Raw genomic sequence first — 72,089 nt, 5'->3', positions numbered from 1 at the left:
AAATAATGGAAATTCTCCAGAAATTGTTCCCAGCTTTTAGCCTTAAAAATAAGCACGATACTTTTCAGACGGATTTCTTTAAACTTCCATTTTTATCGCATAGAGTTTTATTGTTCTGAAATTGTGGACTGACGGAAATTTTACTTTTAAGGAAATGTAACTTATCATAAAAATATCGTACAATAAAATGCATGACTTTTCGTAAAAAGATATGTTATCTCTTAATTCGCTGACTTACTCTGAAAATACATTTATATTTTCTTCATGCAATCATTTGACATAATGTATTTATTTTATTTAAAAAAACGTATTTATTTTGGAAACGTGTATTTGCTGAAATTTAAATAACTTGCTGAATAAATCTGGTAAAATTTTTAAGAATATAGTAGCTTTATAGTTTGGACAAACCTAACCTGCCGTCATTGTAAAGGCTACGCATATCTTAATCACAGCATTTTGACGCTGCTCCGTTTGATTTCCCCCAACTATAAGTACCACAACTTATATGCTTAGGTACTTAAAAGGACACAGTCAACAAGCATGGTGTGTCCATTTTTATTTCTTCTACTAAATATTTTGAAGCATTGGATGTCCGTTGTGATAAATTTGTATTAACGATTGAGTATAAAAATATTTCTTCTTGAAATTACTGACAACATCGGTTTTAGTTTTATATTTGTGTTGTAATTGGAACCTTTCTTTATAAATATACGATTATAATAAATCTCATTTGTCCGCTCTTTTACACAAAGTGGACAAAATATTTAAACATCCTTTATAAATTATTTATGTACAAATCAATGATACTTAATTTTATACAAATTAACGTAAAATCAATTTAAAAAATAACATAATTGGTTGATTTTTTAAAATTAATAAACAAAATTAAGCAGTATTGCTTTCAAGCAGTTTGCATTTGTTTTTGTTGGTGAAAATTACTCTTATTTATGATTTACGAAAAACACATGACATCTGATCAATATTTGATTTGAACTAAGCTCATTTTATCAAAGATAAGATATAACGCTCCGTTATATCCCGAAAAGAATCTGTAGAAAAAAACAAATCCTATAAAACGGTTATTTGCGATTCTAGGGACTATTCTTTTACTATTAGTATATAAACCATTTATAAAACGAAATTAGTTATGAGAAATTCTAAAGCTCGAAAAGAAGAATGACTAAAGTTTAAATTCCGTTAGGAAGATAAAAGGAATACAAGAAAAGAAAATCATAAAAAATACCCCGATGCAATTTTATCACACTTTTAGTTAAGCTCTCTAGTAAATGTATGAATGTATGATCAAGCCCATGCATGTTCTAGCAAGGTTCATGTGTTTGTAACAGTAAAAATTAAGCTATGTTTCAGTGACAATATTGAACAGTAAAAATATACGTACATAATTCAAAATTAAAGTCCACCCAAATTTATTTTATAATGAAAGAATATTTATTTAACAACGCACACAGCTTTTTAAAACGTCTTTAAAAATGCAATGTTCAAAACTGGCTGTCTATTATTTGAAAATGTAAACCAAACTACTTTTTTCATAGTTTGCACAAGGAATTGGTTATATTTTTAAATTCAAGTATGTTGCTGAAAGTAACGTTATCAACGTTTAAAGAGAAATCGCTGTTTGATATTCTTAAAGAAAACATTCTCTGTATAAAATATGTACGTTTGCATATTTTTCCTCGTGAAAACTAACGAATGTAATAGACTCAGAGCGTTCTAAGGAATTTTCTTTGATATTGACTTAATAGGAAATCATATACTTATGCAGCATAACAATACATCCATTTTATAAAAAATGAATATTTTCTGTTTAAGTCAAAATGCCGCGTCTTAAACTAAGCGACGGTTTATAATTTATGGGGAAAGCCATCAATTTGAAAAATTTCTGTAGTGAGTAAAATATCTCGAAATTCCGTCGGAATTGTTCCGAACTCTTCAGCGTTTCAATAACAGTATTATTACTCAGTCTACTATCTTCATATTTTCTGTATTGGAGCAGGTAAATATTATATGTCTAAAATTGCAGCCCGATGAAAATTTCAGTTTTAAGGAAATATAACTTATTATGAATTTATGCAATAACATTCATAGATTGTTCTAAAATTATATACTCGTATACCTGCGTTTACTCGTATACCTGCTTTTAGTATAAGGAAAAATTATTCACATTTATGACCTTTATGATTTAAATGAAGTTGGAATAATTTAAAGCAAAGAATTTGGAGGTAAACATTACTCTCGACTGGAGTGCAACTTAGGAAACTGTGAATTTGGGAAAAAATATAATGTCAAACTTCTGCTAAAGAAATTTCTTCGAGAGAAGACATAAATACTTCTAATTAAATTACATTTATCAATGGTGGTTTAATGACATTTAAATGAAGTCTTTACATTTAAAAAAACTTATGAGCAAACATTACTATGTTGAGTTGTCCTTGAAGTAGTGTAGTTAAAGATTGATATCTCCTTGTGGTATTCACCCCTCGATACATTATCAAATAAACGAGCTGATGTGTGCATCACATGACTTCCTTTTACTCCAATTTAATGTCATTTCCATTTATTGGCAATTTTAATGTGATTCAATTGTTTACTTTCTAAATATCACCAACAGTGGCCAAATTGAAACCAAATTTTAAAATTAAAAAAAAATCGCCAAATTTGTCGCCAAGTTGGGAACGAAATTTGGCGACCAAAAGAATGGCGATATATCGCCAAGTGTCCGACTGATTATAGCACCACTTGAGTTTACATCGAAATTAACAATGATTTCCCCCCGAATAGGGTCGAAAGACCCCCTTAGGAACATCCGAATGCAGCCAAAAGGGAAGGTGCACAACTAGGCCCCACTAAGAGTCTACGTTCCGAATTTTAACTTTCAAAAAATGGAAATTAAGGACGATTTTTGTGTGATTTTTTTTTTTTTTTTTTTTTGCGAATACTTCCTCTTTTACTTCCTTTTACAAAAAAAGGAAGTATTGTATTCGCGAAAATATTTTTACTCAAACATCGGCCTTAATTTCCATTTTTCTCACCCCCGAATAAATGTTGAGTTTTTTTTCGACCCGACCACACGTGGATATATGCCTAATAACCTACAGACACCGAAATATAAATTTTGACGACCCCCGAGTTAATTACAACGACTTTTCTCGTGACGTTCGTATGTATGTACGTATGTATGTGCGTATGTGTGTATGCATCTCGCATAACTCAAAAACGGTATGTGTGTATGTGCGTATGTGTGTATGTGTGTATGTATCTCGCATAACTCAAAAACGGTATGTCCTAGAAAGTTGAAATTTGGTACGTAGATTCCTAGTGGGGCCTAGTTGTGCACCTTCCCTTTTGGTTGCATTCGATGTTCCTAAGGAGATCTTTTGCCCCATTTTGGGGGAAATCATTGTTAATTTCGATGTATACTCAAGTGGTGTTATAATTCGTCGGACACTTGGCGATGTATCGCCAGTCTTTTGGTCGCCAAGTTTTGTCGCCAACTTGGCGACAAATTTGGCGATGTTGTTTTTTTTTTAATTTTAAATTTGGTTTCAATTTAGCCACTGTTGGTGATATTTAGAGAGTAAACAATTGAATCACATTAAAATTGCCAATAATGGGGGAAATGACATTAAATTGGAGTGAAAGGAAGTCATGTGATGCACACATCAGCTCGTTTAAAAGGAAGTATAAAATGAGAATAAGTGAAATTCTTCGAACACTAGAAAGTGTTCTGAAAATACAATTAATAATCACTTTTTGAAAAAGTGTGTTGAATTGAATAATACTTTTACTTTATGCTACTTATTACTAAAAAGCTCCTATAAAATTGTGTTACATATCAACACTTAAAATGGAAAAATCCAGAATAAACATTTTTTTCTATAAAAGTTTAAAATATCATGTGCACCTCTTTTTTTCAAAAAAAATCTTAAAAGATTTTTAGATTACTTTATTTTAAAAGAGAAAAATAATCCTAGCAAAATGTATCATGCTATACCTCCAGAGTTCAATCAATTAAAAGACTCTACTGAGCTTAAAACAAATAATAATTACATTTATTGAAACGAATTAAAAGTATTATTCCTAACATAATACTCTTAATTTTCCTTTCGTAAATTAAATTTGTTATGTTCTCTTCTAACTTCACTTAAAATCAATAAATAAATGTGGAAAAAATGTTAAAGATAAAGTGAATACTTTATAAAGTATATATTTTACTTATATAAAGTAAAGTGTATATGCAACGAAGAGTTAGAAATTATTCAAGAAGTTATTTTTGTTTATACATGTACTGTATAAAAAATATCAAACATTTAAACGTTGCAGTGCTTGCATGTGCACATGTTTTTCTTTCATTTTTAAAAAGCAGTTTTACATATAACCTTTGCATAACAACTTAACTTTAATATATTTGGAACTTTTATCTGTAAACTATCTAAAATTGTGTTTCAAATGTTTGACCTCGATTTTGATGTAAATTCATACTCATACCCTACATGGCTACTTTATCTACTAAAATTTCAGCATACAGAAAAACGTAACCCATAAATTCCAAATATACCTATGATTTACGGGAAAAACGATGACACAAAACGCTCATTATTTGTTCTAAACTAAACCCATTTTATCGAAGCTAAGACAGTAACGCTTCTTCATTTCCTGTAGAAAGTCTATAAACAAAAACATGGGCTCATAAAACGGTTATTGGCGACGCTAAAGCCTTTCTTATTTCATTGATTTTTATTGATGAAGTAATAGTCTGTTGAAGTTTAGATGAAAAGTAACTGAACTTCTTGAATATAGAATAAACCACAAGAGAGCAATTACACATTAACGCATAAAAAAACTTTTTTACAATTAATAAAAGCATTCCATTATAATATACGGAATACGTTGATACACTTGATACAGAACTCTGAGAAAGTTAAATCTCCAGTGTGGTAACTGGCAGGGCTTGATTACTGAATAGATCAACTTGGTCAAATGGCAAAACTTGGTTCAGCTAATGGCTAAATTTACATAGTTTGACTACAAGGGAGCCCCACAACAGTGTTTAGCCTAGATCCTTCTGATTTTTTAATCGAGTAATGTTGACCACGTGTAAAAGAATAATCCAAACGTAGACCTTACAGGTCCTAGGAGGGACTAAAAGGGGTGCCTAAGAATAAGTCAGTCTTCTCCCTCCGGTGTCCCAGATCTTCAAAAAAATTGAAGCTGCTCTTTTCTGTTTGCCTGCTGCTCCTGGACTTTCTTCAGATGTTATGCCTCATGGAGGGTGTCTAGCTTTGCTAGACAACCTAAGATTATACTACAAACAACAACAAGAGAAAGGGAAATAATATTGGTGAGTTGTTGAGACAGTTGAGAGCAAACGCGGTGTAAGTCAATAAAACAAAATTTTAGATACTAGAACTATTTAGATGCCACTTTTATACAAAACTCTACTTCTGTCCCATTTTAGAGCATTTTCTATCGCAAATGGTCGAACCTCAACTTCCACATCTTTCGTATAAAGTACGAGTAGAAAGAGGTTAAAACTGATTTCTGATGGTGTACGAGGGCTGTTCAATAAAGAATGATCATCTCTACCTCTCGTATCTCTAAATAGTGCTTATTTCAGGAAGCCTTATCTTGGAAGTCTACCAAGTACCGCAACTTTAACCAACCATTTTACCCAAACTTGAAAATGTCCACTTAATCCCCTTGCTGCACACTGCCTATGTGTTTATTAGCATATTTTACGATCATTACATTAAAAAAAAGTCGCACATTTAATCTATCGTTTTATGTAAAACTTTAGAATAATATTTAGGAAGGTATATTTACTTAAATGCTAAGTTTTTAGCACTAATTGTACGTTAAGTGCAATATCTGATACAAATTTGTATCATAGTTTCATAATAAAGTTGTTAAAAATAAGTACGAAATAATTTCATAGTAATCATAGTGTCTCTCTGATATGTATAAAATTCAATATTTCCAAAGTTTCATTACTATATGAATAAACTTGAATTAACTGTTATATCGACGAAAAAATCACTTAAAACATCTTAGAAGCTTAAAATTTGCTTCTAAAATATCTGTCAGCTTCTTAGCCGTTAGAATTGCGGCAAAACATTCTTTGCGTAAATTGGCATTACTCATAGTTTTTATTAATTCCTTAGTCATTTTTTTCCAGGTATAATGATGATCGTTTGCGAGTTCATACTACTTGCCTTTATTTTATTTAGTAGATACAACCCAAAAATGAGATGCGTAATGAGCTTTCATGGATAATATTAAACTATCATCATTTTCATCCTCGTTATTCCATTAGCGTGGAATATTCAGCAACAATTAAGGGCTTAATCCTCTTAATGGGCATAAGAACGAATAACAACCAGCTTTTGGCAGAAAAAACTCAAATAAATCCTTATAGAAAAGATAAACCGTTACAACAATTCGGAAAGTAGAGATAACTAATGTACGAAAATTTTTTACGGTTGTTTTAATTTAAAATGTAGACAACAAGAGGTTGGTTTTATTTTTTGAATAAATTCTAAAAAAGATGGAAGCTCTCGTTTTGCATGACTGTTCATTTAACGTTTTTAATAAATACCAACTTGATTTTTTTTGTTAAAAAAGTGAGATAGTATTTCTGAGAAAATTGAAAACTGTTCATAATTTTTTATCTAGCTAAAATTCTTATTTTTTTAATCCAAACTTACGACTGTCTGTAACACGACCATAGTCAAACTGGTTAATTAAACTGGACCTTAGTTAACATGTTACTGGTGCCGTTACCCTACTTGAAAATACATTCTTTCAAGTCAATGATTCTTTTGAATTGTTCGGTGATATTCAAAGCATATTAAAACAAAATGAAAATGCCAATCTTTAGTAAGTCAATACTTACCTGAATGTTTAACAATATGATGAAGGGGATCTAGGTTACTGAAGATCTGCTTTAAACTGTTCTCAATCAAAGGAAGGCCCGAAAACTCATTTCAATCCTCCGCATACTCTGGTGGGGGAACTATCTTTGCGGTCCAATCATGGCACTGGATCATTATGGCAACCTCACCCCACATAGGAGCAACAAGGAAAAAAATCCGTCCACTGTAAGTTCTTCATCGATTGTTTTATGCATAAACTAGTGGTACCCGCACGGCTTTGCCCGTAATAGAAAAATCATAAGGTCTTTTGGTTCGCCTGTATATTTACAAATAATGTATGGTGAATTTTCTCGCCAGTTGGCTTGTACCCATGTTACGGTTCCACGTTATGATAATTTTGTAATTTACTCGTCCATCTTATGATATTTTTTTTCCTAAAATTGGAATAGAAAAAGAACCACATCGAATTTTCGAAAAATCGCTTCGAGGTGCACACCCCCATGCTACATACTAACTTTGTGCCAAATTTCATGAAAATCGGCCGAACGGTTTAGGCGCTATGCGCGTCACAGACATCCTACAAACATTCAGACATCCTCCGGACAGAGAGATTTTCAGCTTTATTATTAGTAAAGAAGAAAAGAAAAGAAGAAAGATAAAGAAGTAAAGAAAAGAAAGATAATTTTCAGAACAAATTCTTTCCCATTTTATTAAATTTCTGTGAAAAATGGGCTTAAAATTGGAATAGAAAAAGAACAAAATCGAATTTTCGAAAAATCGCTTCGAGGTGCACACTCCCATGCTACATACTAACTTTGTGCCGAATTTCATGAAAATCGGCCGAACGGTCTAGGCGCTATGCGCGTCACAGACATCCTACAGACATCCAGACATCCTCCGGACAAAGATACTTTCAGCTTTATTATTAGTAAAGAAGAAAAGATAAAGACTAAACAACCCAGCAAGTTTTGAACCGAAAAAGTTCTTATTACACGTGCATCCTTTCGTATTAAGCACGAATAACAATTCATTCTTTTAGTTTTACAATACGTGCGTTCGTTTTCCCGGATAATTTAAATAAACGTAATTGAGCTTAATGAAAAAGTGTAAAAAAGTACAAATGCTACTTATCTGTGAGGCAAACATAAGGGACAGCTCGGGAGAAATACTTTTGAAGAAAAATATAATAAATAATTTTGGAGCACAAGAGATGGGACTCATTGCCTACCGAATTTCATTAAAATCTATGCAGCAAAGAAGTTTCTAAATATTTATTCAGTTTGTATCGAATTATCCTTATTTTAATGCTTTGGTGTTATTTTATTTCATAAGCATTTTATTTTGTGTTTACTTGTATTACTTTTATACGACATTAGACTACTCTACTGTTCGATGTTTTTAGGGATCGAGTGAAAGGGCGAGATAAAAACGAGATGATGGTTTCATTGCATGATTCATCCAAATTTAATACGTTGGATTTAAGAGTGAATCTTTAATTCAAAACTAATTTTTAATGCATTTAATTTGTGTTAGATGATAATGATATTTGATTCAATTTCGACGACAGAAACTTGTAAAAAAGGTGATTTCCGTACTCCTCATTAAAGTTACTCGAGCCAACTTCAAAGAATAAAACCTCTAAGTGTCAGTGAAGTTATTACGAGAGCCTAATTTAGTTTAAATAAAGTTTCAATCAACACATAAAATAAGAAAACAATTTCAGTGTAGGTAACAAATTGATTGTACTCGTACATCAATTTAACAGCTGCTCTATTTGTTGCTCAAAAAGCTTTGAAGATTTGAAGTATTTTTTCGAATATTGGTGTGCAAAATCACTTCTTAAAACATGTTATTATCATGCTGGTTCATTAAAATGACAATGCTAATTTGAAAAAAAAAATGGTAACATCCTACAATAATAAAGTTTAACCCCAGTTTCGTCTCTTTTTAAACATTTCCTCTCTCCTTAAATATATTAAAAGTTATGATTGAAACAGAAAAACAGGAAGAAAAGAAATTTCGTGTCGCCGAAACTGGGGGAACACCAGTAATAAAATTGAGAGAGAGAAGCAAAGAGGGAAAATTTAACAGTGCAATCTATATAAATAAAGCAAAGTATATTTTTATATGTGTGTATATTTGTATGTTCCCTACACAAATCCAGAGTTTTCGTCGGATCTTGACGAAATTTCGCAGGGAAGTATTTTGACACCCAAGAAGGAATGTAGGGGAGTTTCAAACACCTGACAAAAGAACCGAACCGTTCGAATTTTTACTTTAGGATCCCAAAATGGCATTAAATGGTTCTTTCTACCCGAAATAATTATCCGATTTCTTTCATTCAAGTCCCATTCTGAAACCCGCGAAAAACACCCATAGAATACATTCACTTCCTTCGAATTAAATAAAAAGGCTGTAAAATCACCGGGAAAAAAATTCAAAGCGTTATTAAGCCTAATGGAACCGAAATTTCATTTTGGAAAAATTATCGTTTGAGCGATTTCATTTTAAATTAGCGTAAATAAAAGTTTTAGAAGGTTGCCACTTTTTTTTCTCGACTGCGACGAAATAAAGTTTTGTTTTTGCTCTGAGGTAAAAATTTCTCTTTCTGAATATTATTTGCCCATTTATTTATTTTTTTGTTTTTTTGTACTGCCAGCAGAAGATAATCAGGAAAGTTACTTTTATTTTTTTCGGGAATTTTTCATTTGACGTTTAATTTTTTAAGAGAAATTGTTTTTACGGGAAATTTTAGGGTTTTTTTTGCTCTAATTGATGCCTGATTGTTGAACATGCGTCACTTGACATAACTTTTATTTTCGAGGTAGACCGTGCAAGGCCGGGTAACGCAGCTAGTAAGAGAATAAAATAGACATTTGTTTCGCAATGAACAACAGAAGAATATGACTGTCAACATAAAATATGAATATTTGAGAAAAAAAAGTATTACTCAATTAAAACTAGTTAACTGCCATTTCTTTTTCAGTCAATTTTTATTTAAATTGTGACTTTACTTTTTCAATTTTAAAATTGCATGTTTATTAATCCATTTGAGTTCAACAAATCTGCAATTATATTCAAAAATTTTGGAAATTGATAACATCCTTTTATTACATAACGCTATTTTTCTATTCTAGACTTTTATACCTGGTACAAAATATTTCGTTAGAGACGAGATTACGACCCATTATAGGAGCTTTTTCTTCTAATTAGGAAATTCCATGCTCTTGTGTTGAAGTTAATTAGCTTTTTAGATTAAGAGATAGTATTTCGTCTCGATAGTTTTGATGATTAAAAGTAACTCATGTAAAGAGCAATGCTTAAGCTAAAAATAATTCCTGAGAGATTTAAGTCTGTGACAAATAAAAACAATCAACATTGGTGTAAATTTGTACATAAAAAAAGTTTTTTTTATGATAGTTTTTACTGCTGTGTTCTGTCATTGGTGGAGGAATAAGCTCTGTAATCGCTGCTACAAACCAAAATTAATAACAATAATTGCAACCGTTAATATTAATAAAGTTAGCAAATTCATTTTAAGGCTGAACTTAAATAAACATTGAAAAGAGTTAGGCTATTAGGCTCACTTTTCAGTTAGTGATTTTGATTAGTATTTTTAGGTAAATTATTTAACAATATTTAGATGTAACTGAAAGGCACATATAATTGACTATACCAAATACCATCGTGCTCTGAGTTTGCAGCTTTAGTAGTTTTTGTTTAAAGGAAACCTGAAGTAAAAATTTTAGAGGGAAACATTTTGTGCCAACTTACCCCGTCGTAGGGTTAGTTGCCAACCTTCGGGGTAAGTTGGGGCAAGCTTTAGAAAACGTTAAATCATACGCATATTTGAGACGAATCAATTTTGCTTGCAATTTTACAATAGGCGAATTAAGTTCTATTACGTTTATGTAAGGCGTTCTGTATACATTTTCTGTTTTTATTTATTTATTTTTTTTTTTACTGAAGTTCGATATGCAGATCTTCTTTGAAAGATTTGCAACAAAAAATTATAATAAATAATTTATTAAAACAAAAAGAACTATTAATTTCCTATATTTCTTATTTATCGTCTGTGTTTAGCTTGTGTTTGATTTCTAAATATGTATTATTTTAATATTTATTTTAAGATAACGAAAAGACCAAAGCAACACCAAGCTTAACACTAAATGCCTACGGCATTTACCTCAAAAAGTGAACTGCCCATGCATGGTACTAAATTTGGAAGACAGCGCTTTCCAGCGGTCATCCAACGAAACATTGCTACGGATTGAAACAATTCAAACTAACTTTTCAATAGGCTAATTTATGTATTTTAATTTAGAAATTAAGCAATTGCTAATTTATCTGCTATTACTTTTTAATATTTTCGATAAATGGCAGTGATCTATAAAAAATGTTGAATACGTTTCCTCTCTAGGTTACAAACGATAAAGCAGTAGGCATTTAGTATTACTGGGACGTTGGTCCAAAATAACCTTTAATCCTTAACATCACAAATATTTTCAGCATTTCGTCACAATGGGCGATGCTGTGGAAGGAATTACAAAGCACAGTTAAAAGTTCTTCTACTGCAATTGTAGGTAGTAGTAAATAATACCATCTTCATAAATGTATTTTCAACCAGATAACAAAAGAGAACCGCAAAAATGTACTAGGAATCCATCCTAAAAGGGTAGTTTAAATGCATATAAAGGGTCATGATAAAAAAAACGCCCGCAGATGGTAATTTCTGGCTGTTCTATTGGCAGAATTTCTTGAATTTAACAATGTTTTTTCGCAAAACATATGTGATAACATAGCACAAAATTCAGCTGTGTGACGTTATAGATGGTGTAATGGTTCTTAAGACTTCAAAGTAGCTGTGAATAACTAACATTCAACCATAGACGTAATGTGGAAAATAAAATGTGATTCTACCGAGTTTCGGACAACTTTATATGCCGTTAAAGCTTTTGTGTTTTGTAGTGTAGCGAATTTATCACATAGGGAATTTCCTTCAGGAAAAATTCATGCACCATTAAAAAGACATTCTCTGCTCGTTACGTAGATCCTGCTGTCTTTAAGTTGCTCCTAATTAAATTCAATGGCTCGAAAGAGTTAAGACTGAGAGGCAAAGCAAAGACAGTACAAAGGAGTTACTCAGAGTATAAGGAGAATAATAAACATAGTGCTGACGGAACTAATAACATCAACGTAGAAGCAATAAAAAAGGTAGAAATATGCACTTCACCTTAATGCTCAACATTTGATCAGATTAATTGCTTAGAAAAGTTAATGGACATTAATCTACAACTGAAAAGCTATGTTTCTGTCCTTTGTGATCTAATAGAGGAAGCACTAGGAATATGAATGTTTTAGACATAGGAGGTAAAAATATTTTAAGTTGCTAAACAAATTAGTCATATAAAGGTGTGAGTCTTGAGACAATCTAAATAGTACAGCTGGAAATACGGCCGCAGTTTAATGCACAACATTTGATCAGATTAATTGTTTGGAGAAATTAACGTGCATTATTTTCCAACAAAAATGCTATATCTCTGTTCTTTGTGTTTTAGTAGAGTAAGAACTAGAAGTATAAATATTTCAGGCAAGGGAGACGAAAATATTTTTAGCATGTAAAGAAACTAATCAGGTTAAGTTGTGGATAAGATAATAGAACAGCTAAGGCAAAATTCGAAAATTAACTCGAATTCGTTTCTGACAAATTTAGAACTTGACGCATTTGCCCGTGTGTGACACGGGAGGACGTTACCGGCAAATTTGCATATAAACAACACACACCGGGAGTAAACTAAATGTAAAGGGAAGGTTTTTTTATGTTGCTTCCTTTGTCTGAATTCAAGTATGATGGTTAATTAGGGTCAAAGGAAATATAGGTAAAATGGAAAAAAACTCCAACTGGTCAATTTTGAAAATAACCTGTTAAGAAAAGACGAAAAGATACCACCATTCTGAGAGTTCCAATTGTTTCCAAACAACTGTGCATTCGTCATCATTGTTTGAAGATAACATTAAAAAAGTTGTTTTTAAAGTTTCGATATCTAGCATTTTCCTTTTCGGCAGTTCTACAAATGCAAAACAAATGGTTTTAACGAGTTTTACTAAGAGTTACTTAAACATTCAGCTGTGAATTTCAGCTTTTCAGCTATTTTGAATGCGTAATTGATCTACAAAATATACAACCCAATGATCTACCCAATATACAATAAATTTTGTCATTTTTTTTTTCATTTATGTTTTTTTTATTCCTTCATGTACATCAAAGTTTGGACGATCAAACTTTGATGTACATTACATCTTTTTCTGCATTATGAATTAAGAACATAATTCAATTATTTTTTGTTTGATTTAAAAAAAAAATGATGTCAGATTTCATTCAGACGATTCAGCGGGTCGCATTTGACCTAAAAACCACAGTTTAATTATTGTTAGTGTAGAAATTTTTAATCTTGTAAATAAATTGTTGAGAAGTTATGTCTACAGAAACCTCTTGGGGAAATATAGGGTGTTTCTAATTGACCCTTTGCTTCTGACCTGAGACAAATGAAATATGATTTTGTTCTTTGACGAACCGTCCTGAAATATAATTTTTCAACTCTGTCACTTTAAAAGAGTTTTGCACACCATACATTATTTGTCCTTTCCTTTTATTTTTTTTATGATTATACCCATGAAATCAATTGGATGGAGCATTTGTTCATAAATATGTTTTAAAAATGCGTAATATGTTTAAAAAAAAATGAATTAGTGTCCATTTATGATTAATTGTGGCCACATATCTTTAAAATATTACATTAACAGTAGAAATACATTTTTCAAAGTTTAAGATGAAATGACGAACGAACAAAAAGAACTTGAGTTGTGTACCGATGATTTTGAATTCTGTTAATTCTTCAAAGTCGTCAGAAAATATCTTCTTAAAAATTAGAAGATAATTTATGTTCGTTTACTGTTTTTTTGTTTTGATATCTTTGCTCATTTCCAGGAAAGCAGGTCTAATGTTTGAGTGAGAATGGAAATTCCCACTTCTCTGTTCATATTAGTCATAATTCCAAATAGATAACTTCATGCTCACCATATTCAAAAACTTATTTAATATTCGTGACAAAGATAAGATGGACAGCCAATTTGCCCTTTCTAACGAATAGCGGTAAAGAAAGTTACGGAAAATTGTTGTCCCGCTATTCGGTAAGGATTGTCTCATTATATCAAGGTAACTAACAATATTCTTACGATATCTTGCACGTATGTGGAGCATATAATTTCTTACATTGAGGAATGTGTGGGTAAGGGTTATTGAAAGGTAATTGTTATTGATATCACTTTGAAGACCCATGCCCCAGCTCGTTTACTGGGAAGAAATTAAGGCAGAAGGGAAGGACTTCTGTTACGTCCTCCCCAAATTGTTTTTAATTGCGGCTTGGTCTCGATATGTGGAGGCACCGCCCTTACCTTTACGCATAGTTCAAAAGCGAGAGACATCTTTAGAAACTCTGCACCTATGGTAGTGACCGGCTACAGAACTTTCAGAAACACTGATTTAGCTAGAACGTATGCGTATCGTTTCGGTCGGTATATGGTGACGTCGAGCTAAGAAACCTGTATCTTTCGATTCCAATGCCATATCCAATACATCACACTTCAGGTTCTCTTGTACCAACCATTATTCTTTGTTTAACTTTTTAGAAAGGACCTGAAGACCAATCTGAGCTTGGGAAACTTTTTAGCCAAGATATATTTTACGTGTACTTTTCACGTAATGTTCCCACCATTAGCGTGCAAGAACCGGGAAGCTTTAAGGTCACTAGTCTAGTTACGAGTCAGATGTCTTACCAATCAGGCCGCCACTGCCGTTTGAAAGATTTGTCATTGCACAGTCATTAGATTACTAGGGATTACCAACCCCCTGCTTGAAATGGCTCATCATCCCCACGAAACTGAAACAGTTCCTTTCGTATCGCTCAGTAATACAAACTCACTGTTTTCGTTCACCACATGATAACTTAAATGTTTTTGCCCATGACAGAATAAAACGGTAATCTCCCAAAATGTGGTGTTTACGACAAAATCACAAATACCAATGTATTCCTTATCATCGGACACCTACTGTCTGATCACAGATTGTATGGAAAGACAAACATTCGTTTTACGGCCGGAAATGGCCGAATCTATTATTTTTTCCGATGCCAGCTTTTGCAGAAGCAGAGTCTTTATTCAAATGAGCGGAATACGTGCATCAAATTTTTACTTTTCTCCTTTATTCACATAGATTCGTCTTACCTGGACGTTTGAAAATTCTATGTAATCCGTGGTTGGACAGTACACTAATTTCAAATGATTTAGTTGAATAAATACAAAATTATTAAGCAACAAATTTGTAACAGTGCTACTCCAGTATTATTGTAACCTATTACCAGCTACATCAAATGATCTATTTTCAGCCCATTCTTGAAGTTTTAAACATCGAATTATGAAATTCAGCCCGACTAGGTACGTCATAACATTTTAACGATTTCATTGGCGGCTGCGGAGCCATCATTAGATTTTTAAAACACGGTAAGAAATTGTTATTTTGTTATATTTAGGTAATTGAGAGCAAACTATTAGAACTATAAAGCCATTCACAAAAAATATATCGATATAATAAATAAATAAAATTATGGAAAACAAAATTCATCTATAAAAATTTTAGGTCCTTATTTTAGAATCTTACTCTCACTCTTTATCTTGTTGTGTAACTTTTAACTCCACTAAAGAGTAATGATGCGTATCGAGTTTCTTTGCCTTGTGAAATAGGAGTTATTAACAAAACTTGCTGTAACACATGCATTAAATGTATTAACCGTTAAATTAGCGAGGTAATTATCGTAGATCATCTTCGCTGCACCAGAAAAATAAACCTGTAACTTTATACTTCAAAGCCCCACTTTCAGCGCGTCTATGCATTTCTCAAGTCGTAAAGAAAGCGAGCGATTTGAAAGAGTAAATTAAAATTTTGTTACATCGCTAATTGAACATTGTCATTTTTTAAAAGTAGAATGTAAATTTTGTTAAGAGGATGACCTACAGGTGGTTTCATACTGAATGGCGTAAGCACAAATCCTGCAATTTGTCCGTGTAAATTATAAACTAATTTATGTAAATAAATTAGTATTTAAATTAAATAGTTCATTCAAAGAAATGGAAACACTTGATTTTCATTTATATAATATCCAAAAATGTACACAAACAGGGTAAAATTAAGTACACATGCAAACAAATAGTAAACAATAAAATAAGAAAAAACAACGTTAAAAAAAACACAAATTTGCCAATAATAGCAGACACGTGTTTCGGCGTTACATGGGAACGCCTTTTTCAATGCATTGAAAAAGGCGTTCCCATGCAACGCCGAAACACGTGTCTGCTGTTATTGGCAAATTTGTGCTTTTTTTAACGTTTTTTTTTTTCCTACTTTACTGTTCAGCACAAAGGTATTTATTAATCAAATAGTTAACAATATCAAAGTTTTTTTTTTTTAATGAAACTTACGTATCTGCATTTCATAAACACATATTGAATAATTAAAAAAATTAACATGGATCTTTTAAATTTTAAATCCAAATTGTATGTTGTTGCAAAAGTTTTCTTCTCTGTTCCTTGACCAGAAACTTTCAAGGATACATCACTGAATTGTACTTTCCACACTAGATACACAAGTGTGCTTCTTAGCGATGTTATATCACCATGTGTTTTTTCCAATCATGCACTTCTATTTATATGTATTTCTGAAAATTGTTCATACCGGTTCCATTTATAGTCTTGGGTACATAATGTGGAGGGCGATTTTTGGATTCTCCAAAAAGAGTTTCACAATTTTAAACCCAACTTATGTGTCATTATTAAGTCTGTGTGACTTCTTCACCAGAAACGGTCATTTTGCGTCACTGAATTGGTACTTACAGCAATAGAAACACCATTATCTTTCATTCCCTACCGCGTCATCTTCTATATGGCTTCATTTCCATGTCTGAAGAGTTTTGAGAGATGTTCTTGCTAATCTTGTTCATGGTCTTGGAGGCATACCTTCGAAGCGGATTTCAGAATTCATTTTAAATGATTGTTAAAATTTTAAATCCAAATTAAATGTTGCTATTAAAATATCTTTATGTCGAGTTTTGGCCAGAAACCTTCATGTGTACGTCACTGAATTGGTACTTTCTGCGATAGAAACACAGGTATCTTTCATGCTGGGAGACGAATTCCCATCGTATGTTCTTCTAAATGGCCTCATTTCCATGTCTGTCGATTTCTGAGAGGTGTTCTTGCCGGTTCCATTTATGGTCTTGGATGCATAACGGGAAGGACTGGACGTAATTCCTGTTGTAAACGTCATTCTTGAACGTGCTAAAAGAAAATAAAAATGTATCAAAACATTTAACTAATATCATTATCAAACAAAATCAGGGTGTTGCAAACAGATTCGTATAATTTTAAACTTTCGTTTCAAGAAAAGAAGAAAAAAAGCACTAGTAACCCCAGAAAAATCTGGTACTCGAAGAACACAAATTTTGAACAACACGAAAACCTTCCTCACAAATACCCGGTTTTAAAATACACGACTTTTGAGTAATTCTCTAAATAAAGGAATAAAATATGTACTTCTTTATCTAAAACGTGACACTACACCTAAACTAACAGAGTTTCGTTATTACGTAGTAAAAATAGTAAAACGTACTGTCTTTTTTATTTTTTCGCACTTAATGTGAAATTTTGTTTTTGGTAATCTCGAACAGTACAGTTTCAAAGAACTCGAAACTAATTAAACTTGTCTTTTGGCATTACTTGCGCAACAAAATCTATATTACAATTGTAAATAGAACTGCTCAGAAAATTAATATTGTTATGACAATATTGTTATTGTGGGTATATCGCAGATTGGCAACAAACAATGCACGGTTAAAATGTTTCCTGAAATTTTGCAATAAAAGTTACCGGCCTCCATGTTGCCAGTAATTTTTATTGTAAAATCATATTATACTGTAAAATTTCACGGTAGAAAAAACGAGAACGCGGAGGCAAGTTGTAAGGATAAAGAAGAACAAATTGCATGCAGTTGTGTCCGAACCTGCGCCGCTGTGATTCGAGACCGTTTCCTTATCAAATATACCAAGTTAGCACGGGAATTGAACGGAGATGGAAAAATATATGTCTTGCACCATAAGTCACGTGGTGTACATAATAGCGCTGCAATCGCTTACTTTTCTTCGTACATTTTACGGCAATTTTTTTTTTTCTGTACTGCAAACACTCCGTTTTACAGCGAACTTTTTGAAATTCTTGCGACGATTTGTGTTTTCTTCTCAGGAAAAGCTATTTTCAATAAAGACATCTTTATACGTTGCAGCGAATAGAAAATTATCGCTAAAACCAGATAGTAAAAAAGCAATGATTTAATCTGCTCGTACCAACGATTTCTTGCAGACCAGTTTAAAAAAAAATTGAAACTGTATGGAACTTTTGGGGGCACCTTGTAAATGAGATTAAATTAGATTTGAATAAGAATTATTCTCAGAATACTATTTATCTTTCTCAAAAAACGTATATTAAATTAATTTTCAATATAGAAAAAATGTACTGCTTTAAAAGTGAAAAATAAACTCCTATTGATTTATTTAAACCTAATCATGAGAACAATATGTGTTATATTAGAATGGCTTTAGGTACCTTGTTATAATATATATTTATTTGTAACATTAGCTACATTCAGAAAGGAAGAATAAGTATATTATTTGACGGCATCCACAAATGGGTTATTATATTAAGATGATGCTCGTATAATTTATTGATACAGATAAGCAATTGGGAATATCTAATGTAAATAACAGAACTTCCACTAATTCAATACTGTCTGATGGCATAAATTTGTCACCTTTCGACGCGAAACATTATATTGTCGCCTCAGAGCAACAGTAAGATATCTTAGTGTTATTTCTGGGATTAGATATCTTACCGTTGCTCTGATGCGACGATATATCCTCAAGTTACTTGATATATTCTTGTTTTTATTGAACGAATCTCTTTTTCTTTATTAATGTATTTGACTCAGTCGAAATTGCTTGTAGCTCTGTAGAAATGTCAATCAAAAATATTTAAGCGTATTTTTATGTCTACCTGAAAAATGAGAACCATAAGTTGATTCCTGAATTAAACCAACAAAGCTTAACCACTAATCACATTTTGATCTTCATGAGTTTCTGTATCAAACAACTTTTAGAATTGACTATAATATTATTTGTTTTACAAATTTTGGAAATAGTCAGTTACAGCAAACTCCCTTTTTGATTTTGAGAAAGTAACAAGAACAGCACGTATTAAACAACTAAGTTCAACGTTTTAGAAATTGAAGGCTATTTCTGTTTTCTTAACTTGGATTGAAGTAGTGTCTACTGAGCCACTATAGACAGATGAATATTTTGACACTGACGTCAGTGTCTGACGTCAGCTTCAAAATAATCTCGATAGTGCCAATTTGTGAATTTTTTTAACACTTTTAATATCCAAAATTAATATTTAATTGGAGAAAAATTATTTTCTTTAGAGATAGAAGGGTACATTTCAGTGGGGCCTCAGAACGACCTTGGTGGTCACAGAGAAAATCTTGGCTTCCTAAAAGTAAATCTGAAGATCTGCTGAGCCATCAGATTCGTAAAAAGCATTTTATCTGAAAATACTCTATAACCAAAAAAAAAAAAATTACTGACACACTATTCCAAACATACCATATGAGATGATAAATATTTTTTGACATCAAAAGATGTTGGCACAAAATAATATTTCTCCAAATGTTAAGAAAATTCCAAACCGAAACCTATAATATCATACTATTTTATACTTTTTCACATGTTTTTTGAAAAGATTTTATAACGTTACTTTGGAACTGAAACATTTAAACCTTTGTTTTAGGCAATCAGCAACGAAAAACACCTTATTCTTAAAATTCGAATTTGCAGATAGTATTACAAACAAATGTCTGAATCTTCCAAAACTTCGCTGCTTTGATCTTTTAAAAATTTTCGACAAGTATATTTTTATTTTAACTAATATTTAAACTTTAAATTTTTCCAAATTCATTTAATTTATTTATACTTGCGTTAACTCATCTTAAAATGTAAACTTAATCTTATGCATTTTTTATAAAGTACTTCTGCTTCAGAAATAAGTAAAAACCGATCGATGGATAGGAATCCAATTAGTTGAACTTTTTCAAAGCTGAATCAATCACGCGTATTTTTCATAATTTTTTGTTTTATGTGTATAGTAATTGCTCGATCAAACATTTTTTGCATTGTAAATTAAGGAGTTTCAAAAATTTTCAAACAGTTCAAATTTTTTATTAGTGTTTTCTTAAGCTCAATCCAGCAGCTCAGTCAAGCAGCTAACTTGACATGTAGAGGGTTTATAAGCCCTCTACATGTCAAGTTAGCTGCTTTGTCATCTCATTCTGGTGTGTGGTATGGTAATAAACTGAGCTCCTTAACAACGCAATCAAAATTGTATATGTCAATAAGCAACCAAGTAAACTATCACTTGTAATTTACTGAATATACCATGCCTTGCCTTCAATCCTTGAGTTGAACCGAATTATTGCTTCGGTCACTCGTCTGGTCTACGCTAATTCTACATTAGCTACCAGTTTGTTTGGCACTCTTGGTTTCCTTAAGAGGTTTTCCATCTCCAGCTCAGTCACTTTTCTATGCCGGGCTGATGAGTGATAATTAGCACGAAACTGCAGTCCTCGGCTGGAAATGACTGAGCTGGCGGTGTATTTCATGTATTTCTGCTTTATCCCTGACTATTGGGCTGTAATTTACTGAATTATTTTTTGAATAAACTATCACTTGTTTGAGTGAAACGTGTTTTAAAACCTGTAACGGTGACAAGTTTCTCAGAATTTTTTTTCTAGGTAACATGGTGCATCTTAACACAAACATCATGTTTTCTGCACTAAATCATAGTTTTAAATCATTATTATATCAATTCACAAATGATGTTCGGGTCACTGCACTAAAATCATATTTTGAAAAATCCTAACCTATGGTTGTGGAGATAATACAGCTTTGCTTATGTGGAGAAAATGAATTCTTGTCAATCCGGTGGCTCAGTGATAGATTCAGATTATCACTATTCGAAGAAAACTTAACATCTTTATTGCAGATTATGTACATATTTACATATTGGTGATTTAGAAAAATCATTTATTCTAAACAGCAAATTACTCGCTTCCACGGAGTTTGCGCTCGTGCTCCGTATTCAGTTCCATCTCTTAAACTCTCTCAGTGTTGCCACTAATTTTTTCCATAATTTACTTACTTAATTCAATAAGCGCATGCAGCGCTCTCTATAGAAATAATAGGCGGGAAAGAGCATGGAGCTTAGATCTACAGCTTAAAAAATTGATCGTGGATGACCTTCGAAATTTTATCATCATAGATATCTGCAAACATAGTTTATGCAGGTTTATTAAAATCACGTTTTTATAATTGGGGACAATAATTAGTGCTGAAGTTTTACTTTAAGGGAATCAACATGTTTATTTTCCATGAAAATGTTAGTCTTTGGTTATTACCAAGCCAAAAAACAAAACAAAAAAAAAACCAAAAAACATCATTTGTTGCAATAATTAAGAAAAACATATTATTGATATACATCTACCACAAAATAATGATTCTAGATCAAGCAGTGAATTAAGTAATATTATTCTAGTTTCCCAAATTCTCGTGGAATATTTATTTCGAATTAATTCAAAAAATCTATACATACTCCGTTTCTGTTTGTTCATTCCGTTAGTTAGTTAGTATTTATTTATTTATTCATTTATTTTTGAAAAAAAATGATCTACTTCCTCACTCTGAAACAAAAGTTTCATCTGCCGTCATGTTGACTTCTCTTTCTTCTTTCTTTCCATCCATTTGTAGATGTACACTTATCACAGGCACAGGCAGTTGAGACAATTTCTGAAATTGTAGCGAATAGTTTCAATCACGATGATAAATATAACGGCACTCATCATCAAAAGTGCCACCTCGCGGTGTTATAGGAAGTTATTTTAGCGATCGACTGTGCGGAATGTTTGTTAATGACTTTTCGATAGAAATTTAATGCGGTTAGTAAGTCATTGGTTCGTTAGTTCATGCGAAATACTATCGATTAAGAGGCGAGAAGAATTTTAATCGATAGAATGGATAGAGAAGCGTTTATTTGCAAAGGCTGAAAGTCATAATGATGCTTGGAAATGTGTTATTTGATAAGGACAGTATTACATATAGCATAAACTAAGATAATATTTTTGAATACATGATGGTTAAATAAAAAGAATTCAAACATGCACATTGAGTAAGGCAGGTAAAGGCAGTAACTGCAGAATTTTTATATTTTTGAATCTTTGTCATCTATTGTACGTTTGTTTTACTGTACAAGCTTTCTTGTTTGGTTTCCGCTGAAAAAAGGGCGCGAAAAAAAATTTCTAATTCCAACATGTTCCATCCGTATTGTTAACATTGAATCCAGCACACATTCCTTCAATTATCTCAAAAAGTCATTTCTACAGATACTGCCGTTTACCTCCCCCACGTCAGTATAACCAAAAGCTTTTTTAAACATTGAAGTAATGTTTTAATTCTGGAGAAACAAAGATTAAAAAATGAAATGATAATGATAATAATAATACATAATAATAGTAATGTCAAAATATTTTATTGTTCAATAAACAAAAGAAAAACCAGAACGTGAATAAGTGCACCAAAATTATTTAATCAAAGGTCTTGAACCTTCGGGCTGAAATGTATAAAAAAAAAAAAACAAATATAACAAGGTTAAAAAGTACAAATTTGCAGAAAACTGTAGAACCGTGTTTTGGGGTTGCAAGAAACCTATTTTCAAGGTGAAACTGAGCTTTTGGATGAATAAACATCTCTCAAAAGCTTTTTTTCTTTTAATGACTTTTAATCCATATGCTGACTTTTGCAACAAAATCGTGATTATTTATAACCCCGATACATGTGTCTACTATTTTCTGAAAATGTGTAGGTTTATTTTAATGTTGTATTGTTATCTCTTAAAGTAGTTAACTTTTCCACAGATCGCATCCCGACACAAATCAAAGTATAAGGAAAACGTACAAGCTAAGGATTTAAAATCTTAATTTAATGCTATTTTTGCCAAAAAATTTCGCACAAAGTTAGCTTACATAACTAACTAGCTATGTAAGCTAAATTTGTGCGTGATAGAGTAAAAGTGATAAAATCTCAATAGTGACACGTCATTTCAATTTCCTGTCATCCTATACATAATAGCGAATTCACTGATCGAGTAACCCTCTGACGTCGACAACAATGAAACTCGCGCCATAGCATAAAAATTATATAATGTTTCTTGGTAATGTTTGCCATGCAGGGAAATGCTTTATTTTGACAACGCTAAACTGGATCCGGTAACTTAACTGTTTTACTGGTAATACTGTTATTTAAGGGGAAAGAAGAAAAGAAAAAGTGGTCAGAAACTAACGGTATCTACTGGAGTTTTGGGTTACTCCACCGGAGTTAAGGTTGAAATTTCAACCAATAAGTATCATCAAACAAGCAATTGCTTCGTTCAAATGTAGAACCAATTATCACCCTCATACCTTGACGGGCAATTTTCTAGCTTTAGAAGAAACGCTTCTTAAGTTTAAATAAACAACAAAAACTAATCTTTTTTCTCTTTTTTTGAGCAATCAGATGGATTATTGTTCTCACTTGACTGTCCTTGGCGTTATGCTGATTTTATCCCCCCCCCCGCCTCCCTCTGCAGAACCACCGTCGAACGGCTCCTCCCGATGCTGCTCCTCTTGCGAAAATCGTCTCCAGGTTGCGTCCATCTCCCAGACACAAACTTATGCAAACACAAACCTACACACACACAGATCTACACACATACCCAACAAACACACACGTCTACATATACAAACACCCACACACTCATGCTTACACACAGACACAAACACACGCCTACATATACACACATACACACACCCACACACTCATGCCTGTACACAGACACAGACAGTCACGCCTACACACACATACACGCACACGTATCCAAACAAACACACAAGCCCAGGGGCGGACTGGCCAGGTCGGCTAGTCGGGGATCCCCGACTGGGCCAACTGCCGAGTGGGCCACTTCAAGCCATTTTTTTTATTGAACTTAATACATTTAAATTCACAAGTAACATTTTTAAAGTGTCATTAAAAAAATAAATAAAAACATCTGATTCGTTTAATCTATGTGAAAAAAGCGTTTGGAAACAGGTTTATTTTTTTTTCCACCCTAAGCAGGGACCAAAGTAAATAGTTGAAGTACACCACGTGCGAATGCTTTCCTCTTTTATCAACTTTCTCTCTTGTTTTTAGAGCAGTGGGAGCCATGGCTCCCACATGAGGAAACTGGAGGGGGCCAGAGAAATTGGGATCCGACGCGGCCTGGAAAAGGGTCCGGGACGAAAATAACGAGTTAAAAACTCATATTTGTTCGTCTATTAACAACAATTGAAGGCGCCTGCACCATTAGAGAAAGCCGGCCCCAGCAATGCTATAAATGTGTGGGTCATGCTTTGAGGTGTTGATACATGAGCACGAGCTGGGGCAAACACAGGGGGGGGGGTTGCAAGAGGGGACACCTGTAGGCCCGGTTCCGAAGCTGAAGGCCCGAGATTTTTTAAATGATGGGTGAAATATATGTTGGGACGTAGGGGGTAAACAAGATAGAGGGGGCCCGTAAAAGTCATTTGTGACGTGCACCAAAATTTCTGTGCACGCCCCTGGTATTCACTGGTTGTGACAGATTCAACTAAATGCTGTCAGTTATCTAAATATTTCATTGGTCTATTGTAAATTATCGCTATACAGTATTTTCATCTCGAAAGCGCGTACAGGAAAGCTAAAGCAAGTCTGGACTACGATAAACTGAATCTGAAACAGGACAAAATTTGACTTCGTGAGATCTTCTAAACATAGGTGGATTTAGGACTGAGCTCCGGAGGGCTGAAGAGAGCAAGGTTTCTTTCTTTTTTTTTTTTTTTTTTTTTTGAGCTACATTAGTTAAGGAGTAATTTATCAAAAGGGAACATGTTCAATTTTTAGAAAAATTCATTTTATGATATTTTCTAAATCTTTCACACGACCTATATCAAATCACTTACTCTCCAGAAGTGCAAACGTGGAAAATCCTATTTTATTTAAGGGTAAAGCGTGACTTTTAATCAAAAGGTAACAAATCCGTCCTCTGACGTTTTATTTTGAACAAAATGTGACATCTTCTGAAAGAATCTATAGTACGAAGACTTTTATATCCAAAGAAACACATGTCCAAAATCCTCAAATTTTAATCCAATTCTTTTAGGTTCATGTACTTCTACAAGAGAATATCAGAAGGAGAAATATTAGGGTTTTGGTGAAATTGGAATTTTCAACATTCAGGTTTTCGTTCAAAAGGCACATATCCAAAATTAAGATGGTGATATCTACTTGTTTTTTTTTACACAAACATTTCTTACTCTGGCCCATGATTTGCTGTGCTTTTGTGCTCAATTCTGTACCCAGAGAAGTTGATAAACTATTCTGCTCTTACCTTAATTCGTTTTTCTCACCTCCTGAACATTTTTGGAAAATGGATATGTTCCCTTATATAAAATAGTCCTCAGTTGTAATCAGGGCTAGATTTATACTTAACGGGGTACCTAAGGTATTTCAGATATGAGGTTCCATTGTAGTCTAAAAGTCACCAACCATACTAGCCTTAAGTCTACAATTGAGGACTTTGATGCAAGAACCAGGAGACAAATGTAAGATCAGTCCTCTGCTTTCTAGTAAATAATGTGGGAAAGATATTAGACTTTTTACCGGACACTGATGTTATTTGTTGGTCTTACCAAAAATGAGTAAGTCTGGACTTACTTAGTTCTTGGTTCTTCCATCAAGGCCCTCAATCGTGTGTTTCAGATTTAAATATCGAAAAATTGCCAGACAAAATCTTCGAACCTCCGCCATTCCCTTAAAGTCCCTAAAGATAGCCTAAAATTTCCCTTTTTGAAATTTTCGTGGGCGAGCTCCATAACCCTTTTATAAGCACTATAGCCAAAAATTGATTTTAATTTCAGAAAAAATAAATGCCCCCAAGGGAACCAGTGTTTCCCCCAGACCAAAAAAAAAAAAGAGGGCAGTACGCTTTTAGATAAAAGGGTACTGTTTAGGAAAGTTTTGTAAAATAGAAAAGACACTTTTTTCACTTTTTGGTTTTATTGGCGCATACAATGTTATAGTAATTATTTTTAAATTATTAAAAAGCTTTTTGATGTTTAGTTTCAAAAGTAATGCAAAAAATATTCAGATATATTCTAACCAGATTTTGTAGATAAGTTATTGAGACGAAAGAGTGACGTTTTAAGGACAGGCTTATGTGAATCTTTAGCTTTTGAAAAAAAAGCTTTTGCGGAGTTTTGTCGAAACTTTTAAGGGACAAAGAGGACTGATCAAGTTAAGGCTCAAAAGTTAGCTTAAAAGCGGAAGGGCACAGCCTCCTCCTGAAATATCTGGGTGGAAACACTCGAGAAACCTGTCCCCTTTCCTTTTACTGTTTTCAAACACATTATAAAACTATGTTTTTAAAATTTCAATGTAGAAAACTTAAGAAAGAGAGTCGCCGGATTCCCTATAGCAACTAAATGCAGCTTAAAATTGGGTAGCGTATTTTTCAGTTTTTAAATGCTTCTAAATGAGATCCCTGAGCCTCTTACTCTCCTCAATCGTGACCAATGATAGTTCTTCGTATTTTAATAGTTCAAAGTCGAAATGTTTTCACAGAGTGCTCCCGATGTTTCCCTGTTTCATTAATTTTACAAAGGGTAACCTAAAATTGCATTTCTAAAACTTTCCATTGCGGAGAACTTCTGGGAAGAGCCCTCGATATTCTATTATAAACAAAGATAGCCAAAAATAGACTTCAATTTTGAAAAAAAATAAAAGTTAAGAAAACAAAATCGTGGGGGAACCCTTTCTTTTTCCTATCTTTAACGTTACCGAAAATTGTAAAATTACGCTTTTTGACATCAACTTTGAAAATATTGCTAGGAAGGGAGCTAAAACCCCTTCTTCCGATTCTTTTCTCCTTATGCGTATACAGATCAACCAATTTCGAAAAATGTCCGGGGAATTTACCTGATTCCTCCCTTTCCTCGTGTCCTATGTTGTCAGTATAGAAGCTTACAGACGTGCCTTTTCAGACTTATAACAATTTGTATCCTTTGAAGGCACATAAAAAATGTGTAAGTGTTAGCTTTTTTTTACGTCTCACAATTTTCTTTTTTTAGAACTTTAAAACTTGATTTAGAAACTTAAAGGAAAATAGGAACTATAGTGGTAGTTTAATGTCTTTGTTCGGCTCGGAAGAATCGAGATTCGGTACTGGTTAATTCAACTTTCTTAATTTATAGAGGTGGGCCAAAATACTCTTTTGCCGACTGGGCCAAAGTCAGCCAGTCCGCCCCTGCACAAGCCTACATATACACACATACACACACACATACCCACATAAACACACACGACGACATATACACACTCGTGATTGCGAAAAACATAATTGAAACTCAAAATATAAAAATTCAAATTTATTTTTTTTTCGCGCACGCCCTCGTATTGTAATATTTTAGATGAAATCGCCTAAAACAACTTTTGCGTAAAACTTTCATGCTGTTTTCTTGAGTTGTATGAATTTCCCTGCCATGGTACGATATGTTGAAACCGTGTTCTTACACAAGCATGCATAAAAATAGAATGATTTACACGTATACGCATTTTCTACATGAAATTATCGTAAACTTAAGTAATATGGAATCCCACTCGCCGTGAAAAAGGGTATGATATAAAGTGTGACTTTACTCGAAAAACTTGAACGTGGTACCAAAATATAAACTGCTTTTATAAAACTTGCTTCCTTAACTTCAAAATTGTACTCTTAATCCCTTTTTTTTTAAATCTAAAAACGCTGTACCTAATGATTCTTCATTCTATAATTTCAGTCTGCTCACCAATGCACTTCTACGCGACTATATAGCGCAAGTCTAGTAACATACGTATTGCCTATTTTACTACGGAAACGCTAACTATTAGTTACCTTATGCCCAAAACTTAAGTAAAAAATACAAAAAATAAAAAAATAATTTGAATTTTGACATCTTGAATTCAAATTATGCTTTTCGCAATCACGAGTGTGTGTATGTAGGCGTGTGTTTGTGTGTGGGTGGTATGTGTGTAGGGGATATGTGTGTTTGTATCTGTGTGCTGGCATAAGTGTGGGGGTGGGTATGTGTATGGGGGGGTATGTGTATGTGTGTGTAGGCATATGTGTTTGTGTCTGTGTGCAGGCAGGAATGTGTGGGTAGTTGTGTGTATGTGTGTGTATGTATGCGTATGTGTATGTCGGCATATGTGTTTGTGTCTGTTTGCAGGCATGAATGTGTGGGTAGTTGTGTGTATGTGTGTGTATGTATGCGTGTGTGTTTGTGTGTGTATGTGTTTGTGTGTGTAGGTGTATGTGTGTGTAGGTGTATGTGTGTGTAGGTGTATGTGTGTGTAGGTGTATGTGTTTGTGTGTGTGTGTATGTGCGCGTGTGTGTGTAGTTGTGTATGTATGCGCGTGTGTGTAGGACATGGATGCAACCTGGAGACGGCTTTCGCTATAGGTGCAGCATCGTGAGGAGCCCGCCTGTCCACGGTGATGGTGCGGAGGGTAGCGGTGGGAAAATAAAATGATAGGACATCAAAAACAGTCAAATGAAAGCAATAAGCAATCGTGATTGCTCAAAAAAATTAAAAAAACGAAATATGACAAATATTTTATTTTATCTGATTTAGATTGTTCCGCGATTTAAACATTTCTGTATTTAGGCATGTATTTTTAAAAACATTTATCGAATCTTATGATTTGTAACAGAAGGAAAACGTTAATTGAAAGTTCACTTTTCTAAGAAATTAATCTCAAGGATGAAATTTAAAGTCAACTTTTCGCTTTACAAATTTTCGACTCCCCTTTCTCATTGAGCAAACAGATTGCTAGGAACAGATTTGCGTGTCAGACAAGAAAATCACTTTTATCGATTCATCGGAAGTGACATTTAAAACCACTAATAAACCTGCTCGTTGGCGGGATTCCCAGAAACTGTCACTTAAACTTTCATTTAAACTTTTAAAAGTCACTTAAACTTTCTTGGTATCTGTGCTATGAGAGATGCTAATAGGTAATGAAGTTACAGTTCAATTCTTAAAAGACAAAATCAAGGTTCAGATTTTCAGAAATTTATTGAACTTAAGGCAATTGAATTATTTCCCTTTAAAAAAAAATAGATTCGGAAAGATGGGTTGAGAACATTCGGCGAGTTACTTCTTTTCTGAATTTTGACTTATATTTTTTCCCTTAAAAATAATCTTAAAAGTCGTTCAGTCGTTGGTTTTATTTTCGCTTCTGACTTCACAAGTGAACAAGTCGATAAGATTACCAGAAGGAGTTTCAAGAAATCATCAAAATTTGCCAAATGAATGCTTTATAACTAACACTTCTCGTTCCGCTAATAATTGCTTGCCATCAAAAATCACCAACAGGTGATACATGCCAGTAAAAAAAAAAACAAGCGCCCTGATTCAAAATGGCTTTCTTCACTTGTAACGTCTCACGATGAAACATTTTGCTTTAGAAAAATGACATTTAAAAAAAGTAATTTAAAACTAAATGTTGAAACATTCAAAAATTTTTTTTAGCTCCATGCTTTTCTTATTCTAATGACTAAAAGTAATACTTTAAACTGAAGGAAACACCCACGTTTTCAAGCATCATATTTGGAGTGTAAAGAAATAAGTAAAACACTGGTTGACCGAAAGTTTCTTCAAATGATGTTAATAATAGCTGGTTAACATTTTCCTTACTTCCACAGGAAGCGAAACTGATGTCGTGGAGCAAAACTTACAAAATTAAATGAGTTCGATATGCATGAGAGAAATAACTATAAGGTAAAATAATTAGAAAAAGTGCAATTAATTTTATTAAAAGGATTTCTGAAAAATTATTTGTATTTAATAATCCTTTTTTGTTTAATAATGTAATAAATAAGTGACAATTTCTTTAAAAAAGCTCCCTCCCCTCGCTCTTAGTTAATAAGAGAGGCACGAAGTATCGATCTTTTTTCCCTTCTTTTCTTGTTTTAAGAACAGTTTCATGAAACAACTTACAAAAATTAGAAAATCTTAGCAGGCAGGAAGCACTTTTGGGCGCCAGACAAATTATTCCTCAGAGCTAGTTGCTCCAACCTATGAAACATGGTAGCTTCATAAAGATTCTTCAACTGAAAGAAGAAGTCGCCGAGGAATTTCTTTAGACCGTGACCCCAATCTTTACACATAAATGGCTACTTCTGTATGTATGCATGTATGTATGTCCGGGGTAATCTTCAAAACTACTGAACCGATTTTAACCATTTTTTTACCATATATAGCTACATAATCAGGGAGCAATTTAAGCTATAATTTATTCCTAAAAAACTTAGTTTAAAAACGTTATGATAAAAAACAGTAAATGTCATGCAATTTCCCCATTAAATGATTAAATATAAAATCCATTGTTACGAAAATTCGTTGCCTTACAACAGCAATACTAAAAGTAATAGTGAAAATTTTGAATCAAGGCTTCTCTGGAGCAAACATGAGTTTAAAGTCATTTAAACATTCGGAAACTACTTTTTGCATACTTAGGGAAACATAGTAGATAGCTTTTTTTTTCTTTTGTTTGTGTGTACTATTTAATTAAATAAAGCACACGGTTTTTTTAGTGATCTTTGTTTTTGTTAGTTCATATTATGGAAATTCTTCAAATTTTTATGTGCTTCAATTCGTGTTTTCCGTTTCTAAATGAATACTCGTTCGTTCTTTATACTTATTGCTATTTTACTTTTATGGGTAAGAAAGAAGCTCGATTTTTAATTACGTCAAAGCGGTGTGTTTTGAGTTCTTTCAGTTAAAACAGAAAACGTAAGAAAGTAGCGATTGTTTCTCACAATTATTTCTGACCCCGGCAACGCCGGGAATTTTTCCAGGTTAAACATAAAAGTCATTGCTGATGTGATTAAAATTTTGAATTTGGCATTATGTAAACAGATACTGTCCCATACAATCGATTTTACTGGAAAAAATTGACACTCACTATTAATGCTCATGACAGTAACCGTGTTAAGAAAGATTGACAAAAGTTTTGCAGCTGAAGATTGTGAATTTTTCTTATTCAGTGCATCGTAACGATTAACCTGTACAAAAGCTTACATTGAAAACAATATGAAATATAACACGTACCTGGTCTCGAAAATCTTCCTCTTTGTAAACCGCATCCGAGAACTATGCAAAATCCTTCCCGAAAGGTTTTATTGAAGCTTCCATAGATAATAGGATTAATGAAACTGTTGGCATAAGCAATGTAATATGAATACCAAGCAAACTTCAAAAGCCATTGGGGAATCTGTTAAAATAAAAAATAAAAAACTTAAGAGATTATACGTCTTTATCTCGCCCTAGATTCATCAATGTTTACTTGTACTAAAAAAGTTAGATTGAAGAAAACTAAATTATAACAAAAATAACTTCATTTCGTGGATTTTACAGTATATTCAGTACACAGGGTTGTCTCAGCAAAGCCACTTAACCTCTAATGTGCTGGATGCTTCGCTTAGAGTGGTTGAAGGGGATATTTCGATAATTGGGGATCTGGCGCGGTCGTCTCATTTTTGGCCTAAAAAATTTTATTTTGTTAACCTTGCTGATTTATAGCAACCCTATGTGAATAGATGTTTCGGATCTCTTTGTTTAGATTTGCGAAAAAAATACTTCTCGCGTAGGCGTTGGAGCCAAAAATTGACGCCAATGAAGAAAGATCGTCAGATTCCCAATTATCGAAATATCCTCTGGCTAAAAATTGTGTAAAGAACTATACTTCAACTTCATATAGGTTTGTGAAAACGGATAGAGAATAGTATAATGCTATACCCGGTGCAAGGAAAATATTGCTCAGTAAGCCATTTTAATGCTCCACATGCCTGAATTTCACTTATAATGCTCGTCGAAACTTTTTATTCAATCCTCATAAATAATCATGTGCAAACACACATGTTTACGCTTGTGGTAAAGATCTTTTGTTGTAAATCGGATATTATACATCACATTTTGCTACATCATTTTCAAAACGCATAGGTCTTCAAAGTTTAGTACTTTGGGACGTTTAATCCTAGTACAAGCTACGTAGTACATTATCGTGTTGAGTTTGTGTAGTCTTACTGTAACACCTTGTACAAGTATGCATTATCATCTTAACCGTCAAATACTTAAAGAATTGCAGCATGCAACAGCTATGTCATTTTCAAGACATATTCAAGCATTTTTATTTACACTTCTTAATATCGTATTAACATGTCTATATCAGGTTCGAAAAAAATCTTGTTGCATTTACAGTCTCCAAACTTGTCAATTTATGTGTCATGGAATACTGATTTGAGCGTCTGACAAGCTTTGGTGTCACTATCGTTTTATTTAAAACGAGAAGCTTTCTTGGACATTTCAAATTGTATTTGTTACCTCTAATAATATGTTGATCAGAATAGTTTAAAAGCTTACTTTAAGAAAAGAAAATTATGAATTTTTTTTAAAATAAAAATCACTTAGTCAGTTTGGTAATTATGTTTTACGAAAATGTCTATTGTGCGGTCAGTAGATTTTTTTTTTTTTTTTTGATTAAAAATCGTTTTTATTGTTAAAACATGGAAGTAGGAAAACGATTCAATATTTGCGACAGGTATTTCAAAAGTTTTAAAATTAGAAATGTTTTAACAAAGTAGCAAAACTAAAATGCGTGTGTCAGTATTTTTATTGGATACGGTTTACTAACCTCCCTTTTTAAACAATAATTAAAATAGATAAGAGATTAATTTCTATATGTGTCTGCAAAGAACAAAGATCTACTTCAATAATTGGTATAAAATCAATATCATAAATATTTAATTTAGAGCATTTATTGCATTATTTTGTTCTAAAATAAATATAAATAGCGTTTACGACAAATATTTTTGCATAGTAGATGGTGCGTAAATAATCATAACGAAATGCAATGTTTCCTTGCAATTGTCTTTATTGCCTCATTTAAGGTAGACAAAAAAAAGCTCTAAATATTATTTTCTTCAATATTCATTGCAACTTTCTAAAACTTTAGACGATTACAAAATATGACATAAATAACACGTTATGGTTACTTATTTGTTGAAAAAAAAATTCTATGGGTTTTGTTTTAATAAAAATCCATATTTTTAGCAAAAAACGACCATTTCCTTAACACTTCCAGTGCTTTCATTTTTTCATAATTTTTTATGCTTACCTCTTCGTTAGACACCGGAGAGTAATATGACCCTCCAATGTAGACATAAGTAACTAAAAGCAGGTTTCATATGGGTAAATGTTTGAAAATTTCCCCGCAAAAACGTGCTTTTTGCCCCTATGTTTAATTGATCATTATTTCAAAACCATATACTGCATTTAATTTGTTTTTTTCGAGGTTTATATCACAGTAATTTGTTCAATGATCTTTTTTGCAAAGTTTCCCATCTTTTTAGCTAATATTTTTTTTCGCTAGAGTTGTTGGCGTAAACAAAAACTTTGTAAACGTGGTCATGAGAAAATCAAGATAGAAAATGTAAATTTCAATTATAAGCAGTGCATTTGAGTTTAGTAAATTTCTTCGAGTTTTCTTAATAATTCATCGGAAAAGGAAGTTTTCGATTTAGAAAGAACACTGGGGCTCTTTAAGTTTCTCAAAGTCTCAAACTCTTTTTTTTTTTTTGGAAAATTAGAGTGTTTGCCTACCTTAAAACCGTACAGTAAATGTGATGCAATGCATTGAAATTATTTTTTCATTCATGCATACATTTATTAAATTGAAAATCAGGTTAACTAGCAGATTAAACGTACCTGCGTGTCTGGGTTATGTCCGTACGCATAATACAACACCATAAATTGAAATGGGCTCCAACATACAATGAATGCTAGTAGAACCACAAAAACCATTTTAATGACCTGAAAAAAGAAACATGTGGCAAATTATTAAGCTAGAGATCTGATAATAGTTGCAGAAAATGCCTTTGCTTAAAATTGTTTCATAAATGTCATTCCTTGATGAGTAGAATGTTTAGTTTATTTCGATTTATTACTGAACTGCAATTGAGTAGACTCATTAGTGAAAGGAAGTACAGGTACCTAATATCATTCGAACAGTGAAAACCCTATAAAGTACATATATTTGTATTCTGCAATCGATTTAAATGTCTCTGATGTGCGTTGTAGATCACTGAAACTTTGATTTTGTCAGTTGTAAATTCAATGGCAAACATTTCTGCAACAAATAGAGTTGGCTCTCTGTTTAACGAAGCTCTATTTAACGTCTTTCTCTATTTAACGACGGCTTATCACGATCCCAGATGGTCCACCACTGTCGTGTTAAAAGCATTCTATTTAAGGACGCTTTCTACTTAAGGACGATGTTTTGTGGTCCCTTGAAAGTCGTTAAACAGAGAGCCAACTGTATGTAACATATCACGCAAAATTAAAAATTAATTATGAAAAAATAGATAAAATTTCGGAGGTTTTTAAATGCATTTCTTCATCCATGAAGAGATGTAAATATAAAATGTAATGCACTTTTATATTAAAAAAATAGTATTAAAACGAGCTAATGTGTGCATTAAATGACTTACCTTTACTCCAATTTAATGTCATTTTCTCATTATTGGCAGTTTTAATGTAATTCAATAGTTTACTCTCTAAATATCAACAATAGTGGCCAAGTTGAAATCAGATTTAATTTTTTTTTTTGAATCGCCAAATTTGTCGCCAAGTTGGTGACAATACTTGGCGACCAAAAAACTGGCGATCTATCGCCAAGTGTCAGCCGAATTATGACACCACTTGAGTTTACATCGAAATTAACAATGATTTCCCCCCAAAAAGGGGCAAAAGACACCCTTTAGAGCATCCAAATGCAACCAAAAAGGGAGGTGCACAACTACACTCCACTAGGAGTCTACGTACCAAGTTTCAACTTTCTAGGACATTCTGTTCTTGAGTTATGTGACATATATACACACATACACACATACACACATACGCACATACATACGTACATACAGACATCACGAGAAAACTTGTAATTAACTCGGGAATCGTCAAAATGGATATTTCGGGTGTCTGTACGTTCCTAGGCATATATCCACGTGTGGTCTGGTTGAAAAAAAAAACTCAACATTCATTCGGGGGTGAGCAAAATGGAAATTAAGGCCGATTTTTGAGTGAAAATTTTTTCGCGAATACAATACTTCCTTTTTTGTAAATGGAAGTTAAATTTGATCTAGTTACAATATCTGATTTTAAGCAAAAGTCATTCATGAAATAATTGCTCTTTTAGAATGCTGGTGGAATTTTTTAATTATTAACTGAACCACAGATTACAGTTCAGGTTAGATTATGGTACTTGTTCGGACAGGGCTAGTAGTAAAACTTCAATGAAATTTCTCAACGTATATTTCATTCATTTGTGGGGGATTTTCATAATTTTTATCTTAATTCATGAGTACTGAGTAGAAATTCATAAATAATCTAATTAAAATAATAAAAAATGATTAATATAGGAGAAAAACAAATAAAAAATAAAAGAGATTCTCTCTTTTTTTAATGTTTGCGTTACAAAGTATACTGCCTAATCCAAGTGAAATGAAACTTTGATGCTACTTACATACCATACACCTGCAAATCTTACTATAAGCTGTGAAATATTGATTCCAATTCTGCTGTCAGTTTTGTAAAAAAAAAATTTTCTTAATTTTATAAAGTAGAAATACTTCAAGCGCGCTTACTTTCTTCCTTGCTCTGGATTGACAATTAAGATTTGCAGCATGGCGTTCCCCAGGTACTTCTGATATCCATAATTTCCACAGAATAAGGGAGTAAGCTGTGATCATGATGGCTACAGGCAGGAAGTATAAAGTCAGGGTGACAACAATGTAGTAGATGGATTTTAAGGGCTCGTAGCTTCTGCAGTCTTGTATTGATTCGTCGTAGTAGTGCTCTTCAGGCCACAGTTCCCAACATCTTGGTTCAAGAAAATTATGCCACTAGGGAAACATTTAAAAACATAACAAGTTAGTATTTTGGCATGTCATTATACAGATTTCTTTGAGTAAATACAGTAAATAGAATTCATGAACCGTGGTGACTTCTAACGATTAAACGTTTCTCGGCAGTTTTAATTCATGACACATATTTGTGACACATTCTTTTATGCCAAATTTAAAATCGCATCAATTTCAGCATTCCAACGTTTGACTGTCCCATCGATAAACTACTGGTACAAAATTATTACATTTATTTTTTAATAGTTTTATTTCAGTATCAAATGTATTGTAAGGATTTTTAATGAGCATAAAAAGGAGAAACTTAGAAGACGATCTGTTTAGACAAAAAATAATTGTACCTTAAATTATAAATTTGTTTCTAATGTGGAAAAAAAACCTAAAATACGTAAATTACTTAATAGTAATGGCTCTTTTAAATTGATTACCTCTTATTTTACTGCTGAAGAATTAAATTTATCGCATTTTTCTAATGTCATACGAAATTACAAACTCTTACACACAAGGAATGAAAATTAAAATGCAGCAAGAGAAAAAAGTTAATATCTCATGAACAGATGTCTAACTCTCCAATATCTTTTCATTCCAGAGTCTCTACAGAGAACCGAGCATCCCTTCAAATTGCTCTTGTCGATGATTTATTCACACATATACTTGAGGCAGTGAGAAGCAATGGGATATAGGTGCCAAAATTAAAATTTTCGAGAGCACGTCTGTAAATAGTAGGGGAACCAATCCTCTGTTTCGGGGCGAGAGATCGAACTAGTATCCCTGGTTGCTGATACTATAAAGCAGGGTTTCGAAGGAAAAAAAATCAGGATCTTCTTGGGATCTGAACTTTAAATGAGTTTTTCTCAAAACTTTGAAATCTCCACTGACATCCTTTTGCTTCACACTGCCACATTTCTGCTTTAACTGCTTTTTCTTATCTAACATGAACTAGTAAAATAATCGTCAATCGTCGAATCTGAAACTCTCGTAGACGCGTTTTCTGCCTTTCATTTTCGTAAATTTATCAAACTGCATTTTCCGTTTCGTTACAAATGGTAAAGTGTTAGAAAACCCCGATTTTGATCCCCGTCTTGCTTTAGGAAGAGCTACTTGATTTTCAGAAAAAGAAAGCAAAGTCGTTGTGTACTTATTGCCTAATATTAACATGCTGAACACAGTTTCCTCTGTACTATTCAATGTTTACCAGTTAGCTTTGAAAGACCACTATGATGGCAGTTTGCCATCAAAAGATTTACATCAAAAGTAAAGTTCGTAATAATATTGATAACTTTACAAAACTTTGTATGGCGCTGAATATTTGGTAGGCTAATGAGCTTATATAAATGAGTTTTGTGAAAACAGTTTACTGGTAAAAAAGGAAATATGCATTATAAATCAGTATTTAAAGCCTTAAACTTTACACGGAGAACATTAGGAAACGCATAGTCACCTAAAAATAGTTCTAATATACAGTTAACCCAGTAAAGGTTACTCTTTCAAACTGGAAGGTGAGCTGGTTGTTGAAACCTACGATAGCCATCTGTAATAATATATCCATCATAGTAAATCCGTAGACACAGAGGTTTATAAAGAAAGTTTGATTTCGTACGTAGAAACACTGGTGCTTGCGGATGTGGTATGCAATTTTTACTGCTTTGCACATCCAACTCATCTGCCAGCATAAAACCATTATTTTTTCGGGATTTCTTTTGCAATGCATAAGACCACTATTACAGACCACTAAGACAAAATTTTACATGGCATTTCAAACTGTAAAATTACACATTTTTCCATGGGTCTGTTGCTTTATATGACATTCAATATATGATATCCATCTAAAACACATTGAATAAGAATTATTTGTAATACCTATAAATAAAACTACACATTTCTAAGATCATCAGGGACAAATATCTCAATACACTGGACTGTGGACAAATTTGGATAAACGGATAAGTGCATTTTCATAAGAGTTTTGCTTTTCCTTGACCATCAACACATTTTATGATTCGGACCAGTTATGCTTTCAGATTATCTAACAGTTAAAACAGTATTTTACAATTCACAAAAGGTATTTATATTCTTAGTTTTCTAAATCTGCCCTTAACAAAGGAGTATTGTAACATGATTTATCATTTTAAACATATTTTTCGTTCTAGTTTTTGTGAAATAAAATTCTTACAGTAAGAATGGAATATCTTACCTTAATTACGACATGTTTCTTGATTATTAAAAATGGTGTAGCTACTATTATGGATAATATCCAGATACATTTCATAACAACTGATGTTCTCTGCTTCGTAATTCGTACTTGCATAGGGAACATCACCGCCATAAAGCGATCACACGAGATGGCAGAGAGCGTCAAAACACTACCTGTGAGACAAGTCACTGGAAAGAGAAATTGTTAAAAATAAGAACTTTTTAATCTCAATTGTTAAAATAACATCTACATGAGAATTATTATGAGTTTAAGAGCCATTCCGCCGTCACGTGCGGGACAATGAGACGCTTAAATTTTACCAACATTTTGTCATACCTCTAAATGATTTAATTAAACAGGGGGAATTCACATTTTTAACCTTTACATTTGATACAAAGAAATTTCGGACACAGTTATATTTTTATTAAATAATTTTGTTATTTAAATATTAATTTATTTACATGTGTCAAGTAACTTGATGTATGAGTCAGTTAATATTTTTGCTCTATTATTACAGCAATGACAAAATAAATGGTGCATTTTCAAAGCAAATGTTTATATATATATATATATATATATATATATATATATATATATATATATATATATGGCCATTTCATGAAAAAGTAGTCACTTTGTCCGCAAGTAACGATTAATATATTTGATTAAAAGATAATAATATTAAATGGTAATGAAGAAATCTTTTGTTTAAAGAATCACACAAAAGTTTGTAATCTGTTAAGCAGTAAAATTTTGTTCTCATTATTCTTTCAGATTATTATTTTTAATGAAATATATAAAGCGTCACGCGCGGGACAAAATTACCGTTTTTCGTGGAATTACCTTAAAGCTGTTTGTGATAGGTGTTATTCTGTCCTTATTAGGAAACCATGCGATAGTGTAATGATGAAAAAAAATAGTAGCAAATGAAACAGCATAGTAAAACATATTTCAGGGCACACTAATTATTTGCCATCGTATCTCTATTATCAAAATATGAGGATTTAATGTCTGTAGAAATTTTAAGCTGCCAAAATACATGCCTGAGTATTACATCTTTGTGTAAGAAATTTATTGTAGAAAGCAGCAAACATATAGGCTGAATATTAATGCTGTAAAAAAATGATTAAAATCAATTTTTTACTCGTGACCATTCAAAAATTATTTTAACAAATAAACTGTATTTAAAACAGCCACAAAAATTAAGCAAACTTATGCACGTATTATGCATTTACCCCCCCCCCCCCCCTTCTTTGAAACAATTTTCTCCATTTTCGCATGGAATTAAGTGCTCATATAATTGAAGAAAATGAAAAAAAGCGTCGTTATCAAAATCAAAGTGTACAGCTTTTTTTCCCAAGACTAGTAAAAATAATTTTAGAGGGAAATTTTGAATCTCTAAAGATCTTATATGCTTATAGACCAAGAGGCTTACTCAACCGAATGAAAAACTCAATATTAAGCCATAGCAGCGCGTTTGCCTTAAAAACGTATAATTAATATTATATTAATATACATTTACGAAATTACATTATAATTTATTGTGAATTAAAATTAAAGAGAAAATATGAGAATTTGAATAATTTTAACTGAATATATTTATGAATAATGTAAGATAAAATAAATAATATGATCCATAGTTTAGTAATCCAAAAATTAATTTTCGAATCATTAATTTGTAGATTATGACAAACTTTTTTTACTATATTTCACGGTCATAATGCAAATTCCGAGTTCTCTTGGTTTAAATTTTTAACAATGAAAGCAAACACTTTTTCGCTAATTAGATAACTCGTGCTTTTACTGCATAGATTTTTTACGCGAATCCTTATTAATATCAATCCTATTACATTTACAACGTGGTTTTTGGCAACAAGCTTTTGAAATTGCTCATTATTGCTGTAAAAATGTTTCAGACGCATCGAACTATTTTAATGTATGGTTTTGCCGGAACAATTTTCCACAGATCGACTTCATCTTTGACAGCGTATTATGTTTCCTTGAAATGTCCAGGAACTATACTTGATGCCTGGGAGTTAAAAAAGTAAAATATCTCATATTTTCTAAGAAATCCGGCTTACGGTTTCAAGAAAAAGAAATCTTCGTGGAAATGGCACGGATTATCAAAAGACGTCGTACGCATGCGCGCCAGAGAGCCTGTTATGAAACGGCATTGTTGCTGTTGAAATTGAACAAGGCATTCTACTAAAATCCGAGTCTAAAGTACTTTTCCATAAGATTATGTCAGTTCTTCCTCCCCAAAATGGCCTATTTTGCCATGACTTTCCTCGCTCAAAATAAGCGACGCAAATAAAAATTATTATTTGCTTTAAAATAGAGAATGTGCTTGAACAATAGTTTAACAACAACTTGAGAATCTTGCACCTTATAGTTAAGAGTTCAAAAAAAGCTAATTGAATAACATTTTCTCGATCAATGTAAACTCTTTTACTTTTTGCGAAAACTGTAATTAAAAACATACTCAGATATTAACTATCTTATATAAAATATTTCCGGAGCACAAAAAGTGCCTAAAGTATGTCTGCGATAAGAACGTAATCTTTACAGAAATAACTATTAAATCTTAACTTGATCGGTAAAATGAAATGGAGCGGTTAGAACATTTTATAACATCAGCTTTTGAAAAGCCGATTTGGGCTTACTTTTTATTTGTTTTCTTCTAAGAGTAATGTTATTTCTACCTGGATAATTTTTACAGTAAATTATTAACTGTGCCTTATCTAAGTTTTTTTATTACTTTTTTTATTAAAAAAATATATCTATAGGACATTTGATAAAAACGAAATTGCTATAAGTTAGCTGCGTAAAATATTATCAACCTTACCAAGACGTCTATAATTACATTTCGAACTTTTATAAAAGATGAGAGATAACTGCTTTCAAAAAGACATATACTATTTAAATAAATTTTATTTAAATGAGTTTCAAAAGCTTATAGATTGCTCTAGATCATTATGTGTGCTCGTTAATTAGTTCTTTTTTAAATAAATATTGCATGATTTTTTTTCTTTTTCTTTTTTTTTTTTTTTTGTCGTTATTAAATTTCTGCAATATTTTCACTCGTTTACTTTTGTATATACAAAAAGTTAGTATAAATAATAAAAAAATCTATGCAAGATGGGAATAAAAATTTAAACTTACTTCGAAAACAACTTATTAAATACTTAATTTCGGACCTCATTGCCCAGCATACCCTGTGTTTCACTTTTCTGTGTCACTGTTTTGCTGTTATGTCATTTCAAATTTGGGAACACCTTTCTGAACCACCGTGTTGATACAACAGGAACATGAAAGCTATATTCAGTTTTGGAATTAAACTGCAATACGAGCGAGTGTTTACATTTCACATATTTTATTCATATATATGCGTGATCAATCATTTTCACGAGTATGACATATGTGATCTATTTCGCACAATTCTCGTGTGGTTTCACAAAAACAGTTCTAGACCGGTAATGCACTGACACGCTGAATTCGATCTTCTAGAGAATCCGGACATTCGAGCTTTGCTTTTGATTTTCACTTGCTTTGATTAACCATTTTAGTATTATTACAATTATAAAAAAGTGTATTAATAGATTTAAAACTGAGTTTTAATGCCGTAAATGTTATTCTTCGAGTTGGCGAGAAAATAGTTGCTAACACAAAGGCAGTAAAGTGAACAGCACGATTTCTTCTGTGCCATTATATCCCTCCCCCCACCCCCTCGCTTCGGTTCAGATTATGCTACGACAAAGATTGGAGATTTTGGTGCAAGTTGAAGCAAGTTGTTTCATTCATTAACATAATAAACTGAATAAAGCAACTAAACAATAGTAGTTTGAAAACTATAAAATTGTATTAAGTAAATTTCTTCTTTTCTGCACTACAAGACAAAAAGAAAGATGAATACAACTTTATATCATTGCATTTTTAGAACAAACGAGCATAGTGCAGAAATCATAAGGCTGCGTGATTTACTACTGTGGAACGGTAAAGAGCAGTTACTGTAGAAATGAGTTTTTGAGATATTTGAAGAAACATTTTTTAATTCCCCACCAACGATAGAGAAATGTTGGAATTCGACGTTTGTTTCGTGCTTTGTATTTAGCGGTAACAAAAGAAGCCCGCTTTTAAAAATAAAACCAAAGTGCAATAAATGACAAAATGCAAATAAATAAATAAAAATAAATAAATAAAAAAAATAAGTAAAAATAAATAAATAAATAAATAAGTAAAAATAAATAAATAATAAAAAATAAATAAAAATTAAAGAATAAATAAATAAATAAATAAGTAAAAATAAATAAATAAATAAGTAAAAATAAATAAATAATAAAAAATTAATAAAAATTAAAGAATAAATAAATGAATAAATAAAAATAAATAAATAAATAAGTAAAAATAAATAAATAAATAAATGAAATTAAAAATAAAATTAAAAGCGAAAATTGAAAAATTTGCAGACTGCCCTTTGCCTTCTCACGGCACACAGTTTATTATACGAGAAGATTCTTCAGAAAAATAATTATTTGTAAATTGGTATTCCCACTAAAACAAAATTAAAGCACTGTTTCTTTGTTTCTGATGTACAAGACAGCTACTCAGCAGACAGCATTAAAATAAAATTTCAACTCAGCAATGCCTTGAAATATTTCAGCCGAAATATTGAAAATTATAGTAGGGATTTTTCGGTGATCTTTGACTGTGTGTAAGAGGAACATACATTTACCAGTTTATGTTTTAGATACGAATCAATACTAAATTTGCTTTTTTTTTTGAGCAATCACGATTGCTTATTGCTCTCACTTGACTGTTTTTTCGTTCCTAAGATTTTATTTTCCCACCAGCACCCTCCGCAGCACCACCGTCGACCGGCTCCTCACGATGCTGCACCTCTAGCGAAAACCGTCTCCAGGTTGCGTCAATATCCTACACTTACATGCATACATACACGCACTTACACACATATACATATATTCACCTACACACACATACATACACGCACCTACACACATATACACATATACACCTACACACACATAAATACACCTACACAAACAAACACACAACTACCCACACTCTCATGTCTGCACACACACACAAACACATATGCCTACACATATACACATACCCCCCACACACCTACACACATACACACAACTACCCACACACTCATGCCTGCACACAGACACAAACACATATGCCTACACACATACACATACCCCTAAACACAAACACACATACCCCCTACACACAAACACACATATCCCCTACACACAAACACACACACCCCCTACACACAAACACACATACCCCCCACACACAAACACACACGTCTACATGTACACACACACTCCTGATTGCGAAAAACATAATTTGAATTCTAGATGACAAAATTCAATTTTTTTTTTTCTGGTCGCAGAATGGGGAGGTAGCAAAAGATTGAATTTGATTTCCTACCTAATATTTTGAGCCTATTTGATATACTGTTTGAGCTGAGTTAAATAAACATCTTTGTGCATAAAAAGTAAAATATGAAATAACAACGTCAAATAACACTAATTGCAGTTTACTGCAGGCTCAGTTTTGACGTTACAAGGAAAGCGTTTTTCAATGCAAAAGAAATGAGCTGATGGATGAAAAAATTCCAATAAAGGCTTTTGTCTAATTTTTCCTACTTTACTTATAATTTTAATATTTAAACTAACCAAAAAAAAGTATACATTTACTTGTCCCGACTCGCATTATATTCCTAAATTACAAAGAATCCTATCAGAAATAGTAGTGGTCTTACCAAAAACATCGGACAACAGGGCAATATTTATACTGGGCGGTAGATGCAAGAATTGACAGATTGGTAAACGCTTTGGAATATTTACCTAAGTTTTATTTACAGTATCAGATGCATCTCAAATGTAACATCTTACTATTGCAGCAATCTATCCAAAAGACTGCATTTGTCAGTTTGCGTGGGACATATTATGTGTTTTCCTGAACTTCAAAATCTTTTTTTATGAATTATCGAATACAAATAACAAATAAATTATATCTTTACCATGTAACTAAGGCATCAGAAGCAGAATATTAAGAAACTTAATCATTTATCGCTTAAAAAATGCCCAAATGTTGTATTTTGAAAATATCGCAAGAAATACATGGATTAGAAGTATCGCATTCGTATTATCTTGCTTCTACTTTTAGAGAAGATTACTTTTAATTGAGTAGGATCTGGGGGGGGGGGGGTAAAGTGGTCATAAAATCGTAGGTTTTCAACTTAGGGGGATAAGAAATACAATAAATTCTTTAAACACTTCAACTTTTTTTGTTGTTGTTTTACATTGCATTATTAAAGAACATGGTACATAGAATTTCAGGGGAAAAAATATTGTTTTAAGTAGTTTTATAACACTTTCATTTCCCTATGTATTTATGACCACTTTACCCCATGGGGTGGGGGAAAGTGGTCATAGCACGGGGTAAAGTGGTCACAGTTTAAATTAGATGCAAAACCTTTATAAATAACCGTAATATTTGTATATTTCGATTACTTTTATAGTTACAAGTATATGCACGAGTATATACGGGTATACATAAGCATTTATACTACGTTATTACCTACAGTATACGTGTGTAAACGAGTACATACGTGTCACGTGTATATACAAGTATATACGCGTATAAACGAACATCATATGCGTGTATTCACTTCTTTCTCGAGTATATACATGCATACCTGAGTATATGCGTAAATAGTAGACATATATACGCATATATAGGTATACATACATACATTTACGGGTATACACGAGTTATTCCGTGGATATATCCAGTGCGTGTTTGTACATGTCTACTCACGTACATATATATGGAAGCAGCGAGTATATACGAATGTTTACGTGCAAACACGATTATGTACCAGTATAGACGTATATACGTACATTTACGTTTATATCAGTACATGTATGTATACACAGGTATATCCCCTAATATACATGTATGCTTACAGAGTATAAATCCAAGGTCTGGGGCAAAATCTAAAGGGGCGTGAGAGGAGAGGATACGAAGCAAAGAATCATAATGAACTTATGGTCGCTGACGTGCTACATGCACACTGAGCCAGAAACTGATGGATGCAAAACAGGCCACAAATTTGTCGCACAAACATGATTTACCCGACCGGCTGGTGGCGTGCTGGTTAGGCGCTCGCCTTGCAGGTCTGTGGACCCGGGTTTTGAACTGGGGATGCCGGTCGGTGGATTTTCAACATGAAGAAAATTATCAGCGCACATGTCGTATGATTGTGCGGCATGTAAAAGATCCCTAGGGTATTCGTTTGACTTAGGAAAAAATTAAATTCCTAGTGCAATGTCACATCCGAGAGCCCAGGTGCCTCCACCTGGTGGAAACTGGGCGTCAAGAAAACTACTGTGACATATGCATCAGCGCCTTAATGGTGACACATAAAAAACTGATGCATTGTAGGGCGTGTATAGTACATTACGGGTACATGCGTACCCGTACATTGTAGTGTGTATAGCACTAGGTCTGGTTATGGCCCAGACGCCTTTTCAGGTGGGTCTCTTGTACAGCCCAATTGGAAAAAAAAGAAGGAAAAAAAAGATGATTTTAACCAACATTTTAATTCTTAAGAAATATTTAGAGCAGATGTTAAAATTACGGCCTGTAGTAGCTCTAATCCACGCATCGCAACAAAGGCACAGCGACTGATAAAAGTTTTTCAAAAGTCTCATTATTGCAACAGAGAGTGCTTTGTGATTACGATGCACGTATTACAGCAACCGGCCACAAAGTTCATCAATCACTTTAACACTTTCTTAAGATCTAAAATGTTGTGTAAAATTGTCTTTGTGTAATAAATTTGGGACTTGTTTTGCATCTCTCAGTTTCTGACTTTGCGTGCATGTAACGCGTCAGCGTTGTGTTTGTGACCATAGTTTCTTATGATTCTTGTTTCTTCTACTCCCCTCTTACATATTTTAAGAATTTGCCCAAGAGTTTAATCTTACCCTGTATACGTGTATATCATATGCTTGTGTGTAAGTGTCTACTAGAGTTTCGAGTACGTACGCATAGATACGTGTCTACCTGAGAAAATAAGTGCTCGTATATGTGCTAGTATAAGCGGGTATATACGTGTATAGTCGAACGAATACCTTTATAGACAAAAAATACTTGCAGATACCCATATACTACGCGTTTATTGGTGCATTTATGTGAATGCGTATGTATACTTGCCTACACGAGTATATGTGCATGCATACGCATATACTCGTATATTTAACCCTGTTTACTATAAAAACGATACTTATTAAGTAAAATTAATATTTCATTTGTGTCTGCCTCATACTTAAAGATTACGTGACGTTAGAAGGACAATATTCGTTAAGCCTAATATTATGACCACTTTACCCCATCTTACTTAAATTGTTCTGAAAAATTAACCAAAATAGATTCAGTTAACTGCTAATGAGTAAGAGTTCTTGAGACATGTAGAAAGCTTCCTGTGCAGTCAATCTGTTCATAATTCTAACAAATAAAATTTTCCACGAAAGTTAAAAGAGGTGTTCAGATTTTGAAGTTTTTCACATTCACACAAAGTATTTTATTTTACCAAATAAAGTTTTGCCAGATGTGAAATTTTGTATTCAAAATGTAGTTTCTAACTGCCCTATCTTAAAATAAAATTTTCACGTTCATTCGAACATTTATTTCCAAGTTATAGCCGTTTATCTGACGAATGACCACTTTATCCCATTGACCACTTTCCCCCACCAGACTCTATTAGATACAAGTAATACCATTAACATCCGAAGTACTTTTGAGTTGAATAATAAATGAGCTAAATTTTGTTTAATGTTTGAAATTTTGGAACTGTAATTGGCCACATGGACACGTATGTCCCACCTACAATTTTTAAAAAAACTTGACATACGTAATATTTACGTCACCATTTAATAGGGTTTTTTTTTTTTTCATTTTCGAAAATATGCATTGTCTACCCAGTGGCATCATTACGGGGAGGGGGGGGGGACGGTCCGCCCTGGGTCGCACCCGTGGGGCTGTAAGTGGAAATGCAAAGTTTTTGAAAAATATGAAGCTAAAATGCATTTTTAAGACTATTAAATTGAAAATTTTCCGGAGGGTAAACCCCTTGACCCTCTCATTCCTCCCTCGCATCATTGAGTCAACACTATACTCACTTTTTTTGAACTCTTGACAGTCAGTACATTTTTGTTTAGGGCAAGTTATAAAAAAAAACGTTCATTTCTTTTGTACATTAGCCCACTAACACAATTGTTTCTGAAAATTGTATGAATAGCATAATTGCATGCTTTCCTGTTTACATAAAGTAATTAAACCTTTTTTTTTCTCTTTTCTTTTTTTTCTCTTTTTTTTTTCTCTTTGTAAGGGGAAGGGGGTGACCCCACAAATTACAGCCCCGGGTGTGATCCAGGCTAGAGAGGTCTAACGCAATGTTTTTTGAATTGTGTTCCGCGAAACCTCGGGTTCCAAGAGGAATATTCACGGCTTCCACGAAACTTTCATTGTTTCCTTTAATTCAAATCACTCGTGAAAAAAAAAAACGATTAAAAAAGTTAGAGAATCTTTAAATCAGTATTTTTCTAGTGAACTTTCGGAGTGGTGGGAGCAAGATAGGTTTTTGTTTTAGCCTTCACTCCCATTTACTCAGTCAGAGATTTTCGAATAGACAGGATAAACTATATTAATATGTCTGTAATTTATTTTCTTTCATAATGCCTGTGAAAGAGATTTCTGTAAAATTCCTTGATTGGAATACTTCGAAATTAAATATTGAATTGAAAGTTGAACTTGACAATAGAAAAATTGCGAATTGAGTTATGGATTAAAAAACCATATGTCTTGAGAATAAACGACAGTTGATTCATTCCTGTAACTGAACCGAAATCCTGCAACTAAAAATTATAAACTGAATTGCCTGGTTTAAGAAGGGAATACGTCCAAAAATCATGTTTGAAAAATCGAAATAGTATAAGTGTTTTTTTATTCAATGATCACCAGATGTTTGCTATATCTGCATTAAGGGACTCGTTTTTGTTTATTGTTTTTACCACTTGCATGTAGAGCAACGCCTGGAGATAATTTAGAGATCAAAACGAAACTTTAACATTTTTTGTTATCATTCCTTCTTGAACCAGTGGCCATTCAATTGCAAAGCAATTTTAGCGGTGAATGTTATTTTACTGTTAGGAAGGTTGATGTTGACACATTTATTATTAAGAACTGCAATTAGTGTGTATAAAATGAGGTTCTCCACAATTTATGTGTCTTTGAAATACAAATTCCACAACTGACTGGACCCTAAATCTGACACGACTATCACCTGTAAAGTCTAATATCAAATAAACATTCTATTTTAAAATAAGTATCAATCATATCGTTGAAATTAAACCTTTACCAATTTGTAAGGCAGAATGGCTGAAAGATATGCTAAAAATACAGCTTTTGAGGTATAGGAAGAAACAATGTATAATGCAGGCGTAGCTGCTAAAAAAATATGCGTATAGCATATTATTAAACCACTCAGACTGCCCAAAACGCTAATGCTAACTTTAAACGGGTTTTTCTCGAAACTACTTTTACCAATACGGTTGACAAGATATCTCAAGTTCTAATGCACGTATGTATTTTAAATTTGGTACAGACTTTCTTAATACTATCAATTTTGTCTTCACGTAGGGGTTGTATTTTTGCTTATTTACTGTTTAAAAAAAATACTAAAATTGAAAAAAGGAGGCAAAATGACCTTTTTTTCAAGAAGATGCCATTTTATGCATATTTTTCTTTCAAATCAGCGACGTTCAGACAATTCTACATCTTTGTTTAATAAGAATCAATCTTATTTTCATATTTCACCAGGAGCATTGGAATCTTGTCAACCAGTAGACACCTCTGCTTTTCTCAGTCCCCAGTTTGCCGGCCTTTACTTATTTCAATTTCGAATTTTGTCCCCACCATTATACATTTCTATACTTCTCAAGTATCAATAAATAACTGATTAAAAAAAAATTGATACTAAAAATGCTTACAGTTTTTTTTTATTACGCACACAAAATCGATCCGATAGACTAGAGTATCCCCTCAATATTCTCAAATTGTTGAAGGAACCTGAACTATGGTTTCAATAGGATTCAAAGCTTATGCGTAAATATCAAAATAGGCGCAAAGCAGGTAAACTCTTATAAGCGAAACGAAAACCGACCTTTACAGTCGAGCGGTAAAAGCTCTTGCTTTGCGATCCGTCTGTGAGAATTTCGCGTTCCGGGTTCGGACACCACTCAGGATATTTTTACTCTTAGTGCAACAAAAATATCTTGCGTGAACATAAAAATAAACCAATGATTTGTGTACATTTTTTGTAAAAAATCACGAACTTTATAAATATTGAATAAACGATTAACTAAAAGCAAAAGTTCAAAAAATGGAGTTTCTAGGATGACTAATACCAGTAACAAAACATCCGCTAATTTACTACCTTGAGCAGAATTGAGTGAGACGTTAGGCTATAGTTACATTACCATGGTGTAACCTTCCACAAGCGATGTGTAACTTTACACCAGTTATATCAGTTATGTTACTCCACAGCAGTGGAGGCAGCTAAGCTGTCACCGATTTTATGCAGTAAGGTTACACAGTTTTTTTTTTTTTTTTTTTTTTAGTGCTAGTTTACACATTCAAGATTTCTTATTATTTTTTAAAACTCAACTAATAGTATTGTATATTTTTCCATCTTTTAAAGGTTACATTGAAAGATAAGGAAGAAATTAGCTATTAAACTTTTCACTCTTGCGCCACTGCTTCCTTTAAGGGGTCACAGTACCTTTTAAATATTTTTTTAAATTTTTAGTAAATTTAATACTTTTTTGAAACCATAACATGCACACTTATTTCGTAATCAATTATTTATTTTCAAAATTTAAAAATATTGCCTACTTTTTAAAAATTCAAAAAAATTGGGGAAAATTTCAATTTTTTAAAATCCCTAAGGCTTTTTTATTTTTGCACTAATTAAAATAAAGTTTTTTGCTAAACGATCACTATCATCATCTCTAAAAATCTGTGCATTCATTTGGTTATGAGTTTATTAGAAAATTTTCTGTGATTAATTATGTAAAAAATCAAAGTTTTAAAAAATTTTGTTTTTTAAAGGTTTAACATGCTCTAAAAATTTGAGCAATTTATAAAATGCTTATCCAATGCACAGTTTTGTCAAATATGTTATCTCAATTGCAAAAAGTATTACTTTAAAGCTGTATCTTTAATAGAAAAAAATCCTTAGGGATTCTAATGACATAAAAACACAAAAAAAAACCATCATCGAGAAAAAGCCATTTAATGTTTTTCTTTTGCATAAGAACACATAGCGAGCATGGCCTAAAATCACTCATAACTTTTTAATATTTTAACTAAAGTAATGAAATTTTTCCCCAGTGTTCAGAATAGTTTTTAAATTTGAAATAAGCAATAAAAAATTTTTGATCGTTTTATCATTTTTGAGGTACTTAAATAGAAAAAAGTCAAACCGATTTTGTTTTCTGGAATCATTTTCCTCCTCCAAGAAATAAATGCAGGCATTCCTTAGTTTTATTTTTCTCTACAAACATATTCAAAATTGTTACGAAGCAACCTTAGAAACTCTGCATTTTTCTTTCCTATTGCTTAAATAAACAGAAAAATAATTTTCCGCATAAAAATACAATTTGTTTTTTGAAGACAATTAAATGCGCCTGACGGCTTTTTATTTATTAAGCTTATTATTAAAATTTTTAATAACGTGCGTGAGTTTTACATTCCCTTCGCAAGGAGTTCAAAAAAAAGTTTTTTTATTTTATTTTTTTTTAAATTTCAAAATGACACAGTTAATACTTATAGCAACCACACTGCGCGAAAAAAAAATTATTTGTGAAACAAAGTAATGTTTACTTATAACTTTATTTTCAAATAATAATTTTCACCAACTGAATGAGTGTGAAATTTAAATAATTATAATTCTTATCATCATCAGCATCATTATTTATTATTATTATTATTACTAGAAAATCGCCCGTCAAGGTATGACGGGTGAAAGTTGCTTCGAAATTTGAACGAAGCAATTTCCTGTTTAGTGATATTTTGATAATTAAAATTTTGACCCTAACTCTAGTGCATTAACCCTAGTAGATAGCAGCAGATAAATAGCGTTGTCCAGTAGATAACGTTCATTGTTGACCACTTTTTCGTTTTTTCTCTGTCCTAAAATGACAGTCCGACTAGTAAAACAGTAAGGCAACCGGATCCAGTTCAGCCTTGTCAAAATAAAGCATTTTTCTGCATGTTATCATACCGTGGCGCGAGCTTCTTTGTTGGTGACGTCAGCGTTACTCGATCAGTGAACTCGCTGTTATATATATCATGATTATAATTTTTTACATTTTTTAATAAAATCGTTTTCCAAAACTGTTTTGAAATACAACGTAGTATTTGTTATATAATTGTCATAAGCGGTTGCGATTAAATGTAATGCCGTTATTGCTTCAAACAAATCTTCACCTATTGTTATAAACTAATTCTTTAGTTAAGAAAATGAATGCGTTTTAATAAAAAACAGCAAAACATCAGAAATGTATCACTTTTTACAAGCAAGTAAGCAATCCATTTTATCCGAGTTATCTGGCATTTGATTAATTTTCGCTCACTTGCCTTCGGGTTCTTTTTCCGTTGGTCAGTACAGTTGAGTTATTACGTATTTCCTTTTGTTGAAAAACTTTTTCATTGGCATTGGCGGGCACGGAGGATGGATGCTGGAATCAAAGGAGCTTTCGAAGGGTAAGTATCGATGCGATGGATGAGTAACGTTTTGTATTTTATGAGAAGAAGATAGGAACAATTTTAAGACCGTGTGAAAATTAAAACGGATTCTATAAAAAATAATCAGGCATAGTACATAAAACAGGCAATTATCACAACATAATTTGTTTAATGTATTTTGCGTGATATGTTTATGTACCCAGCTGTATTTTACTGTGCATATGCAAATTTATATATTTATACTTTTCTTGTGGCAGCGCCTCTGGGATTGCAGTTTTATACTGCGGTCTCTGGGACGAGCGCCAGAAACAGTAAGACTGCAGCGGCATGATGTACACAATATAATTGTTCTTTAATAAAACCAAGCAAAACTACAATTGTGTCAGCCTCAGCTATTTCTCAAAATAAATTATACAGTCCACTACCAGCGATCAACACCAGCTATTTAATAATTTCTACAGAGATTTAAAAAAAAAAAAAACCTGTGGCACGACAGCCCTTGAGGGCCAAGGCCTACGGCACCCAACTCAGTTTTCCTGACCAGGGGCTCTGGGGTGCACGGCAAATGTTCCGTTTAGGTGGTCAGCCTGAAGCGGAACCCCCATTGTTTGGTTCACAAGTACGATTGGTACTAACTTCATCGACCCACTAAAGGGATGAACGGCTAAGTCAAGCACGCCCGACCCGGGAATCGAGCTCGGACCTTTGTCGTGGGAGCGCGAAGCGCTGCCACCGAGACACTGGTCTCAGTGGCTAAATATTACTGGGATAACTTCATTTTATATTTGCTACGTAACAAATTGTAGCTATTAAGTGAATAAGTTAATAAGCTTAATTATTAAGTTGTTAGTTACTAAAGGTACAACCTTAAAAACTCAAAACAAAGGCGTACCTTAAATCACTTCACATACTTTCAAAAAATTACCTTTCTTGTTTTTACAACTGCTTATTTTGATTTGGAAAAAAAATAGGTTCGTTCAAAAGTATAAAAAGGTACTGACGTCATAAAACATAACAAGTGGTAAGTAGTTAATGTTTTGGAAATTCCTTTCCAAAGCTATTATCAAAAGGACCACCAGTTTTTGCTATAAACAACTATAAACAAATGAAGTTGACTTTAACAGTACCTTTTAATTATTAATCAAAGTTTTAATAATTAAAACTTTGAATTTTTGAATCAATTTTTATTTACATTTATTCATTTCAAAAGAAACAATGTTGTATATTTCCTTGCCATGGATACTTTTTGCTGCTTTCGTTCGCACAAAGTTCTTGGAAAACTTTCATGATTTTTTAAAATTTATTTATTTATTTTATTTTATTTATTTGTTAATAAATTTATTTATTATTTATTGTATTTTATTTCATTTAATTATTTGTTTATTTTATTTTATTTTATTTTATTTATTCACCTACTTATTTATTATTTTGCATTACTTCCAGACGAAAACCCACCTTAAGAGGCACTAAAAAAAACAAATTGTGAAACATTATTTTTTTTTACTGGGGATACGCTGCTCCCCGCCATTTGCAGATTCCTAAAGAGTGTCTGTCATTATTTCTTTCATTTGGCTTCTTTCATTACTTTTGGTGGATCACTCTTATATTTTAGAATTTTCTATAGTTAGACTAATTTATATAATGGTAGGAATTTACTGACACTTTTGGTAACAATTTTGAAGGGGAAATCTTTTTTGGGGATTGGTACTTTGTCAAATATTTCCCCCTATTTTGAGCAAATAAATATTTTAAAATACCTGTTTTAGCTCTTAGCATTATTTTGAAAGTTTAAAATTGGAGGCAAAAATATTACCTACAGATACATATACAATGAAACTGGTTCAACGTAGATTTAGCTGTTTATCAGTTTCAGGTGATGCTCCTTTAGAAGGAAAAAAGTCAATTAATGTGTCTTTTGTAAAGATTTTAACTATAACCCATAAACCTATGAACGTATTATTTTATTGAATATCTTTATACGTAGTTTTTTTTTAAAGATTTGTTAAAACCATTATGATAATTTGAGCCACAAAATTCATTTTACCAGACATATTCATGTATCTTTGAAAAATAGCAGCTGTGCAGCGCTGTGCAATGTTTAATAAACTTACGTAACTGAATGACGAGAAAAAATATTCATCATTTATCACACGGTAAATTAAAAACCAGCGGGTGTGTGCTATTATGAATAGGAGGCTTGGGTTTTTTTTCTGATTTAAACCATTAATCTAGCACTAAATGTTTCTTTGCTTTAACTATTACTCGGTTTCAAATAAACTTATATGAACGATTCAACAAAAAAAAACTGAAAAGGTTTATTTTTTGGCGTGCTTGTCTCACCTTTTTGATTAATGTACTTTGAAAAATTAATGAAAGTACTACAGTTTTGAAATATCGACTCTTTTCAAGCTTAGTTCTTGCAAAATCATTCACTTTTAGAAAAGTTTCCCGGGGTCAAAATTTGCAATAATACTTAAATGACACATTTGTGTATTAAAAACTATAACGAAATATGTTTGGTTGCTACACAAAAGCACACCACAGAGATGGAAACGTTGACTTGTCTGTTTTTATGATAATGAAGCTAGGTATAAAAAACAAGCTACAGAATGTAACTAAATTCTTTATACATATTCCTTGCTTACATACATGGCCTTACTTACAAATACGCCTGTTTGCGGCACACACACACCACACAGACGGAAACGTCAACTTGTCAGTTTTTTTATGATTTTTAAGCTAGGTACAGAAAAAACAAACGGAATGGAACTAAACTCTGAATTTATATTCCTTGCTCACTTACATGGCATTAGGAGGGAAAATAAGATACCATAAAGCAATGCGATGTATTTAGCGAAATAGTTCAACTGATTAAATCTATCTCCAAGAATAAAGGATTCTTTCAGTCATAAAAATAACAACAAAGCTTCTTTTTATCAGGCTCAATTTTCTGACGGACAGAAATATTATGAAAATAATGAAAGGAATTTCTAAGCAAAAGAAAATAAATGAAAAAATTTAATGTTTCTCTATAATGTATATCAAGTGAATATTTTCGTACACCATAATTATGAGGCAAAATATAATGTGAACGTATAGAAGTCAGTCACTGTTACATTCGGATTAAAAGTACACTGCAGTTCCAGCGATACGTATTTTAAATCTTTCAGCGATGCCTATTAATACATTGGAAATAAAAGCTATTTAATAAAAGTTTTCTTTATACGAGTAATTGCCTAAGGATAAACAGCACATTTATTAGAAACATCGTTTAATGCCCCAAGACACTCTCAAACAGTAAAAATTAAAAACTTGGACTTTTTGGACAACAGTTTACAAAGCCGTAATGATTATGCTTGATAAAGACTTAATGTCACGACGAATAGTTTTGATTTAGAAAATATATTTTAAATAACAATTTTAATCATTCATTTTTTAAATACTTAAAACAACTTTATAAGGAAATGATGACCGACTAAACATGAGAAATCCGTTAAGTAATATATCTAATTTGTTTTAGAGTCGTTCATTCAATTTTATTTCATCAAATTACCATTAAATTCACGGAACGTAACAAAAAACTAAACAACAGTTGATAAAATGCTGAAAATGTTTTGTAATTTCTGAAAAATTAGCTTATTCAATGTAACATTTGCATTGAAATTAGCGTCTTATGCAAAGATTTTTAGGTAGAAATAATTTATTTCTTCAACTTTTACGACCGCAAGCGCACCGGCAACTCCTAACGTTGAGTTAATTTATTTATTTACTTATTTTCGAAATTATTCTTTGCTTTTTCACTTGTGAATTTTGAATAAACTTGTTAATTAGCGTGAAAATGTTTTTCATTTTGCAATGCTGTTTTCAGAATGAAGTAACAAAATTCATTATCTAATATCATTTAGCTGTTTTTGTAAGGAGCAATTCCATAAAATCTATTTAATTAGTTATGCATCCTTGACATACAATAACTATGTTTTTTTCTCAGTTAAATACAGTAAAAAATTTTATTTCTTAAAAAAATAACTAAAATTCAACCTTAAACACAAAAGTTTCGTTTTATAATTGATAACAAAAATGTTTTTACAATTGTCGTTTCAAGAAACTAATTTTCTGTTACTAAGTTTAACACAAGAACTGTTTTTACTCAAAGTAACAGAATTTTGTTTCTTGTTAATTAATATATCATATTAAATATCTTTAGGAGCATTGTAACTCTATTTCGATTTAATCAAATAAACTTACTTCTTTGGTGTGCCTAGACGCGTAATAAAGGAGGTAAGAGAATAAAACAGAAAACGAAACGAAAACGGAAGAAACGTGATGTAGTTATTTGACTTCAAAAAGAGGGACGCATCTTATTGTTTGAGGAATTTCTCTAATTTGACTTCATTTTCATATAAAACTTCAGCTTTTCCACACCCTTACACCAAGCGTCAATAATAGACAGGTCTCTCTTAGCAGTCTTACAGTGAAATATATATCGTCAAAAAACATCTACCACTAAAAATCTCATGGATATTTAAAAGAATATTTCATAAATTATCATTTTTTTTTAATTTTACGAGTAAAAATACTTAACTTTCATTCTATAAATTATCCAGGTTAAAATGAATGCATTAAGAATATAAAAAACTTATTTTAATACTTACTTTGCATAAAAGGATTGAATTTGCACATAAATTCTCCCATAAGAAAGAATGGATAAGTTAAAGTGCCTAGAAGATGAGGCCCCATACAAAAGACGCATATTAGAAAATCAGCGACTGCTAAATTAGCGACGTAAAAGTTGATCGTAGTCCTCATTGATCTGTTCAAAGCAACTGTCAGAATAACACTTATATTTCCTAAAAGTCCACCGACAATGATAATAATGTAGGCCAATATTTTAATGATGTCTTCTGGTTCCAATGTCTTGAAATAAACAGGGTCACCGGGGAATGTAGAATTGGCAAACTCTTGAATGGCGGAGAAATTTGCGCTTGTAGAACTGTTTCTGGGACACCCCGAATCACTCATTTTGGACTTCAGTTTCTTAAATCTTCAATTTAATTCTCATATTTATTGAAACGTCTGATAAGTTTCTCTATATAGGAACTAAGAATATTTCTTAAATACATTTATTCCTCTGGTATTTTTTTCTGTTTTTTTTTTCCTCTGACTTAACATATGCGTAGAGAAAACAGACATCGTTGAGTTCAATCTTCACCAGCAAGTTTTTTTTTTTTTTTCAGGCAGATGATTTTACAACTATTACATCACATTTTGTAAACAACGATGAAGTGGCAAGTATTGGAAAGTAATTTTTCATTCTTTGTGAATCTCAAGCTGCAATTTTAAGAATATCGTTCAATTATTCAACAAAACGGCTAAAATTTTGTTGAAATTTAACAGTTAGTCATCGTTACTAAAAGCAGTATATCACATCACTTGTGCTTGTGTCAACTTATTCAATCATCTTGGTGAACGTAATTAGGCTAATTAAAGGCCTTTAAGCTCAATACACCTACTTTGTCGGCAAAGTTTGTCATTCAGCACATGCATTGCAGTAGTCACATTTTCATCTTAGACGGTGCAGTTACTCACATTCATCAGATAATTCATCTTTTCTCGGTACAATCAGAGCCTTCCTATCAAATAGATTAAAAACGTATCATTATTATATTTTTTTCAGCAAATGTAACACTAATTAGGGATAACATTTTTAAAGCAGAATTAAACGTGTTTTTTTTTATTATTATTGATTGAAGATTTAATGATCTTTGATTGAAATGAAAGTATGGAGATTTATTTTTAATGTGCAAAGAAAAATAAAATATTTCTCTAAAAAAAAAAGAATTTTCTCTGTCTCTCAAAAAATGAGAAAAAAAAAATCATTTATATTTTATGACTAAGGCAATGTTCAACGTTCTAAAAGTTATAAACTAACGTTTAATATGTTGCATTGTTAAATCTGCTTAAAATGTGTCAGCAATATGCTCTTCGCGATGCAACAGAAGATGTAATACATATTTTGTCTATGCAATGTCTTAAAACTCAGAACTGTCGCCTAAATAAATTTGGACAACTCAAAAAAATAATGTAACTAACGTGAAACAGCTATCTTCTATAGGATTACTAACGTAATCATGGATAAAGCTAAGAGAATGGATATATTTTACCCATTAATTTTCTGAATTCTTTTGCTAATAGTTAAGGCATGACATTTTTCTTGTTGCAATGTTGGAGAGGAAATTAAATATGTGCGTTCTTATAGTAAACCTTACTTTATATTTGTAAGTAAAATTTGATCAAAATAACCACTATATTGATAGAATAGGTAGAAAAATATACACATCCAAACCGTCAACAGAAATAAAGAAATTTAAATTTTCGCCAGTTTTATTTAAAATCTTTCTCACTTTGACCTGCATTTTGATGTTTTTTTTAATCACATTACATCAAAGAAAAAAATTAATAAATCGGAGATCATTACACGAGGTTCTACTGAATTTTAAAATGATTCAAGTGTATCGTAGAATTGTGCAATGCTAATTGCATGGGACTTGCTAAAAAGGTTGGTTTAACCTTTCTTCGACTTTTTGCAAATAAATTAATTTTTAAACGCAAATCAGTACAGACTACATATTTCAGAAGTGCAAATGGTATTTTGAGTATTGTACATGGTATTTTGATATCAAACTCAAAATTAAAGGTCAGATGGGGTAAAAGGAAACATGTGGTAACTGGAAACAAAATCTATTACCACACTTGAGGTAATTTTTAAAACTAAATTATTGGTGAGTAAAGACGAAGTAACATATGGAAGACATTCTGTGACAGTACAGACTACATATTCCAGAAGTGTAAATGGTATTTTGAATATTGTACATGGTATTTTGATATCAAACTCAAAATTAAAGGTCAGATGGGGTAAAAGGAAACATGTGGTAATTGGAAACAAAATCTATTACCACACTTGAGGTAATTTTTAAAACTAAATTATTGGTGAGTAAAGACGAAGTAACATATGGAAGACATTCTGTGACAGTACAGACTACATATTCCAGAAGTGTAAATGGTATTTTGAGTATTGTACATGGTATTTTGATATCAAACTCAAAATTAAAGGTCAGATGGGGTAAAAGGAAACATGTGGTAACTGGAAACAAAATCTATTACCACACTTGAGGTAATTTTTAAAACTAAATTATTGGTGAGTAAAGACGAAGTAACATATGGAAGACATTCTGTGACAGTACAGACTACATATTCCAGAAGTGTAAATGGTATTTTGAGTATTGTAAATGGTATTTTGATATCAAACTCAAAATTAAAGGTCAGATGGGGTAAAAGGAAACATGTGGTAACTGGAAACAAAATCTATAACCACACTTGAGGTAATTTTTAAAACTAAATTATTGGTGAGTAAAGACGAAGTAACATATGGAAGACATTCTGTGAGAACAATTGCGTTGGCGTCATCACTGTGTGAAAAAGACACTGAAAAAAGTTGTGTTTTAAAATTTACTGATATATTTTACTTCCCAGCATGAGTACAAATGCGTTTTCAAATAAAGTTACTTCTCATGTGAAAGGTTACTAAAAACATTTAGTTATGAATTTTCCCTTCCCAGCAATTTTTGATGTAAACTTTAGGTATTTCCCTTTACCTCACAAATGCTGTACTCTGGGGTAACTATAACCCACTAAATTTGTTATTCTTCATTTTTTTTTTTTTTTTGTAAAATTTTATTTTGATGTAAATTGCACTTTTGTGTATATTTTGAATGAATTCGGGGCAAAATTTGCATATGTGTTTTTTTTTAACGATTTTTGATTACATTTGGAGGATTCAGCAAGTCGCATGTGACTTAAGACACAGATTGAGTATTGTCGGGATAAAGACTCTAAACTGATTGCATATTTTACGATTATCTTACTGCATCAACCTGATTACATAAACAGTTTTTTTCCATCCAACCCATAGTCTTTAGGATGAAAAAAAAATCGTCAAGTATTTTTAAGTGGTCCTAACAAATCATTTTAAAATTAGAAAAGCTATATAGTTATCAAAAAGGATAATTCAAAAATCCTGCATCCATACTATTCAAATCTGTTCGCATCCGTCCGTTTGTCTGTCCATCTGAAGATTGAACTTCTCAAGAATTACTGCGAGTCGAGAGTCAAACCAGGTACCAATCAATTCGAAATTTTTCAAAGAAAACAATAGGACCAATCTTGAAATTGTATGACTTTAATTAGCGGATATATTAATGAAAACGTTAATTAACATTACGTTATTCAGGAATTTTTATTTCTTTCCTGTTGCCAATTTGCATGTAAGTAAATAAAATTCTAATAATTGTTTTAAAAGGGAATGTTTTGGCTGTTGTCCAAATCTTAAAACAATGTTTCCATCTCTAATGTTTTTAAAAATTAGTTTAATTTCTGTTTCATTCTGATGTATAAATCCTAAAACTACTCTTCAAAGCAATTTTTTCGTTTAGAAATGTATTGTAAAAATTAGCTTCGTTTCTCTTTTATTCTAAGCAATGATTTCTATTTCTTACTGTTCCATTTTACATTTGTGTTAATAAATAATATTTTAACCATTGTTTCAGTGGGACTGACGTAATCAAAACCTCCAACCGGATAATTGGTTGCTCTATTCGGACACAAAATTTATTTATGGTCTGCACTTTTTTATTTTCTTTAGCCTACGTTCTTAACTCTTTTCAGCATATGAAAGTTATTTCTTCAGTTATGCTTATTTACTGTAGTGTAAGTTTATCTTTACCAGTCTTATATTTTGGTAAATTTAGGATGTGCGACTAATTATGTTTATTTTCTTGAACTTTTTCCCTTCACATGGCTGAGTTTTCGGATTGTAATAACTCTCTTTTTCCTTCCTATTTTTACTATTAAAATACATTTTGTATTTTAAACCTCTTTAACCCCTTATAGATATTTTTTCATAAACTGCAGGATTTGGAAACATTTTGCAGAAAAAAAAGCAGATATTTTTTCAGTAAGGTAATAAAGTTTACTAATCATTAAATTACTTTAACTTTTTTGTTTCGTTCCTAAACTTTCTTAAACGTATTTATTTCAGTTGGAAGCCGAAAATATTCTAAGATTTTTTCGCTCAACAAAAAAAAAAAAAAAAAAAAAGATTTCTCCCTCCACAAAAACAACGTTCTCTGGAAATAAATTCTTTTCTTCGGCTCCAAGTAACCTAAGATCCTCAAGACATTTTACCTAAGCTATACAAGCAGAGAGAAATGACTGTAAATATTTCAACGGCGAAGGCTTGACTCCAAATTGTTCTTTTTGCTTACAGAGAATCAATATCCCAAGGGATCAATCCTTTTAACAATAGCAACAAATGTCTTGTGATATTTTTCAACAGCCAAATAACCTCGCCTTAGTACAAAATTATGCTCCGTAGCATTATGTATTGTTATCTTTTACATCAGTCCGATCACATGAAAAGAAAGTTTTAGATCCTCTTTGGACATATTTTGTTGTTGATGTTACTCTAAACTGATGTTACGAAATCGTAAGCGTATATAAGACGCTTAGCACGCGCAATGTATTTTTTCCTGCATTGTCTATATTTTTGTGGGAAAAAAAGGGAAACTTTTTTTTTTTTTTTGACATTTGCCGTAACATATTATCCTATTTTCCTACTATTATCTGAAAAAAAAATTTAAAAGCATTTCATCATTTTGCAAACTACTTTTTTTCCCTTGAAGACTTTTTTTTTAAATTATTTTCTCTGTCCTAAGACCTGCCGATTCCACTTTTTAAATGATAAAAATTAAAAATAAGAGTAATCATTAAGTTAATTTTGCTAATAAATTGAAATTGAGTTTTAAAATTAAGTTTCAAAAGAAGAAAAACTTTTAATTAAATTTAGAATTTGTTTTTCTTTTTTTTTCGAATCACTATTTCTACAAGCTCGGTTCGCATTGCAGGGTGTAAAATAAATTAAGTCAACGATTTTCTGATTGCAACACTTAAAATCGCAAGTAGCCTATCTTTATAATTAGGTGGATTTTAAAAAGGGCAATTAAATTAAAATTACAAGTTTCAGAGAAGAAATACTCGGTGCACAGCTTTGTATCAGTAATTTTTACTATAATACCTGCATTTCTTATTCTCTTAATTTTTAATTTTAATTTTCTTGGCTGCTTCATAGTTAACCTACGAACAAATATACTAACTCTAGCTACAACCACTTTCGGAGTATAGTAACCAAAAAGTATACTTACTTATTTCGTAAGTTTTAGTGCAAGCCAAACTTTATTAAAAAAAAGTTCTTAGATTTAAAAAACATTTTCTATATTTTATTGGGATATGGACAAACTATCTGTGGTGAAAACTGCCCGTTTAATGTACTTTTATCTTTTTGTGGTAGTGCAATACAAACGTATATAGATTGTTGTAGTGCAATACGTAGTGAAATGCATTTTGTTGAATTGAAAGTTTTCAAAAAAAAAAAAAGCAGAATCATCCCGAAGTTTTTCCAAAATTCACTCTCTTCTACCTTTTTTTCGTGTATGCATGTAAGATATATATTTTTCGAGAGAGAGACTGGAATAATTTTTATTTTTTCATTCTCGTGACTTTCTGCAACCGGCACATATGACTTCCTTCAAGAAATTTCGAGATTCTCACCGACTTTTGGAAGAATTCTAAAGACTTCCTGAAAGCTTTTGAAGTCTTTCTGAAAACTTTTAAAGGTCTTCTTTATAGACTCTTTACGCGAACAAATGTGGCACCACAGATTGACATCGGAGGAGGTTTTGAATGAAAACATTACAGGGAGAGTTAAATATCCGATAATAAAGGAACTTCTTTTTTCAACGCAAAAAACATGAACTTATAGATGAAAAGACATCCTATCATTTCATCGATGAGCTATATTCCTTTGCATTTAAGGGGGTCCGGGACACATTTTGAAAAATTTTTTATTATGTACTTTAGAGTTTTGAAATTTTTTGAACTGATTCATCATTTATTTAATAAGCAAAATCATAACATGAATATGAAAAAAAATATTTTTTTATTTAAATTTAATTAGTTTTTTTCAAAAAAATGGGGTTGCTTTAAATTGTTATAACTCAAAATATTGTTGGTCAATTTTCAATTTTTTTTCAAAAAAGTATGCACAAATATCTAAGCTTTAATTTTTATTCGGCGATTTTAAAAATATTGATTCAGTAAAAAATAAAAAATATTTGAAGAAAAATTTCGAAAAATTCGAAGATACTTTTTAAAAAAAAAATCATAATTTTTGAAGTAAACGTTTTTTTCAAATTCGCCGAATAAAAATTAAAGTAAATTGTTTGAAAAAGATATGTTCCAAGTTTCATTACTTTATCTCTATCGGTTCCTGACTTATAAGAGTTTGAATGTAAGAAATCGGGAAAAATTGCATCATGGAGAAAAACGCGTTTAAAGTTTTAAAGTTATGTACACATTCGTTAGATGCATGCAACAAAAATAATTATAACTTTCGTTCTATTTAAGGTAGAAACAAGGTTCAAGCGTCCTTTTAAGCAGAAAAAAACGGAGCAATTTTTCAAATTATAAAAAAAAATTGCAAAATTTGAGGATTTTTGTGTCCCGGACCCCCTTAAAAGAGGTTCCTTGTGACGCCACATCTGGTTTCTGCATTTTCCTAGCAGTTCATGCAAATTAACGCTGCATTATTACCTCTTACATTTTAGCACCAAGGGCTTACGCTAACGGATATTTTTGTATTTTCGCATTGAAATGTAACCACAAGGTAACAATCTAGTGAAATGTATAGGAAAATTTGCAATTTTGCTCCTTTAAAAAGCAAGCGTTGTAGAACAATGTCGTTTTACTTTGGAAATCACTTACATCCTCAAATGAACTTCGAGAAGTTCCAAGTTTAATAAAACTGACAAAAATGTTTTCTCTCAATTTTTTCTTTGGGATTTTATTTTAATTTTTAGAGCGTGAAATTTTTTTCGATATTGTTACTAAAAACTTGCCTCAATCAGTTTCTATAATCATTTTTCGGGCCTTCTGTAAAACTTGAATTTTTTGACTTAAGCTGTTTCTAAAATTTGAAATTCAATTTTGTTGTTAGAACTGTTTCGAAATGTCTTGCTTTGGATAATATGATTTCAAGTAGTCATTACAAACAATCAAACCAGCAAAGAAACAAAGTCACTTTTGCATTAATAATATTAGGAAGGATACTAAACAATGGACATTTTTTTAGATCTAAGCTGTCCTGATGAAATCATAAAAGACGGTTTTTTCTTACTATTCTTACTCTTTACAAAGAAAAAAAAATGAAATAAAAAGACACCGCTTTAGGAGACATTCAGCACAATATGTTCAACGTTTTTTTCTCCTATGCTATAACTAAACTACTGATGAATATTAAAATCTAAAATTGAGAGAGAGCTCTAAATCTAATAAAATTTACTATCATATATAAATGAGACTCAAACTTTAAATATTTGCAGAAAAAGCTTAATTTTATTTAGAAAAGCAAATTTAGATCATGAGTCTAAAATTATAATTTATATTTCTAAAAATTAATCTAAAAACAATCAATTGTTAATACTTTAAAAGTTGTATATTACTTTTTTGCTTGTTTTTTATTTTGCTTTTCACATTTGTAATGCTTTTTAGTTAAATTACTTTTATAAGAAATATTAACATATATAAACGTTTATTTGAAGTTAAATAACAATGCCATCAAGTACGGAGCCGTTAAAAATTAGTTTTTTATACAGTCTACAGCATTTTAAGATGCAATTTAACGTGTTACAAATAGTTTATCTACATTCAGTTGCAGGAAACGCACTGGCGTCGAAAGGCTTTAAATTTAAACAAAACTCAATGAGTAACTTTCTTAATTTCCGTCATTAAATCTCTAGTTCATTTATTGTTAGCAAGCATGTTTTATCAACAGCAATTTCCGGGATAAGACAAAAGGGAGTTAGATCTCACTGTTTCAGGATTCAAAAGACAGTGAAGCACTTGAAATATCCAAGTTATGATTTAATTTAAACAAAGGATGACTTTTCCTTTCACTGGAATAACTAACATGTTTTGACTTGTTTGTCAGCTTCCATTTTAAGAATGCACTTTAGTTTAGCATCCTTTGCTAAGCTAGAAAAATCAATTTTAATAGACGAAAAATTTATGTACGAAAAATTAACGACTTATTGTGAAAACTTCTTACTTAATCATCAAAAAAAAAATTTACTAATAATAAAGCTGAAAGTATGTGTCTCTGGATGTCTGTTACGCGAATAGCGTCTAGACCGTTCGGCATAGTTTCATGAAATTTGGCACAAAATTAGTAGCATAGGGGTGAGCACCTCGAAGCGATTTTTCGAAAATCCGATTTTGTCCTTTTTTCTCTTCCTATTTTAAGCCTCCATTGGTAGATTTAACTCGTCTGCAGCAATACCAAGCGAATTACCATAATATGGACGAGGAAATTACCACAGCATATTGGCGCGAAATTCATCATCCATTGTTTGTAAATATACAATCAGATCATACAGATTTTTAAATATACGATTAGATGATGCAGTCGAATCAAATGACCTTATATTTTTCTACTACGGGTAAAGCCGTGTGGGTACCGCTAGTAATACATGTTTTATTGAACAATTTTTATTGAAAATAATTTGAGAATTTAAACTTAGAATTTCAAGTTCAAGTTAGATAAAAAAAATACCCTTGCTGTGTTTAAAATAATGTGAAAAAAGCTTCTCTTCAATAATTTACAGCACAATTAAAATCCAAACTTGATTTTTGGTTCAACAGTGAAAGTTTTGGATACTGTCTGACCACGGATTGTATGGAAATGCAAACATCCGGTTCACAGACGGAAATGGGCGTATCTAATAGTTTTTAGGGGTGTCAGCGTTTGCAGGTGTATGTTAGCCTTTGAATTAAGCTGAGTCTCATTCAAATGAGCGGAACAAGCGCATCAAAGTTTTACTTTTCCCCCTTATTCAGATGGGAACTAAACTGGACGTTTGCCAATTCCATACAATCCGTGGTTGGACAGTACTTCAAATACGTCACAAAAACTTTAACAAAACAAAAGGTTGTGACCCAGCCAAGAACTCAAAGTGTAAGAGAATATAATTCCACATTGGTTATTGCCAACAATGGAAGGAAACAGCTTTACAAAGAGAAAAATAAATTAATGAGAGCTGGAAATTTTCATTTTTGTTACACTTAGAAATTGGATTTAGCACATTTCACGCTCAAAGAGGGGGATTACTGATCATGTGATAAATACATTTTTAATAATTTCATGTGAAAGACTTCAACTAATGGAACGTTTTTACTTTTTTTCACAAAATATGCTACTTGTTGTACGTACAAAACACCCCCCCCCCCCCAACGTTTTATATTGTTTAGTTTAATCAGTCCTAAAGAAATTTAGACTATAATTTAATCACGTCCCATTCGTGAGAATTTATGAGCAACCAAAGTATCAATTTTGACCATCCGCGGGTCCATTTTACATGGTTTGTCGTAGTGCATGTTCTGTCTGTCCACTTTAGACATGTGATTGGCAACCGGCCAATTAAGAAGATACTATCTGATTGAGGAGAATAAGTAAAACTTTGATGCCCTTGTTTCGTTCCTTTCAATGTGACTCTGCCTAATTTAGAACCTGACACACATCTGTGATGGTAGAGAACTGACATCCCCGCAAAGAAATAGATGCACCCATTTCCGCCTGTAAATCGGATATTCACCTTTCCGTCTCCTCGGAGATCAAACAGCATATGCGTATGCATGTATGTATTTATGCGCTGATTTCAAATTGATGCGAAAAAAATCTCAACGCCAGGAAATAGTTATAATGAGTTTTGCATTACTGTTTACACATTTGAAAGATGACATCAATTAAAATTTCGGCTTTTCGTTCAGAATCATGGTGCTAGTAGCACCACTTAAAAGTTGCAAATCAGGGTTTCTTTAAATGAGGGCTGTAAAGTTCATGAGTGTTATTTGTCTCTAAAATTTGATGTATTGAGTTTGTTTTAGAGACTCAGTGGCTCAAAGGTAGCGCTTCGCAATCCCCTGCCGCAGCCCGGTTTTCTATCTCCCATGGTTGACTCAGCCTTTCATCCCTTCAGTGGGTCGATAAAATGAGTACCAAGAGTGCTTGGGAACCAAACACTGGGGGTTCCGCGTTAGGCTGGCCATCTAACCGGAACACCTGCCTAGCACTCCAGAGCCCTTGGTCAGGAAAGCTGAGTTGGGCACTGAGTTGGGCCAAGGCCCCTCTCGGGCTGTCGTGCCACACGGTTTGGTTTGGAGTTGGTTTTAGCCAAGAATGCTTTTAAAGAAGACGAAGAAAACATTACTGAACTTGATCGAAGTCATGTAATAAGGCTACAAAGAGGTGGATTTTCTTTCCACGATATTTCAGAAAGACTTGACCAGAATGTATCCACTGTGAATGACTGTTGGAGACCAGGTTCCAGGTGCCCACGTGACACCAATAAAGCATTGTTTTCCAAAACCGCAATTTCTTCACTCCGATTCACGTCAGTGACGTCAGCGTACGACTCTCTGCGAGGAGAAATGCGTCTCGAAAGGTAGTTTACTAGCCGTTGCCAAACGCATGCGAAGGAAACGATTTCCGCGCAAAACTTATGCACTTAGAACAGTTAAAACCTTTCGTAAGTTATGCAAAAATACCCTTTGAAGAAAAAGAACGAGTAGTTCCTGTTTTATTCAAAAAGCTTTAATCACTGCAAAATAAATACTCAAAGGGAAAAATTGCGTTACAATATTGTTATAGTAGGTAATTTTATTTTCTATTTTATTTTTCTGTCTCGTGTTCGAAATCACGCATCAGAATTTTTACTTCCTTTTGCAAAAAAGGAAGTATGGTATTCGCGAAAAAATTTGCACACAAAAATCTTCCTTTATTTCCATTTTGCTCATCCCCGAATGAATGTTGAGTTTATTTTTCAACTCGACCACACGTGTACATACAGTGGCTCCCAAAAGTCTTCGTACACCTACGACTTTCAACGAAATAGTCCCCAATCCATTGGTTAGAGTTATTATTTCGGAATAGGTATTTAATTATAAGATCTATGATCATTTTTTAACAAAACTACATGAAAAGTTTTTAAAAAATATTAAAACTTATTTTTTTTTAAATCAAAAACCAAAAAGTGCCGGAAATTTTATCTTACAAAAGTTTTCGTACACTTTATAAAATGTCTACAGATTATTGAATAATCTAACTTTTGATTAAGTTATTAATTAGTAGAATATCATACAGTATTCATAATACCTTTTGAACGTCTGGGAATAGATTTCATTATTTTTCTTTCTTTTTTTTTTGCGTGATTTCTGAGTAAGTGTTCAACCACACTTCGAATCTTACTGTTTCTAGTTCTATTTTCGTTTTAAAGCCCTATTTTCGTAATCTGGCCTCCAGATATCTCTAAATACGTTACATTAAGTTAAAATCTGGAGATTAAGGGGATATTTTCTAAACTTTAGGACAATTTTCGAGGCACTAGACGCAAACTTTGAAAACTGTGTGCTTCTTATCGTTATCTTGATAAAAACAAAGTTGTTTCCAATAACCAAATTTTTGGCTAAGAGTTCAAAATTGCTTTTTAAAATATTGAAAGGAACAGCATGATTCATTATTTCATCAAAAAATTACGAACTATCAAGTCCTGATGCTGATATGCACCCTCACACTAGAACACCTCCACCGTACTGATTAACTGATCCAAATAAGTTCTTAAGATTAAGTTACTAATTTTTTTTTCTACTAACAGTTATGCAACAATTTAACAAAAAGGTTAAATTAATTTTTATCTGTAAGTTAGACGTGATTCTAAAACGTTTTTAGCTTATTTATCATTGATTTTGCGACGAAAAGCGTAAGCTTTCTGTGTTTCGCACGACCAAGAAAATTTCGGCGGGAAGAGGTCCCATTTAATCCAGCTAATCACAGAACTTGGCGAACAATTTCAGGTGAAAATTAAATATAAAATGTTTCATTTAACTCTGCAGAAACTTTTACAACAATCAAATGTGTATTTTTCATAATTATTTTAACTTTAAATCTGCTATCACGTTTTGTCAACTTTGCCGGTTGACCATTTCTTACCTTGTTTTCGGTCCGATTCCTTTCTTTAAAGCATTTTATCAAGCACTTTACAATACAAACAAATAAATTAACTAATTTAGAGACATTTCAAACCAATTTACCACTACTGTGGGAAAAAAATTCAAATTTTGAATGGTGTTAGCGGTTTTTTACGAATACCAGCCCATTTGAGAGTAATAAGCACAATATTAAGGAATAAATAAACAAAAAATTAAAGCCAAATGACTTGTAAGGGTCAACACAATGCGAAAATATTAATAAAATGGCATATGATAATTTTAATCATCAATTTATACGAAAATATTTGAGTGTACGATGACTTTTGTGGCGTGTTATTTCTCTGTCTCTTCGTTTTCTGACCTATTTCAAAAAGAAGATCCGTCAATATTTTGAAAAACCCAATGTGTTGTATTTAGAATGACATAGAAATGATGTGAAAAAATATTGGACTTCATATTCGAATTCAGTTTCGAGTTATTTTGGTTTTACCAAAAAATTTCAAAGTGTACGAACACTTTTGGGAGCCACTGTATGTCTAGGAACGTACAGCCACCCGAAATATCCATTTTGACGATCCCCAATTTAATTACAGCGAGTTTTCTCGTGACGTCTGTATGTACGTATGTATGTGTGTATGTATGTCGCATAACTCAAAAACGGAATGTCCTAGAAAGTTGAAATTAGGTGCTTAGACTCCTAGTGAGGTCTAGTTTTGCACGTCCCTTTTTGGATGCATTCGGATGCTCCAAAGGGGGTCTTTTTTCCCTTTTTGGGTGGAAATCATTGTTAATTTCAAAGTAAACTCAAATGGTGTTATAATTTGGCGGACACTTGGCGATATATCGCCATTTTTTTGGTCGCCAAGTTTTGTCGCCGACTTGGCGATTTTTTTTATTTATTTTATTTTTTTAATCTGGTTTCAATTTGGCCAATGTTGGTGATATTTAGACAGTAAACTATTGAATCACATTAAAACTACCAATAATGAGAAAATGACATTAAATTGGAGTAAAAGGAAGTCATGTGATGCACACATCAGCTCGTTTCGTTTTGTGGAAAAGCATTAACGATGTGAATGAAAATTTAATGACAAAGCATTCGTTTAGCATTAATGAGTGCAATGGATGTGATGTACTACGCTATTTGAATAATTTTGTCGATTACATTAAGATCACTGTCGAAGGCAAAAGAGTCCCTGTGAGAATAATTTCAGAAGTAATGGCTTTCTTTTGTTTAAAGCTTCTTAGTGCATCGCGGCTTGACAGCAACGGTCCCAGTTGGGGGGCTCTCGTTCAACTTTCTTTCAGCAGGTATCCAAAATATCGATCTAATTCAGAAAATAACTATTTTAATAATAAATGTGAAGAGTCAAAACTTGATTATGATACAATAACGTAGCTGATGTGGTAAATTACTTGAAGAAAAAACTAATATTTTCTGAACACATCTACATTGTTGCGTAAATGTCAAACGCAAGAATAATTATGTGCATACATTATAAAACTTTTCTACGAACAAACACAATTTTTATGAATGAAACATAGATAAAAAAGTATAATCAAAGAAAATCAATAGTTGAGGGAAAATTAGCAATGGAAATGAATCTGTAAAATATATTTTCTTTTATTTTTTAAATGTCATTCCACAATACTTTTGTTGGACGTCTTTTTACCTTCAAACTTACCCCTTTGTATTAAAATAGGTTTTCTTTGTAAACCAAAAACGAAGAAGTTGCTTTTTTTTAATTTCTGCTTTGTGCTGTTATGACGTTTTGTTCAAAATTTTGTTTTTCCTCTAGCTTGATTGTTTTTATCTGTTTCTAAACTAAATTGCAAAACTATAGAATTTTTTTGGCAGGGCAGAGTTTGGTAGGAGCGATGTCTTTAGCACCCCTCCCCCCTCCCCCCATTTTTTATTAGTTGAGAACCGATATTTTTCATGAAAACATTTGATACTAATAGTCCTAAATACATTAATAAATGTGTACTATACACTCGATTTTGATGCAAAAGACTTCCCCAGTGCACCTTTAGTAAACTTGATTAGTCAATATAAAAATTTCTTCACATGAAATGGTTCTCGTCTTCTCTCACAGTTTAAAAAATACACTGCGAACCGTAAAATGAGATGAAACGTTACGCTTTTTAAATTTGGACAAAAAAAATTTATGTCAAATTTTAAAAATAACAAAATTTATTTCACATTAAGGTAATTTCATGAAAAAGAAAACGAGCAATTGTTTGAAATTCTAAAAGTTACTAAGATGTTCCCTTGCAATATTTTCCTTTCTTTCTTTTTTTTTTCCATTCGTAAAAAAAAATTATAAGCATGATTTTAGGCGGTAATCAAGTGAAAAATTACAGATGATTTCTTTTAAATACATGTTTTTTTTTCATTTAGTCGCCTAGGGACTAGTGGCGGCGACTCATTTTTCATTTCAATAGAGTTTTGTATAAAATACAATTTATATGAAATACGCTTCAATGTTTAAAATGTTATGATACAATGAAAACCATGTTTTCTTCGAATCACATTCGGATAGGGAAGTGTTTAACAATCAAATATATAATTAAAATAAAAAAATTGGTAAAACATTTTTTCGGTCTGCAGCTGCAATTTAATTCTGTAACTGAAGATCTCGACGAAGTTTAGTTTAAAAGTATTTCAAGGGAAGCAAACACTAAAACAATGGATAACAACACTTCACACAACACAAATCAG

The 72,089-nt window shown here is 32.1% G+C and overlaps 1 protein-coding gene across 1 annotated transcript; it reads right to left on the bottom strand.

The window, feature by feature from the left end:
- Positions 1-17,142: 17,142 nt before the first annotated feature.
- Positions 17,143-57,002, bottom strand: LOC129216981 (substance-P receptor-like). The gene is made up of 7 exons (XM_054851204.1): positions 56,869-57,002; positions 38,366-38,553; positions 35,896-36,153; positions 33,959-34,063; positions 31,304-31,466; positions 21,783-21,889; positions 17,143-17,279 (listed from the first exon to the last, which is right to left on the bottom strand). The coding sequence occupies exons 1-6, from the start codon at positions 56,951-56,953 to the stop codon at positions 21,798-21,800; spliced, it is 891 nt and encodes a 296-aa protein (XP_054707179.1). The 5' UTR covers positions 56,954-57,002; the 3' UTR covers positions 17,143-17,279; positions 21,783-21,797.
- Between the last annotated feature and the right edge of the window lie 15,087 nt (positions 57,003-72,089).

Source organism: Uloborus diversus, chromosome 2, assembly GCF_026930045.1.
Source record: "Uloborus diversus isolate 005 chromosome 2, Udiv.v.3.1, whole genome shotgun sequence".
Lineage (NCBI taxonomy): Eukaryota > Metazoa > Arthropoda > Arachnida > Araneae > Uloboridae > Uloborus > Uloborus diversus.
Note: the sequence above shows the minus strand (reverse complement) of the source record. Positions and strands in the feature narration are given on the sequence as shown.

Coding starts and splice junctions, on each gene's coding strand:
- LOC129216981 (XM_054851204.1), bottom strand. CDS start 56,953: ATGGGGCCTCATCTTCTAGGCACTTTAACTTATCCATTCTTTCTTATG. Junction 36,154..38,365: donor AGAAACATGTCGTAATTAAG/GTAAGATATTCC, acceptor ATGTTTCCCTAG/TGGCATAATTTTCTTGAACC. Junction 34,064..35,895: donor AATCCAGAGCAAGGAAGAAA/GTAAGCGCGCTT, acceptor TTCTTTTTTCAG/GTCATTAAAATGGTTTTTGT.